The sequence below is a fragment of the Blennius ocellaris genome (genome assembly GCF_963422515.1).
Source record: "Blennius ocellaris genome assembly, chromosome: 7".
Classification (NCBI taxonomy): Eukaryota; Metazoa; Chordata; class Actinopteri; order Blenniiformes; family Blenniidae; genus Blennius; species Blennius ocellaris.
In genome coordinates, this window is record NC_137656.1 from 3606063 (window position 1) to 3668937 (window position 62875).

At 42.8% G+C, this 62875-nt stretch overlaps 7 protein-coding genes across 8 annotated transcripts in view; 2 read left to right on the forward strand and 5 right to left on the reverse strand.

The window, feature by feature from the left end:
* Nucleotides 1–219: 219 nt before the first annotated feature.
* LOC308132748 (uncharacterized protein) lies at nt 220–15761 on the reverse strand (the record flags this gene model as incomplete). The annotated part of the gene is made up of 9 exons (XM_080499930.1): nt 220–342; nt 2063–2154; nt 4914–6833; nt 6933–7346; nt 7445–7555; nt 7833–7961; nt 10020–10349; nt 13134–13182; nt 15720–15761. The coding sequence occupies 9 exons, from the start codon at nt 15759–15761 to the stop codon at nt 220–222; spliced, it is 3210 nt and encodes a 1069-aa protein (XP_080356056.1).
* A 2175-nt stretch (nt 15762–17936) lies between these two features.
* On the reverse strand, nt 17937–21465 carry LOC308132123 (uncharacterized protein). Its single transcript, XM_080499094.1, has 2 exons — nt 20793–21465; nt 17937–20693 (listed from the first exon to the last, which is right to left on the reverse strand). The coding sequence occupies exons 1-2, from the start codon at nt 21247–21249 to the stop codon at nt 18613–18615; spliced, it is 2538 nt and encodes an 845-aa protein (XP_080355220.1). The 5' UTR covers nt 21250–21465; the 3' UTR covers nt 17937–18612.
* Nucleotides 21466–21539: 74 nt separating this feature from the next.
* On the reverse strand, nt 21540–28830 carry LOC308132749 (GTPase IMAP family member 8-like; the record flags this gene model as incomplete). The annotated part of the gene is made up of 6 exons (XM_080499931.1): nt 21540–21574; nt 21690–22022; nt 23085–23720; nt 25054–25101; nt 26347–26395; nt 28726–28830. 6 exons carry the CDS (start codon nt 28828–28830, stop codon nt 21540–21542), a joined length of 1206 nt encoding a protein of 401 aa, XP_080356057.1.
* A 1046-nt stretch (nt 28831–29876) lies between these two features.
* On the reverse strand, nt 29877–36921 carry LOC308132750 (uncharacterized protein; the record flags this gene model as incomplete). The annotated part of the gene is made up of 4 exons (XM_080499932.1): nt 29877–33682; nt 33782–35014; nt 36366–36695; nt 36870–36921. The coding sequence occupies 4 exons, from the start codon at nt 36919–36921 to the stop codon at nt 31746–31748; spliced, it is 3552 nt and encodes a 1183-aa protein (XP_080356058.1). The 3' UTR covers nt 29877–31745.
* Nucleotides 36922–41185: 4264 nt separating this feature from the next.
* zfr (zinc finger RNA binding protein) lies at nt 41186–56132 on the reverse strand. Of its 2 annotated transcripts, XM_080499092.1 has the most exons (20): nt 56036–56132; nt 55765–55846; nt 53324–53603; nt 52693–52834; nt 51786–52004; nt 51332–51567; nt 50954–51154; nt 50504–50825; nt 50225–50412; nt 50023–50142; nt 49347–49492; nt 49088–49253; nt 48682–48884; nt 47581–47731; nt 46857–46998; nt 44023–44120; nt 43077–43172; nt 42610–42721; nt 42432–42529; nt 41186–42027 (listed from the first exon to the last, which is right to left on the reverse strand). In XM_080499092.1, the coding sequence occupies exons 1-20, from the start codon at nt 56070–56072 to the stop codon at nt 41845–41847; spliced, it is 3222 nt and encodes a 1073-aa protein (XP_080355218.1). In that variant the 5' UTR covers nt 56073–56132; the 3' UTR covers nt 41186–41844. The 2 variants fall into 2 exon arrangements, 1 of the variants encoding a protein (XP_080355218.1); XR_013936679.1 differs by lacking the exons at nt 41186–42027; nt 42432–42529; nt 44023–44120 and having other exon boundaries at nt 42681–42721.
* Nucleotides 56133–56802: 670 nt separating this feature from the next.
* Nucleotides 56803–58690, forward strand: uqcc3 (ubiquinol-cytochrome c reductase complex assembly factor 3). The gene is made up of 2 exons (XM_080499106.1): nt 56803–57118; nt 58336–58690. The coding sequence occupies exons 1-2, from the start codon at nt 57005–57007 to the stop codon at nt 58450–58452; spliced, it is 231 nt and encodes a 76-aa protein (XP_080355232.1). The 5' UTR covers nt 56803–57004; the 3' UTR covers nt 58453–58690.
* Nucleotides 58691–59465: 775 nt separating this feature from the next.
* Nucleotides 59466–62875, forward strand: part of LOC308132130 (activated RNA polymerase II transcriptional coactivator p15-like) — a 3959-nt gene continuing 549 nt past the window's right edge. The window contains exons 1-4 of the mRNA XM_080499102.1: nt 59466–59526; nt 61006–61075; nt 61536–61655; nt 62174–62282. Coding sequence (XP_080355228.1) covers nt 61007–61075; nt 61536–61655; nt 62174–62282 — 298 coding nt within the window. The 5' untranslated portion in view covers nt 59466–59526; nt 61006. The remainder of the gene's footprint in view (nt 59527–61005; nt 61076–61535; nt 61656–62173; nt 62283–62875) is intronic.

Genomic DNA, 62875 nt, shown 5'->3' on the forward strand with positions numbered 1-62875 from the left:
ATAATCTAGAATAAGGAGACCAGGACCACTAAAAACTAATGTGTACTTATTGGATATTTTCCTCAAAAGTGTTTCAGCATTTTACGATGAATACATGATTCTCCCCCGTGGTTCATGTCGCAGTTCAGCTGAGCCTCCAGGTCCAGGAGTGGGTGGAAGTAGTGCGCATGCGCAACTGAATCAAATGACTCAGACAACCGGTTCACTTGGATGAACCACTCAAAAATCCGTGCGTCCCTTCAAGGAGTCGGGTTTCTCATCGCTACTGTCTACGTCACCGAGGGGGCGGGAGGAGGCGGCTGTGGGCTGGGCCGCAGTCTCCGTGCGGGGGAGGCAGAGGAACTGACAACCACCAGTTTCATGGGAGGTGACTTCAGCTCAATCCAAGAAATAACTATAATTTCACAAGTTTTGAGTGTTGTGTACTGAATCACCCACATTATTATCCCACATGAGCATAAAATGCACTGTGAAACATGAAATATAGTCAAATATGGGTCCTTTAAAAGCATATACAAATGTGATACTACCTATTTGTATTTATCTATATAAATATACACCCACATATCCATATATATACATTTTTACATATACACCTACATATACACCCATTTTGGACCACTTTTTCAGTGGGAAAGCGTTATATGTGCTGCCATTAGAAGCCTTGTAATAATGTGGTTTTGAGTACCTGCAAGTACCTGTACGCGCCATCTTGAAGGGTGGGAACTTTATAAACTTCCACAAGTCTCCCGTTTAATGTCTGAACTCAAAACCTTTAAAGTTTCATTGTAGCTCACCTGTGAAATCTGATGTTCTTCGTCCACAAACTGCCTCTTCTTGGATCAAAACTCCATGTTAAAGAACAAATCTCAGAGTCTGATCATTGTCAAGCTGCCACACCTGGACTGGTTCTTCCACCTATGTTTCTACTTTCACTTTATTGTGGTTAACAGCAGGGTTACCAGGTCTGGTGAGGGAGTCCCTCGAAAGTATTTATTTTTTAATGATAAATGTAGAAAGTACAATTAGTCTGAGGATGTTCAACCATTAAAACTTTCAATATTTACTGACACTATAAAAAATGTGCAATGTGGACATTTGCAGACTCCTCCAGTTTCTGTTTCGGCTTGTTTTGAGAAACAAATGAAATCATGAGACGTTTAATAGCTTGTCTTTAAAGGTTGTTGTGTCGTGGTTACTGACGGGACCGCTCCAGTATTTAATGTGAACTGAACTTTCTTCATTAGAATATTTAATATCAATAATGTCTGAATAGCAACATGACAAAAGGACTAAGCACATTTGATTTAATAATCAGGAGTCCAGGTCCCCTTGGAAGTTAAAAAAAATTAATCAACGTTGTAAAATTAAAACTTGCACATTGAAGAGAAACAGAATAAGACATTTTCTATAATGGTTATATTTTGTAGGCTAATGTGTGGAGGTGAAAGTGGGCGTGTCCAGTGTAGATTGTACTGTTTTGGCCAATCAGAAGGTCCATCGTCATACTGGAAAATGTGTTCTTAGCAACACAAACGAGACAAATACTGTCTTGTTGCCATTTGATGTTGTGTAAACAATGTACTTGATGAGGTTGGGAAGACGTGTTCAGAAGAAAGAATCTGTCGATCGGAGTTTGAAAGAAAACGAGACGCCGGCGCTTCAATCTGGAAATGTTTATTCTGCTACTGGAATGAAGCAGAGCACAGCAAGCATTCACGACAGGAGCTCACACCCTCCTGAAATCAGCACCGAGACGTCAAGTACCAAGTGATGTCTGAGTTTCACTGATTGACACACTCTGCAGACAATACCACTTTGTACCAGCAGGTGGTGTCATGGGTAGCATCACATCTTTATATACATTTATGGTTTGTTTTGGTAATTTTGTTTTTTTCCCCCTGACTTTCTAGGATAAGAATTATTTTTTGTCCCGGTGTCACTGTCGAACTGAGAACGTGGGAACTGATGATGGCAATTCTCCCAGAAGCAGCTCCGATCTCTACATTTCATCTTGAGCCTAACTTCTCCCCAACGCCTGCTGAGATTTGAGAGAACGTACTTGGGCACTTGAGGTGATGTCCTCCCTCTGCTGCTCTCCCATCGGAACGAGTGTGTCCACCGGCTTCTTCTCGCAGGGGTCGACACCTGCACCTGAATAAAACATTTCCAGTCGAATTGTTGTGGATTTTATGAACTGTCGGTCCCCGAAAAAAAGAGGCAGTGACCACTGCAATGTTATAACAGAGAGAAGAAACATTTGTGTCAGTCAAACTAGTTCATAATAACATTTTAATATTTCTATTGAAGGAATAAGCTTCAACTCCGAGTTTCAGTTGTACTCACCCTGTGTGAGCAGACACATTTAAATAAAGAAATTAGAAATCCCCTTGATTTTATTAACTAATTCCTCCAAAATGCATCCTTGCTCTGACTCACATGGGGTCAAACTTCATTTCAAACTTTATTCTAGGGCCACATGCAGAACAATTTATTTTTATTTCATCGTTCATTGAGAAGAGGAGGAGCAGGAGGGGGGATGATAAGTAAGGAGGAGAAAGAAGAAAGGGAGGAGGACTGTGGGTGTAAGAGGAGTTCTCTGCCGTTCTGATGGAACTATGATGTTCTGCTGGCGCCCCCTGGTGGCCACAGGCTGCTCCACACGAGTTGATCTTATGAATGACTCGATGTGTTTTAAATACACCTCTTATAGTTTTGGATCTGCTTCCTGTCAGAAAACTACTATAACTTAAATACTTTGGAGTGCTCAGAACATAACCTGTAGATCTAGATTTCTTCATGTCAGTTAGTTTGGACATTTAGGTCCCTCCTCATGTCTGATTGCAGATCACTGCCCTGATGTGTTTCACCTGAGTGCGATTCTCTTCACCTGGTCTCTGCTGTGTGTGTCGTCTTCTGGTTAATCTGTGTTTTCTGTGTTACTACAATCCCTGGGTTCTCTGAGATCCTCCACGTTCTTGGATTCCTGTGTTCCCTGTTCTCTAATAAAACGAGCCTCAGCACCTGCTCTGTCCAGATATTCAGTCTTCCTTCCACTCGTCACCATCCTCCTCTGTATTTCTGCTCTTTGAACTGATGACCTTTCACCTCACTCTTTACACATCATTGTGGGATCCACTGAGCTCTGCTGCTTTTCACTTCACCTGAACTCTGAAAAAAAAACACTTCATCAGTCCAGTGTCACTTGTTAAAGTCCCAGTTTATTAAAGTCCCACTTGTCCCATCAAATCTTCTTCTTTTTTTTATTAAAAAAAGACATTTTTGAATACATTACAGTCATTCCAATTTGCTTTTATAGAGAAAATAGAAAAGCCCAACATATCCACATGAGCAAGCAGATGTGTTTGCGACTGTGGAAAGAAAAACTCCTCCAACAGGGAGAAACTTTTGTAGAAACCAGACTCAGAGGTGGCGACATTCTGCAGACCGGTTGGGGTGAAAGGATAGAGGAGAGGAGAGGAAAGACAGAGAGAGACTTGGTACAGTTACATACAATACCCTTGTTAGTGCTACATATATTTTTTTTCTTTTTTTTATAATACAGTAATCACAGTGATCCAAATATTTTCCAACTGCCATGAGATTAAACCAGCATGAGCAACAACAGAGCAAAAACCAAAATAATCACAACAATGATAACAAAAGCAAAAACAAAAGAACATAAAACAAAGAACAAAAAAAGAAAAGAAGAAAAAATAAACAAAAAAATCAAAAAACAACATGATTTTGATCATTGGCAGAACAAATAGCAGAAAATAAGAAAAAATCAGCAGCAAATCTCATCAATGAGGAGTGGAAATGTGTGTGTGTGTGTGTGTGTGTGTGTGTGTGTGTGTGTGTGTGTGTGTGTGTGTGTGTGTGTGTGTGTGTGTGTGTGTGTGTGTGTGTGTGTGTGTGTGCGCGCGCGCGGTATGTCCTCTGGAAAATCTTCAGGAAAATTTATATTCATCATAATAAAAAAAAATTATTATTGAATCAATGTAATTTAATCATATCAGTCCCTTTTGATTATGTTTTCTGAAAAACATGTATTAGAATGACCTATTTAACAAAGAAAAACTCAATATGCACATATTAATCAAACATATTTCTGATATGCAAGTTAAACAACAGCCTCAGTTGATGTTTTTGAATGAATTCTGTAAAGCATTCACACAATCTGCAGCAGGTTATACAGCTTCAGCAAAACAAATAGAACTTCTACTCATGGATGGATGTTTCCTCTTATTTACATTAGCAACATTTAATCAGAGTGAAACCATCACTCTCTTGTGTCAACGTCAGATATGAATGTTTCAGACACATAGAAGCAAAAAAAAAAATCACAGGTAGTTCAGGTAGACGATACGTTCATTGCATTTCGGGTGTTTTTCCACAACAACTTAATGTTTCTGAGACACACAAAAGCACTACAGTAGTCGTTAATATTTCTGTCCATGTTCCGAGTAGATCAATGGTAACGATGCAGGTCCAACAAGTTTTGCTGCTTCATCTTGAATTTAACAGCTTTTCTTCTATAAAGTGCTTATTTACATCATTTACACACATTATTTATTTAATGATTGATTTACTTACTAGACCATTGCTGCGTTTACGACTACTATCCATTGATGGATGGATGGATGGGTGGATGGATGGATGGAAACATCTTCCCATTAGAAGTTCCACACATTTTCTTTGAGGAGAAACAAGAGAAGAAGTTTCCAGCAGTGACTTTCTAGATTGTAGAGTTCAGTACCTGGTCGGTGTTTTTCATCTCTTGGTTCACAGTTCAAATAGAAAAGTAGAACATGAAGGGTCACGTTGAGCAGGAAGGTAGAAGAAATACAGAGTCGGCACTTTGTACTTTGGTGAATCCACACTGATGTCTGATCAAATTCATGAAATCGTACAGCCCCATCTCTCAAACTCTTCCACTTTCTCTCCATCTCTGATTTTCTGGTACAGTGTGTTCATGTCTTCACTGTGTGTTTTTGACACAGCATCTGTTTTCATCTCATTTAAAATTTTCTTTTTGAATTCATTCATCTCTTCATCATATTGTTTCTGTAGTTCATCCATTTCTTTCTTCCTGGTTTGTTTGTGTTTATCTTCCACTTCTGTTCTCAGAGTTTTACTTTCTTCTTCATGCCTTTTTTTCATTTGAGCCTTTCTCTGTTCTTTGTTTTCTGATTGAGGTTCCTTCTTTAAAGCTTCATTTTCAGCTTGATGTACTTTCTTCACATGATCGATTTCCTCTGAGATCTTTTTATCTAAACTTGAATTTAGATCACGATAGACCTTTTTCAGGTCATCTTTGTGTTTTGTTTGAAGCTTTTGCAGTTTTTCATGATTTGCTTGTTGTTGGTTCATGATGACAAGAGCCATGTCAGTCAGCTCTTCTTTATGTTTGTCCTTCAGTTCATTCATTTGGCTTTTCAAGCCTGTTTCTGTCTCTTCATTTTTCTTGTTTTGCTCCTGCTGATTTTTCAGTAAAGCTGTGAATTCATTTTCTTTGTTGGTCTTGAATTCATTGAACTTCTCAGCTTGTTCTCTGGCCTCGTCTTCATGTTTCTTTTTCATGTTCTCTAATTCTTTCTTGTGGTTTTCTTGTAATTCTTGTCTCTTCCTCTCCTCTTCTTTCCTTTTCTTTTCATCATCTTCTCTTCTTTTGTTTTCATATTTTTCTTTATCCTGCTCAAATTCTTCCCGAAGCTTTAACAGTTTATCTTTCTCCTTCTGTTGTATTTCTTCAGTTTCTTTGTTTCTTTCCTCCCACCATGCTTTTCTTCTCTTTTCCCAGATCTCTTGCTCCTTCCTCATCTCCTCTCGAGACTCCACCAGTTTTTTGTCAATGGACTCTTTTTGTTCAGACTCATTTTTTATCTTCTTCTCTAAAGCTTCAAGCTTCTGTTCCAACTCTCGTCTTTGAGCTTCTTCCTGATGTTTCGCTTTCTTGTCTTCTTTTTCTCTCTCCTCCTGTTCTTTCTTTCTCAGCTCGCGCTCTTTTCTGATGTTTCCCTCCTTTTCATTCAGTTGTACTTTCATCAGTTTTCTCTCTTCTTCCAGCTCAGCTCTTTGTTCCTCCATTCTCATCGTCATCTTCTGCATTTCATCCTGATGCTTTTTTTCCACCTCCTCCCTCTCTCGCTTCATCTCTTCTTTCTCCTTCAAGATCCTTTCCATTTCTTTCTTTATAGCTGCCTCAGCTTCTTGCAGCATCTCATTGCTGAAGCAGTCGCCTCCGCTTGTCTTCACCATGGTGTCGATCTTCGCTATCAGCTGTTTGACTTGATTTGGGTTTTGGTCACGATTGTTGAACACATGGTATCTTCCTCCACAGTCGGCAATCAGACTCTTAAATGAATCGTCACATTGATCTCTAATGTATTCTTCGGCTGACATCCCAGGTTTTTCCAGTTCATCTCCTCCCGTTAACAGAATGAAGGCATAGTGCAGAGATTTCTTTCCAAATCCTTCCCTGATGAGTTTCAGTGTTTTTTTCTCTTCTGGTGTGAATCTGCCGATTCTTACCACCAACAAGAAGACGTGTGGTCCTGGAGCCAGAAGACTCACACATTTCAACATCTCATCATTTATCTCTTCATTGGACAAACTGTTGTCAAACAGTCCAGGAGTATCAACCACAGCGATCGTACGATTGTCTACTTCACCCACAGCTTTCTGACAACGTTTAGTGACTGATTTTCCTCCAGGTAGAGCTTTAAACTCATTTCTTCCCAAGATGGTGTTTCCTGACGAGCTCTTTCCACTGCCAGTCTTCCCGACAAGAACAATCCGGAGACACTCTGTGTTTTGTTTCTCCTCATCACCTGTGAAAGATGATCACACGTTACCATAAAACAACAGAACAATGTTGTGCTGAGAGGTGATGTCCTGTTAAAGACAGAAATAATAGGTAATGTACTTACAGCTGCCTGTGTTCTTTGCTTTCAGGTCCTCGAGTTCAGACTGAAGCAGGTTGATGTTCTTCTCTTGTTGGATGATCTTTCTCATTTGGACATGATCGAACATTGTCCTTGTGTAGGAGTCTGGTCCATTACGGTCTCGTTTCATTGTATCTACATTATAAAATAACCTTGAAAGCTCTTGTCTTCCATTAATGTTGAGACCAAAAGGTTTCCCACTACAGCCCTCACACAACTTTTGTAGCTCCTTGTTTTCCTCTCGAAAGTCAATAGCTGAAGGATCTGAGTCCACAGTGAACAGAATCATGGTGAAGCCATTGACTTGAGAGCTGAAGGTCTTCTGGATGGTCTGTAACTCTCCCTTGTCCTCATCAGTGAGTGGACCCACAGGTAGGACCAGGATGAAGGCGTGGACACCTTCAGGACCACAGAGGGAGACACACCTGAGACACTCCTCCATCACCTCCTCCTGAGGTCTTCCACACAAAGCAGGCAGCTCCACCACAGAGACCCACTGCCCACACACCCCTCCCTGGGTTCTGACACACTCTGAGGACTTGGCAGCTGGTCCAAACCTTCCTTGTCCCAGTATAGCTTTGGCTGCTGATGTCTTTCCTGCTCCTCTTCTGCCAAACAACACCAGGTTCACACAAGGTTGCTGTTTTCTTTTCCCTGCTGGAACATCTGTTTCTTTATCTACTATCAGATACTCTCCTCTCTGGGTGCTCACTATATCTTCCATTTTCTGCATCAACTGTTGGACCTCGGTTTTGGGAGGATCCTTCCTGTTCGTGATGCTGTGAACGTTTTGCCGGCAGTCCTGGATAAGCTGGTCTACTGTGTCATGACGCTCTTCTTCTTCATGGGTCAGGACAACCATGGAGTGTTTGAAGACATCCTGACCAAACAGACTCAGGATGAACATCAGAGTTTTTCTGTCGTCTTCAGTGAAATCAGAGGGCTTCACCAGCAGCAGCAGGACATTTGGTCCTGGAGAGCAGGGCTCCACACATTTCTTCATCTCCTTTCTCACTGCTTCCACAGGCATTTTAAAGACGTCTGGAGTTTTCACCACTGCTAAAGGTTTTCTGTTCCATTCTCCAGAACAATGTATACTGTTTTTCTTAGATGATGCTTTAAACTCTTGTTTTCCAGTGAGGATGTTTCCCAGTGATGTTTTCTTATCATCACTTTTCCCAAACAAGACGATCCTGAGACCATGTGCTGGAATGAAAACATGAATAAGAGTACGTAAGAATAAGAATAAGAGAACATTTAAGCATTTAAAATGAAGAATATTCACACAGCTGACGTGAGGTCAGGTTTTATTGGAAGTGACTCATTACAGCCCTCATTAAGATCTGCTTAACACCCGGGGTTTAAATAAGTTTAAAAATATAAACTGACTTGAAAAATCAGTGTGTCAAATGTGGAAACTAATTAAATGTGTTCTGTTGATTTCCAAGGTAACAGTATTGTGTAATGTAGGTGCTGGAAATATATTTCAAATGTTGCCCTTTAACATTGTGACAAAAATACATCTTTTAAACACATTAAATTAATAAAACATTTTTAAAATAACGTTTCTGTTTCGAGTCCTGAATTGATCAAACATGTACAGAGATCCAAACACAGGTGGACATGCCCACTTTAAGGAAACAGCAGGCGCCTTAATCATGATCAACATCCCAGGTCAGCTCGACATTATATAAAGTCTCTTATTCTGGTTTTCATTAGCCTAATTTGCCAGAATAGTTTACCTGGTTTCAAATATTGGAGTTGGAGAATTAGAGAAAATGCTCATGAGATCCACCAGCACCCTACCTGGCACAGATCAACGTGTCATGATTAATTTCATGACACGCACCATATAAAGAAAATTGGGTGCATGCATTGACAATGGAATGCGGTAAATTTGTCGACTCTAGTTTTGCTTCATTTTATTAATTTGATCATATTTAATTAATTGTTTACGTTTGTCATCTTACAGGTAACCATTTGTGTTTTGTGTGTTCAAAATGAAGCCAAATGAAATAGCAACTACTTCTTTGATTTTAATGTGTCGTTTAGATTGGTCAATTAATCAAACAATCATTAGAAAACTTATGGTTAGTGGCAGCACTACATCAGTTCTTATCATTGTTAAAAGTCACCGGAGCCAGCCTGGGCTGGCTTGTCATGAATAGCTTAGATAAGCCTCGGGGGTGAAAGGCCGGTGACATGAAATGGGGGTTGAGTACAGCTCTTTGTTTGTGTGGGGCTCACTGGTGGGACAGAAGCCCCTCCTCACACAGGCCTCAAGCAGCCCCCCTCAAACAGCCACAGGAAGGCGGAGACTGACCGCAAGACTATGAAAGATGCAGCATTTCCGGCTCGAGCTCAGAGTCTCTCTCTGATTCTCACGCTTTCTCTCTCTGTCTCTCTCTCTGTCGCTCTCTGCTGAAGCGGTTCTGGAGCAAAATCCTTTCATGGTGCTATGCTTCAGAGCCCAGGAATATTCTTGTAAAGGCCGGTACTTTTTCTGTCTTATGTAATAAACTCCTGTGTTAATCCATTCTCAAGGTTTGTAGATTTATAACTCACTGTGTATCTATTATCTCTTCTCGGGGAGAAAGATACTCACTCCCTGTCTGTGCGGATTCGAAGGAAACAGACTTAGACATCATCATAAATATGACCGTGTTAACTCTCAACCTTTAAAAATTATTATGATGATGATAACAACACATAAACTCAAAGGTTGTGTGTTCCTCTGACAGTATAAAAAGTTTTTTTCCCACTTACTGTTTCCTGCCACTGGATCCTGGTTGAAGCTCGTCGAAGGTTCTTGTTTCAAACTTTTGGGACGAGAAAGGAAATCTGAATGTGCATCTCTGAAAACATCTCTTGTCACATGCTCTCCGTTGTTCTCCTTCATCGTGTCCCAAATGCCGGTCAACAGGTCCTGTTGGAGGTTTTTGTTCCACGACAGTGTGACTCTACATTTCTTTATCAAGTCTCTCAATGGGGGGAAAGTTTCCTCAAGAGGCGACGACGTTTCCTCTTCAGGTGTTGATATCAGTAAGACTGAATGATTCCATGACTGCTCACTGAAGTTCTCCATGATGGACTGAAGCCTCTGACTGTTCTCCTCGCTGAAGTCTTGAGGCTGAATGACCAGCAGGAACAGATGAGGTCCAGGATCAGAGAACCTCGCACAAAAGTCTACATGTTGTGTCAGTTCTGTCAGAGAGATGTTGGGGTGCAGGAGGTTTGGGGTGTTGATAAGAATGACTGTTTTCTCCTTCGACTGTCTGGCGACACAGACACATTGACTCAGTTCTTCCTTCATGTTGAATTTAGTGTCTCCCAGTAGGAAGTTTCCCACTGAGCTTCTCTCAGACCAGCTGTTCCCCAACAGAACCGCCCTCAGCTCCGACACTGGAAAGAAAGTTATTTCATCAGGAGTTCAATGAAGTTCTTTAATTACTTTTACAGGAGCTTTAAGGCCCCTGCATACTCCCTTTTTGAAGCCAAAAGAACAAGACGAAAGTTCGGCAGTGACGTCAACAAGCTGCCGAAGAAAAGGTTTGTTCGGCAGGACTGTTCAGACTCCACAACACGGTACCAAACTCGCAGGTCACGCCCCTCGTGGCATGTACTCATCTTGACGAGTCAAACATTTGCATGAGACAGTGATAGGGTGCCACAGTGGCGGAGAGAGTAGTTTTTCGGTTGATAAGAGAGGAAGAGGATGAAGAAAGACAAGATGTTCGAAGCTGAGCAAGAAGAAGAATTGTTATTAAGATACGGTCTCGTGGAGGAAATGAAGAAAAGGCCCCCTCACAGCAGCCACATGTCTGTGAAGCGGCCTTTTCACTTTTCAGCTGCACAGTTTATTTCTCGCCTTCTGTGCTGTCAGAAATGCATTTCTCTGAACTGTTTCAGTAATAAAAGAGAGTTTTTATACGAGCGCGATGTTTGTCTGGTTTTAACTGCAGGAGCTGACCGCTTTGAGTGCGGCGCTCAGACAGTACCAATGTTAGAAGCTAAATATGATTAAAATATGAACGATAGTGATTAGCGAGCTTGAACACGCATGCACAGCACACGTCAGTGTTGAAGTTTCGGCAGTGCCGTTCCTACAGGGTTTGGTCAGGACGGCCGGCACGGCAGACACAAATTTGTTCGGTCATTTTTGAGATATTTACAGTATCTCCATGTGTATTTCGCTATTTCAGCTGTATACTTTGTGTTGTGTGTTGTAGATCAACATCAGAGTGAGTGCTCTTGTTTCTGTGACTGTAAAATATTCCTATCAGCTCTTACAGTCTCAGATATGGGATAAATCTTGTCACAGTACAAAGTGAATTTGAACTCTTTAAATCCAAATCTGGATGGGCTCATTTCAAATTTAATCTATTGGTGTATCGGGATAAAATCTATACTATTTCATTCAATAAAAGTCAGCTCAATAATTCATCCTCTCCATTCAGATTCAGTTTTTGTGCCCAAGAGACTTCCAGCCAAAGTTAACAAATTTAAGTAACTTTTTAGTTTTCAAGCATTTTACTGTGTTTTACAAAAGGAGGACTTTGCTGATTTTAATGTTTTGGCAACAAAGACCGGTGTAATGCATCAAATGGTTTCCCTGTTAACTGGATACTAAGTTCCTTCAGCGTCAGTTGTTGCAGGCAGTAGGAGCAGATATTATAAATCTGTAGATGTCCTGGTGAACACGGGTAACAACTAAACCGACTTCCTTTAGCTGAAGGAAGGCCAGCTCACGTTAAGATTCAGATTAAGATTTAAGGAATTCAGATTTACTTTCTATTGGCACAGGATTCATCTCATAGTCAGACTTTCAATAACTGAGCACTGCAGTAGCGCCTCCTGCTGGTTTGAAAGTTGTACTCACTGTTAGGTGGAAGAAATGGAAAGCTCCTTCTGCGCTTCAGCGGAAGATCTGAAACTGGAAAAAGACAGGAATCAAATATTCAGAAATCTTTCACTTAAGACTAATTTATGGCTCCTCTGAGTATTTCAAGCTCAATGTCAAAGCAACACAGAACACAAGGCTGTGATTGGGCCGCTCTACTACGTAACTTCTGGTGTTCCAGGTTTCCAGTGACTGCAAACTGTGGAATGGACTTCCTGACTCATTACTCCGCGTTTCATTGAGACCCGCCTCCATTTAGAAAGTCTATTCCATATTTTGCAGCGAGCAGAGCAGAGCAGCCAGAACAAAAACACATGTAGACTCATTTCAGCAGAAACACAGATGCGGCTTCATGGATCGGAAACCTCCGCAGGTTGGATCGGAAATTTCCGATCCGTGAATTACATTCATATCGGAACCCGATACTGGATTGGATCGGCCCCATCCCTCGTTTGTTTTTTTTAATTTCCAACAAAAATTTAAATCATTCAGTAACTGACATCAAAAGATGGATTGAGACACTAATTAATTAGACATACTTTATTAACCCCTTCAGATATTGACCAATTGTATGTCTAGGATGCTGCGGTGCAGCCACATTACAGCACTCCAGGGAGTTGGTGGGGTTCAAAGGTCATGCTCAGGGACCCACACTGGTGAGACATCAGTTTTGGGATTCAAACCTGTAACCTCTTGACCCCAGTCTGCTTCTCTAACCTGGCGGCCACTACTGCCACATACCTGAGTGACCTCAGACTGATCAGATCTAGATTCAAATAAAAAAGGCCTTTAAGAGAGATGCTGTATCAGCTATGTCACTGTCACTGACGCTCAACCAGCTGAAGGTGGATTGCCTGTCCTCGGGTGGTCCACCAGGTTTTGTCTCGTGGGGTCTTTTCATATCGTCTTCTTCCAACAGGAAAACACTGTAATGGTCCATGAGGCACACAGAGTCGTGTCCTCCTGGGAGGAGACCCTCAGGTGGGTCCAGAACCTCCTGTAAATGTTCTAGGTTTGTTCTAGAAGGACTTAAGGAATGATGGTTTGACATGAACACATTAATAAACATTCATCATGTGCTGATCAGAGATTTTTTATTTTTTTTTTATGAGATTTTTTTATAACTGATAAGCTGTTGTCTTATCCTGACATTTTAACCTGATCCTGACATTTTCTCTGTTTATTTCTGGATATCTTCTTTCTCAACTCTGGTGTATATGAGGCCTGTGAAGCTTTATGAAACTATGTGGGAATGAAGTTATCAAAGTAATCGAAGTTTAACTCACCAGACGTTCCAGTCGCCATAATGTCAGAAAGCCTCTGAGGCTGACGGAGCTGCAGAGAAGAAGAAGAGACAAGTCAGAACCCCTGAATTATATATTAATTATATTAAATATATATATATATATATATACATATATACACACACACATACATACATACATACATACATACATTCGCATATATATACATACATATCCATACGCATACATAGAAAAAAACTTCATAAAGCAGAATTATTCCACACTTCTCAACTAGATCTACATATTTGAAAAGGAGTGAGAAGAAGTTAACAAACACTTATTTAATCCCACCCCTTTTCCATCAATTATTGTTTCATAATTTGATCACTTCCAGCTTCCTAAATATTTACATAATATTCAATTTGTGTTTATACATGTAAGATATATTAAAGGTTATTATCCCATATGCGCTATCTCAGCCTATGCTCGCTTCACAAGAGGAGCTGAGAACCACCAGTTTCATGAGCGGTGACTTCAGCTCAATCCAAGAAATAAATATAATGTCACAAGTTTTGAGTGTTGCATACTGTATCACCCACATTATTATCCCACATGAGCATAAGATGCACTGTGAAACATGAAATATGGGTCCTTTAAAAGCATATACAAATGTGATACTACCCATTTATACTTATCTCTATAAATATACACCCACATATCCATATATATACACATTTTTACACATACCCCTACATATACATGCATTTTGGACCACTTTTTCAGTGGGAAAGCGTTATATGTGCTGACATTAGAAGCCTTGCAACAATGTGGTTTTGAGTAAGCTCCTGCAAGCGCCACCTTGAAGGGTGGGAACTTTATAAACTTCCTCAAGTCTCCCGTTTAATGTCTGAAGTCAAAACCTTTAACGTTTCATTGTAGCTCACCTGTGAAATCTGATGTTCTTCTTCCACAAACTGCCTCTTCTTGGATCAAAACTCCATGTTAAAGAACAACTCTCAGAGTCTGACCATCGTCAAGCTGCCACACTTGCACTGGCTCTTCCACGGAGTTTTTTACTTTCACTTTTTATTGTGGCTAACAGCAGGGTTGCCAGGTCTGGTGAGGGAGTCCCTCGAAAGTATTTTTTAATGATAAATGTAGAAAGCACAATTAGTCTGAGGATGTTCAACCATTAAAACTTTCAACATTTACTGAACACCATAAAAAAAAGTGCAATGTGGACATTTGCAGACTCCTCCAATTTATGTTTAGGGTTGTTTTGAGACATCCTGGGATTATTGAGGGCTTCAGTTCTTTAGACGTTCTATGTTCTTTTGGGAGTCTGACCTGACCTGGATAAATCCTCTGTCTCTCTTGGGAGTAATATTCGTAGGTCAGCCTCTCATGAAGAATGTCCACTGTTCCAAGTTTTCTCTATGTGGATAATAACACATCATGATTCACTGCAGTCCCAAAGCCATTGAAATGGCTTCCAAATCCTTTCTTATTGAGAGAAGTCAGTGATTTTGTTCCTCATAAAATAAATGTAGTGGTCACACTGGAGGAAGAGTAACCGTCTCATGTACAAATTACATATTTGCAGAACTCTTTAGGAAAGGTTGATAGAGATAAATGATCCAAGTCGTTCAGGTTTATTAAAAGATATTAAATAGAAATTGTACCATAAAGGGCCTCTTTGCACTGAAACAAATGAAACCATGAGACGTTTAATAGGTTGTATTTAAAGGTTGTTGTGTCGTGGTTACTGACGGGACCGCTCCAGTATTTTATGTGAAATGAACTCTTGTAATGTCTCATTTGAAGATTTAATTACAATGTCTGACTAGCAACATGACAAAAGGACTAAGCACATTTTATTTAATAATCAGGAGCCCAGGTCCCCTTGGAAGTTAAAAAATTAATCAATGTTGTAAAATTAAAACGTGCACATAGAAGAGAAACAGAAGTAAATTTCCATAATGCCTATATTTTGAAGGCTAATGTATGGAGGTGAAAGTGGGTGTGTCCAGTGCAGATTATAAGGTTTTGGCCAATCAGAAGGTCCATCGTCATACTGGAAATTGTGTTTTTACCAACAGAACCAAGACAAATACTGTCTTGTTGCCATTTTGACATTGTGTAAACAATGTCCTTGATGAGGTTGGGAAGACGTGTTCCCAGAAGAATCTGTCGATCGGAGTTTGAAAGAAAACGAGACGCCGGCGCTTCAATCTGGAAATGTTTATTCTGCTACTGGAATGAAGCAGAGCACAGCAAGCATTCACGACAGGAGCTCACACCCTCCTGAAATCAGCACCGAGACGTCAAGTACCAAGTCATGTCTGAGTTTCACTGATTGACACACTCTGCAGACAATACCACTTTGTACCAGCAGGTGGTGTCATGGGTAGCATCACATCTTTATATACATTTATGGTTTGTTTTGGTAATTTTGTTTTTTTCCCCTGACTTTCTAGGATAAGAATTATTTTTTGTCCCAGTGTCACTGTCGAACTGAGAACGTGGGAACTGATGATGGCAATTCTCCCAGAAGCAGCTCCGATCTCTACATCTTTCATCTTGAGCCTAACTTCTCCCCAACGCCTGCTGAGATTTGAGAGAACGTACTTGGGCACTTGAGGTGATGTCCTCCCTCTGCTGCTCTCCCATCGGAACGAGTGTGTCCACCGGCTTCTTCTCGCAGGGGTCAACACCTGCACCTGAATAAAACATTTCCAGTCGAATTGTTGTGGATTTTATGAACTGTTGGTCCCCGAAAAAAAGAGGCAGTGACCACTGCAATGTTATAACAGAGAGAAGAAACATTTGTGTCAGTCAAACTAGTTCATAATAACATTTTAATATTTCTATTGAAGGAATAAGCTTCAACTCCAAGTTTCAGTTGTACTCACCCTGTGTGACACATTTAAATAAAGAAATTAGAAATCCCCTTGATTTTATTAACTAATTCCTCCAAAATGTATCCTTGCTCTGACTCACATGGGGTCAAACTTCATTTCAAAATTTTATTCTAGGGCCACATGCAGAACAATTTATTTTCATTTCATCGTTCATGAGAAGAGGAGGAGCAGGAGGGGGGATGATAAGTAAGGAGGAGAAAGAAGAAAGGGAGGAGGGGGTGAGGAGGACGACTGTGGGTGTAAGAGGAGTTCTCTGACGTTCTGTTGGAACTATGATGTTCTGCTGGCGCCCCCTGGTGGCCACATGCTGCTCCACACGAGTTGGTCTTATAAATGTTTCGATATGTGTTTCAAATACACCTCTGATAGTTTTGGATCTGCTTCCTGTCAGAAAACTACTATAACTTAAATACTTTGGAGTGCTCAGAATATAACCTGTAGATCTAGATTTCTTCATGTCAGTTAGTTTGGACATCTAGGTCCCCCCTCATGTCTGATTGCAGATCACTGCCCTGATGTGTTTCACCTGAGTGTGATTCTCTTCACCTGGTCTCTGCTGTGTGTGTCGTCTTCTGGTTAATCTGTGTTTTCTGTGTTACTACGATCCCTGGGTTCTCTGAGATCCTCCACGTTCTTGGATTCCTGTGTTCCCTGTTCTCTAATAAAACGAGCCTCAGCACCTGCTCTGTCCAGATATTGAGTCTTCCTTCCACTCGTCACCATCCTCCTCTGTATTTCTGCTCTTTGAACTGATGCCCTTTCACCTCACTCTTTAGCACGTCATTGTGGGATCCACTGAGCTCTGCTGCTTTTCACTTCACCTGAACTCTGAAAAAAAAAACACTTCATCAGTCCAGTGTTACTTGTTAAAGTCCCAGTTTATTAAAGTCCCACTTGTCCCATCAAATCTTCTTCTTTTTTTATTAAAAAAAGACATTTTTAAATACATTACAGTCATTCCAATTTGCTTTTATAGAGAAAATAGAAAAGCCCAACATATCCACATGAGCAAGCAGGTTTGTTTGCGACTGTGGAAAGGAAAACTCCTCCAACAGGGAGAAACTTTTGTAGAAACCAGACTCAGAGGTGGCGACATTCTGCAGACCGGTTGGGGTGAAAGGATAGAGGAGAGGAGAGGAAAGACAGAGAGAGACTTGGTACAGTTACATACAATACCCTTGTTAGTGCTACATATATTTTTTTTCTTTTTTTTATAATACAGTAATCACAGTGATCCAAATATTTTCCAACTGCCATGAGATTAAACCAGCATGAGCAACAACAGAGCAAAAACCAAAATAATCACAACAATGATAACAAAAGCAAAAACAAAAGAACATAAAACAAAGAACAAAAAAAGAAAAGAAGAAAAAATAAACAAAAAAATCAAAAAACAACATGATTTTGATCATTGGCAGAACAAATAGCAGAAAATAAGAAAAAATCAGCAGCAAATCTCATCAATGAGGAGTGGAAGTGTGTGTGTGTGTGTGTGTGTGTGTGTGTGTGTGTGTGTGTGTGTGTGTGTGTGTGTGTGTGTGTGTGTGTGTGTGTGTGCGCGCACGCGGTATGTCCTCTGGAAAATCTTCAGGAAAATTTATATTCATCATAATAAAAAAAAATTATTATTGAATCAATGTAATTTAATCATATCAGTCCCTTTTGATTATGTTTTCTGAAAAACATGTATTAGAATGACCTATTTAACAAAGAAAAACTCAATATGCACATATTAATCAAACATATTTCTGATATGCAAGTTAAACAACAGCCTCAGTTGATGTTTTTGAATGAATTCTGTAAAGCATTCACACAATCTGCAGCAGGTTATACAGCTTCAGCAAAACAAATAGAACTTCTACTCATGGATGGATGTTTCCTCTTATTTACATTAGCAACATTTAATCAGAGTGAAACCATCACTCTCTTGTGTCAACGTCAGATATGAATGTTTCAGATACATAGAAGCAAAAAAAAAAATCACAGGTAATTCAGGTAGACGACACTTTCATTGCATTTCGGGTGTTTTTCCACAACAACTTAATGTTTCAGAGACACACATAAGCACTACAGTAGTAGTTAATATTTCTGTCCATGTTCCGAGTAGATCGATGGTAACGATGCAGGTCCAACAAGTTTTGCTGCTTCATCTTGTATTTAACAGCTTTTCTTCTGTAAATGTTTATTTACATAATTTACACACACATCATTTATTTAATAAATGATTTACTTACTGGACCACTGCTGTATTTTCTACTACAACCCATTGATGGATGGATGGATGGATGGATGGATGGATGGATGGATGATGGATAGATGGATCGATAGATGGATGGATGGATGGGTGGATGGATGGATGGATGGAAACATCTTCCCATTAGAAGTTCCACACATTTTCTTTGAGGAGAAACAAGAGAAGAAGTTTCCAGCAGTGACTTTCTAGATTGTAGAGTTCAGTACCTGGTCGGTGTTTTTCATCTCTTGGTTCACAGTTCAAATAGAAAAGTAAAACATGAAGGGTCACGTTGAGCAGGAAGGTAGAAGAAATACAGAGGCAGCACTTTGTACTTTGGTGAATCCACACTGACGTCTGATCAAATTCATGAAATCGTACACTTCTCTGGAAGACACCTCTTTGGATTATACCACGGTGGAAGAAGTTTCTCATTTAGTTTCTTCATTTCTTCTTCTTGTTTTTTCCTCAGTTTCTCAAACTCTTCCACTTCCTTTCCATCTTTGATTTTCTGGTACAGTGTGTTCATCTCATCATCTTGTTGTTTTTGTAACTTAGTTTCTGTTTCCCGTTTCTTTTTCACCTCACTTAAAATGTTCTTTTTGAATTCATTCATCTCTTCATCATGTTGTTTCTGTAGGTCATCCATTTCTTTCTTCCTGGTTTGTTTGTGTTTGTCCTCCACTTCTGTTCTCAGAGTTTTAATTTCTTCTTCATGCCTGTTTTTCATTTCAGCCGTTCTCTGTTCTTTGTTTTCTGTTTCAGGTTCCTTCTCTAATGCTTCTATTTCATCTCGATGTACTTTCTTCACACGATCGATTTCCTCTGTGATCTTTTTATCTAGACTTGTCTTTAGATCAAAATAGAGCTTATTCAGGTCATCTTTGTGTTTTGTTTGAAGCTTTTGCACTTTTTCATGATTTGTTTGTTGTTGTTTCATGAAGACAAGAGTCATGTCAGTCAGCTCTTCTTTATGTTTGACCTGCAGTTTATTCATTTTGCGTTTCAGGTTTGTTTCTGTCTCTTCACTTTTCTTGTTTTGCTCCTGCTGTTCATCCAAGTGCATTCTCTTCAGTTCGATCACATAGTTCAAATGTTCCTCTATTAAAGCTGTGAATTCCTTTTCTTTGTTGATCTTGAATTCATTGAACTTCTCAGCTTGTTCTCTGGCCTTGTCTTCATGTTTCTTTTTCATATTCTCTAATTCTTTCTTGTAGTTTTCTTGTAATTCTTGTCTCTTCCTCTCCTCTTCCTTCCTTTTCTTTTCATCATCTTCTCTTCTTTTGTTTTCATATTTTTCTTTATCCTGCTCAAATTCTTCCTGAAGCTTTAACAGTTTATCTTTCTCCTTTTGTCGCATTTCTTCATGTTCTTTGTTTCTTTCCTCCCACCACTCTTTTCTTTTCTCTTCCCAGACCTCTCGCTCCTTCCTCGTCTCCTCTCGAGACTCCACCAGTTTTTTGTCAATGGACTCTTTTTGTTCAGATTCATTTTTTATCTTCTTCTCTAAAACTTCAAGCTTCTGTTCCCACTCCTGTCTTTGAACTTCTTCCTGATGTTTCGCTTTCTTGTCTTCTTTTTCTCTCTCCTCCTGTTCTTTCTTTCTCAGCTCGTGCTCTTTTCTGATGTTTTCCTCCTTTTCATTCAGTTCTGCTTTCATCCATTTTCTCTCTTCTTCCAGCTCAGCTCTTTGTTCCTCCATTCTCATCATCATCTTCTGCATTTCATCCTGATGCTTTTTTTCCACCTCCTCCCTCTCTCGCTTCATCTCTTCTTCTTTCTCCTTCAAGATCTTTTCCATTTCTTTCTTTATAGCTGCCTCAGCTTCTTGCAGCATCTCATTGGTGAAGCAGTCGCCTCCGCTTGTCTTCACCATGGTGTCGATCTTTGCTATCAGCTGCTTGACTTGATTTGGGTTTGGGTCACGATTGTTGAACACATGGTATCTTCCTCCACAGTCGGCAATCAGACTCTTAAATGAATCGTCACATTGATCTCTAATGTATTCTTCTGCTGACACCTCATCTGCTTCCAGATCATCTCCTCCCGTTAACAGAATGAAGGCATAGTGCAGAGATTTCTTTCCAAATCCTTCCCTGATGAGTTTCAGTGTTTCTTTCTCTTCTGGTGTGAATCTGCTGATTTTTACCACCAACAAGAAGACGTGTGGTCCTGGAGCCAGAAGACTCACACATTTCACCATCTCATCATTTATCTCTTCATTGGACAAACTGTTGTCAAACAGTCCAGGAGTATCAACCACAGCGATCGTACGATTGTCTACTTCACCCACAGCTTTCTGACAACGTTTAGTGACTGATTTTCCTCCAGCTCGAGCTTTAAACTCCTTCCTTCCCAGGATGGTGTTTCCTGACGAGCTCTTTCCACTGCCAGTCTTCCCGACAAGAACAATCCGGAGACACTCTGTGTTCTGTTTCTCCTCATCACCTGTGAAAGATGATCACACGTTACCATAAAACAACAGAACAATGTTGTGCTGAGAGGTGATGTCCTGTTAAAGACAGAAATAATAGGTAATGTACTTACAGCTGCCTGTGTTCTTTGCTTTCAGGTCCTCGAGTTCAGACTGAAGCAGGTTGATGTTCTTCTCTTGTTGGTTGATTTTTCTCATTTGGGCATGATCAAACATTGTCCTTGTGTAGGAGTCTGGTCCATTACTGTCTCGTCTCATTGTATCTACATTATAAAATAACCTTGAAAGCTTTTGTCTTCCATTAATGTTGAGACCAAAGGGTTTCCCACTACGACCCTCACACAACTTTTGTAGCTCCTTGTTTTCCTCTCCAAAGTCAATAGTTGAAGGATCTGAGTCCAGAGTGAACAGAATCATGGTGAAGTCATTGACTTGAGAGCTGAAGGTCTTCTGGATGGTCTGTAACTCTCCCTTGTCCTCATCAGTGAGTGGACCCACAGGTAGGACGAGGACGAAGGCGTGGACACCTTCAGGATCACAGAGGGAGACACACCTGAGACACTCCTCCATCACCTCCTCCTGAGGTCTTCCATACAAAGCAGGCAGCTCCACCACAGAGACCCACCACCCACACACCTCTCCCTGGGTTCTGACACACTCTGAGGAGTTGGCAGCTGGTCCAAACCTTCCTTGTCCCAGTATAGCATTGACTGCTGACGTCTTTCCTGCTCCTCTTCTGCCAAACAACACCAGGTTCACACAAGGTTGCTGTTTTCTTTTCCCTGCTGGAACATCTGTTTCTTTATCTATGATCAGAAACTCTGCTCTCTGGGTGCTCACTATATCTTCCATTTTCTGCATCAACTGTTGGACCTCATTTTTGGGAGGATCCTTCCTGTCAGAGATTTTGTGAACGTTTTGCCGGCAGTCCTGGATAAGTTGGTCTACTGTGTCATGACGCTCTTCTTCATGGGTCAGGACAACCATGGAGTGTTTGAAGACATCCTGACCAAACAGACTCAGGATGAACATCAGAGTTTTTCTGTCGTCTTCGGTGAATTCAGAGGGCTTCACCAGCAGCAGCAGGACATTTGGTCCTGGAGAGCAGGGCTCCACACATTTCTTCATCTCCTTTCTCACTGCTTCCACAGGCATTTTATAGAAGTCTGGAGTTTTCACCACTGTGAAAGGTTTTCTGTTCCATTCTCCACTGACAGACACACACTGTTTTCCTCCATAATATTTAGATGGCACTTTAAACTCTTGTTTTCCAGTGAGGCTGTTTCCCAGTGATGTCTTCTTATCATCACTTTTCCCAAACAAGACGATCCTGAGTCCATGTGCTGGAATGAAAAGATGAATAAGAGTGAGGATAAGAACCAAACACCTTCAAACATTTAAAATGAAGAATATTTACACAGCTGACGTGAGGTCAGGTTTTATTGGAAGTGACTGTTTTCCCTCATGAAGATCTGTTTAACACCAGGAGTTTAAATAAATTCAAAAATATAAACTGACTTGAAAAATCAGTGTGTCAAATGTGGAAACTAATTAAATGTGTTCTGTTGATTTCCAAGGTAACAGTATTGTGTAATGTAGGTGCTGGAAATATATTTCATATGTTGCCCTTTAACATTGCGACAAAAATACATCTTATAAACACATTAAATTAATAAAACATTTTTAAAATAACCAGGCTGAATGTTTCTGTTTCTAGTCCTGAATTGATCAAACATGTACAAAGATCCAAACACAGGTGGACATGCCCACTTTAAGGAAACAGCAGGAGCCTTAAACATGATCAACATCCCAGGTCAGCTCGACATTATATAAAGTCTCTTATTCTGTTTTCATTAACCTGATTTACCAGAATAGTTTACCTGGTTTCAAATATTGGAGTTGGCGAATTAGAGAAAATGCTCATGAGATCAACCAGCACCCTTCCTGGCCAGATCAACGTGTCATGATTAATTTCATGACACGCGCCATATAAAGAAAATTGAGTGCATGCACCAACAATGGAATATGGTAAATTTGTCGACTCTAGTTTTGCTTCATTTTATTAATTTGATAATATTTAATTTATTGTTTACGTTTGTTATCTTACAGGTGACCATTTGTGTTTTGTGTGTTCAAAATGAACCCAAATGAAATAGTAAATACTTCTTTGATTTTAATGTGTTGTTTAGATTGGTCAATTAATCAAACAATCATTAGAAAAATTATGGTTAGTGGCAGCACTACATCAGTTCTTCTTATCAATAAGTCTGACCGTGTTAACTCTCAACCTTTAAAAATGATGATGATGATTATGATGATGATGATGATGATGATGATGATAACAACACATAAACTCAAAGGTTGTGTGTTCCTCTGACAGTATAAAAAGTTTTTTTTCCACTTACTGTTTCCTGCCACTGGATCCTGGTTGAAGCTCGTCGAAGGTTCTTGTTTCAAACTTTGGGAACCAGAAGATGAATCTGAATTTGCATCTCTGAAAACATCTGTTGTCACATGCTCTCCGTTGTTCTCCTTCATCGTGTCCCAAATGCAGGTCAACAGGTCCTGTTGGAGGTTTTTGTTCCACGACAGTGTGACTCTACATTTCTTTATCAAGTCTCTCAATGGGGGGAAAGTTTCCTCAAGAGGCGACGACGTTTCCTCTTCAGGTGTTGATATCAGTAAGACTGAATGATTCCATGACTGCTCACTGAAGTTCTCCATGATGGACTGAAGCCTCTGACTGTTCTCCTCGCTGAAGTCTTGAGGCTGAATGACCAGGAGGAACAGATGAGGTCCAGGATCAGAGAACCTCACACAAAGGTCTACATGTCCTGTCAGTTCTGTCAGAGAGATGTTGGGGTGCAGGAGGTTTGGGGTGTTGATAAGAATGACTGTTTTGTCCTTCGACTCTCTGCTGATACGGACACATTGACTCAGTTCTTCCTCCGTGTTGAATCTGGTTTTTCCCAGTAGGAAGTTTCCCACTGAGTTTCTCTCAGACCAGCTGTTCCCCAACAGAACCGCCCTCAGCGCCGACACTGGAAAGAAAGTTATTTCATCAGGAGTTCAACATGAAGTTGTTTAATTACTTTTACAGGAGCTTTAAGGCCCCTACATACTCCCTTTTTGAAGCCAAAAGAACAAGACGAAAGTTCGGCAATGACGTCAACAAGCTGCCGAAAAAAACGTTTGTTCAGCAGGACTGTTCAGACTCCACAACACGGGCCGAACTCGCAGGCCACGCCCCTTACGGCATGTACCATCTTGACGAGTCAAACATTTGCATGAGACAGCGATAGGGTGCCACAGTGGCGGAGAGAGTAGTTTTCGGGTTGATGAGAGAGGAAGAGGATGAAGAAAGACAAGAAGTTCGAAGCTGAGCAAGAAGAAGAATTGTTGTTAAGATACGGTCTCGTGGAGGAAATGAAGAAAAGGCGACCGCAAGACGCTGCCAAACTCGCAGGCCACGCCCCCTCACAGCAGCCATACGTCTGTGTAGCGGCCTTTTCACTTTTCAGCTGCACAGTTTATTCCTCGCCTTCTGTGCTTTCAGAAATACATTTCTCTGAACTGTTTCAGTAATAAAAGAGAGAGTTTTTATACGAGCGCGACGTTTGTCCGGTTTTAACTGCAGGAGCTGACCGCTTTGAGTGATGCGTTCAGGGGCATCACGGCATTTTAAAGACCTGTGGCGCTCAGACAGTAGCAATGTTAGAAGCTAAATATGATTAAAATATGAATGATAGTGAGTAGCGAGCTTGAACACGCATGCACAGCACACGTCCACGTTGAAGTTTCGGCAGTGCGGTTCCTACAGAGTTCGGTCAGGACGGCCGGCACTGCAGACATAAATTTGTTCGACCAAAAGGAGCCCACCGGCGGAAGTGACGTCATTTTGTTGGGCATCATTTTTCTGCCCAAGAGACCTCCAGCCAAAGTTAACAAAGTTAAGTAACTTTTTAGTTTTCAAGCATTTTACTGTGTTTTACAAAAGGAGGACTTTGCTGATTTTAATGTTTTGGCAAACAAAGACCGGTGTAATGCATCAAATGGTTTCCCTGTTAACTGGATACTAAGTTCCTTCAGCGTCAGTTGTTGCAGCCAGTAGGAGCAGATATTATAAATTTGTAGATGTTCTGGTGAACACGGGTTACAATCAAGTTTCTTAGTGCTTTACCTTTTGTGAGGCAGAATTTAACAACTAAACCGACTTCCTTCAGCTGAAGGAAGGCCAGTTCACATTACGATTCGGATTAAGATTTAAGGAAATTCAGATTTACTTTCTATTGGCACAGGATTCATCTCATAGTCAGACTTTCAATAACTGAGCACTGCTGCAGCGCCTCCTGCTGGTTTGAAAGTTGTACTCACTGTTAGGTGGAAGAAATGGAAAGCTGCTTCTGCGCTTCAGCGGACGATCTGAAACTGGAAAAAGATACAGGAATCAAATATTCATAAATCTTTCACTTAAGACTAATTTATGGCTCCTCCGAGTATTTCAAACTCAATGTCAAAGCAACACAGAACACAAGGCTGTGATCGGGCCGTTCTACTACGTAACTTCTGGTGTTCCAGGTTTCCAGTGACTGCAAACTGTGGAATGGACTTCCTGACTCATTACTCCGCGTTTCATTGAGACCCGCCTCCGTTTAGAAAGTTTTGCAGCGAGCAGAGCAGAGCAGCCGGAACAAAAACACATGTAGACTCATTTCAGCAGAAACACAGATGCGGCTTCATGGATCGGAAACCTCCGCAGGTTGGATCAGAAATTTCGGATCCGTGAATTAATGTACATCCATATTGGAACCCGATACTGGATCGGATCGGCCCCATCCCTCGTTTTATTTTTTTAATTTCCAGCAAAAATGTAAATCATTCAGAAACTGACATCAAAAGATGGATTGAGACACTAATTAATTAGACATATATTATTGACCAATTGTATGTCTAGGACGCTGCGGTGCAGCCACATTACAGCACTCCAGGGAGTTGGTGGGGTTCAAAGGTCACGCTCAGGGACCCACACTGGTGAGACATCAGTTTTGGGATTCAAACCTGTAACCTCTTGACCCCAGTCTGCTTCTCTAACCTGGCGGCCACTACTGCCACATACCTGAGTGACCTCAGACTGATCAGATGTAGATTCAAATAAAAAAGGCCTTTAAGAGAGATGCTGTATCAGCTATGTCACTGTCACTGACGCTCAACCAGCTGAAGGTGGATTGCCTGTCCTCGGGTGGTCCACCAGGTTTTGTCTCGTGGGGTCTTTTCATATCGTCTTCTTCCAACAGGAAAACACTGTAATGGTCCATGAGGCACACAGAGTCGTGTCCTCCTGGGAGGAGACCCTCAGGTGGGTCCAGAACCTCCTGTAAATGTTCTAGTTTTGTTCTAGAAGCGTTCTGGTGGACTTAAGGAACGATGGTTTGACATGAACACATTAATAAACATTCATCATGTGCTGATCAGAGATTTTTTTTTTTTTATGAGATTTTTTTAGAACTGATAAGCTGTTGCCTTATCCTGACACTTTAACCTGATCCTGACATTTTCTCTGTTTATTTCTGGATATCTTCTTTCTCAACTCTGTTGTATATGAGGCCTGTGAAGCTTTATGAAACTATGTGGGAGTTAAGTTATCAAAGTAATTGAAGTTTAACTCACCAGACGTTCCAGTCGCCATAATGTCAGAAAGCCTCTGAGGCTGACGGAGCTGCAGAGAAGAAGAAGAGACAAGTCAGAACCCCTGAATTATATATTAATTATATTAAATAAATATATATATATATATATATATATATATATACACACATATATACACACACACACACACACACACATACATACATACATACATTCACATACATAGACGCGCATATATATACATACATATCCATACGCATACATATAAAACAATTTCATAAAGCAGAATTATTCCATACTTCTGAACTAGAGCTACATATTTGAAAAGGAGTGAGAAGAAGTGAACAAACACTTATTTAATCCCACCCCTTTTCTATCAATTATTGTTTCATAATTTGATCATTTCCAGCGTCCTAAATAGGGGGAGGTGGCGGAAGAGGAGCTGACAACCACCAGTTTCATGAGCGGTGACTTCAGCTCAATCCAAGAAATAACTATAATGTCACAAGTTTTGAGTGTTGCATACTGTATCACCCACATTATTATCCCACATGAGCATAAGATGCACTGTGAAACATGAAATATGGGTCAAGCATATACAAATGTGATACTACCCATTTATACTTATCTCTATAAATATACACCCACATATCCATATATATACACATTTTTACACATACCCCTACATATACATGCATTTTGGACCACTTTTTCAGTGGGAAAGCGTTATACGTGCTGACATTAGAAGCCTTGTAACAATGTGGTTTTGAGTAAGCTCCTGCAAGCGCCATCTTGGAGGGTGGGAACTTTATAAACTTCCACAAGTCTCCCGTTTAATGTCTGAAGTCAAAACCTTTAAAGTTTCATTGTAGCTCACCTGTGAAATCTGATGTTCTTCTTCCACAAACTGCCTCTTCTTGGATCAAAACTCCATATGAAAGAACAAATCTCAGAGTCTGATCATCGTCAAGCTGCCACACCTGCACTGGTTCTTCCACAGAAGACTGTTTTTACTTTCACTTTTAATTGTGGTTAACAGCAGGGTTGCCAGGTCTGGTGAGGGAGTCCCTCGAAAGTATTCATTTTTTTTATGATAAATGTAGAAACTACAATTAGTCTGAGGATGTTCAACCATTAAAACTTTCAATATTTACTGAACACTATAAAAAATGCACAATGTGGACATTTGCAGACTCCTCCAGTTTCTGTTTAGGCTTGTTTTGAGACATCCTGGGATTACTGAGGGCTTCAGTTTTTTAGATGTTCTATGTTCTTTTGGGAGTCTGACCTGACCTGATTTTGTTCCTCATAAAATAAATGTAGTGGTCACACTGGAGGAAGATTAACCGTCTCATGTACAAATTACATATTTCCAGAACTCTTTAGGAAAGTTTGATAAAGATAAACGATCCAAGTCGTTCAGGTTTATTAAAAGATATTAAATAGAAATTGTACCATAAAGGGCCTCTTTGCACTGAAACAAATGAAACCATGAGACGTTTAATAGGTTGTATTTAAAGGTTTTTGTGTCGTGGTTACTGACGGGACCGCTCCACTATTTAACGTGAACTGAACTCTTGTAATGTCTCATTTGAAGATTTAATATCAATAATGTCTGAATAACTACATCACAAAAGGACTAAGCACATTTTATTTAATAATCAGGAGTCCAGGTCCCCTTGGAAGTTAAAAAAATTAATCAACGTTGTAAAATTAAAACTTGCACATAGAAGAGAAACAGAATAAGACATTTTCTATAATGGTTATATTTTGTAGGCTAATGTATGGAGGTCAAAGTGGGCGTGTCCAGTGTAGATTGTACTGTTTTGGCCAATCAGAAGGTCCATCGTCATACTGGAAAATGTGTTCTTAGCAACAGAACCGAGACAAATACTGTCTTGTTGCCATTTTGACGTTGTGTAAACAATGTACCGGTACTTGATGACGTTGGGAAGACGTGTTCAGAAGAAAGAATCTGTCGATCGGAGTTTGAAAGAAAACGAGACGCCGGCGCTTCAATCTGGAAATGTTTATTCTGCTACTGGAATGAAGCAGAGCACAGCAAGCATTCACGACAGGAGCTCACAACCTCCTGAAATCAGCACCGAGACGTCAAGTACCAAGTGATGTCTGAGTTTCACTGATTGACACACTCTGCAGACAATACCACTTTGTACCAGCAGGTGGTGTCATGGGTAGCATCACATCTTTATATGCATTTATGGTTTGTTTTGGTAGTTTTGTTTTTTTTCCCTGACTTTCCAGGATAAGAATTATTTTTTGTCAAACTGAGAACGTGGGAACTGATGATGGCAATTCTCCCAGAAGCAGCTCCGATCTCTACATTTCATCTTGAGCCTAACTTCTCCCCAACGCCTGCTGAGATTTGAGAGAACGTACTTGGGCACTTGAGGTGATGTCCTCCCTCTGCTGCTCTCCCATCGGAACGAGTGTGTCCACCGGCTTCTTCTCGCAGGGGTCGACACCTGCACCTGAATAAAACATTTCCAGTCGAATTGTTGTGGATTTTATGAACTGTCAGTACCCGAAAAAAAGAGGCCGTGACCACTGCAATGTTATAACAGAGAGAAGAAACATTTGTGTCACTCAGACTAGTTCATAATAACATTTTAATATTTCTATTGAAGGAATAAGCTTCAACTCCGAGTTTCAGTTGTACTCACCCTGTGTGAGCAGACACATTTCAATAAAGAAATTAGAAATCCCCTTGATTTTATTAACTAATTCCTCCAAAATGTATCCTTGCTCTGACTCACATGGGGTCAAACTTCATTTCAAACTTTATTCTAGGGCCACATGCAGAACAATTTATTTTTATTTCATCGTTCATTGAGAAGAGGAGGAGCAGGAGGGGGGATGATAAGTAAGGAGGAGAAAGAAGAAAGGGAGGAGGAGGACTGTGGGTGAAAGAGGAGTTCTCTGACGTTCTGATGGAACTATGATGTTCTGCTGGCGCCCCCTGGTGGCCACAGGCTGCTCCACACGAGTTGGTCTTATGAATGACTCGATATGTGTTTTAAATCCACCTCTGATAGTTTTGGATCTGCTTCGTCAGAAAACTACTATAACTTAAATACTTTGGAGTGCTCAGAATATAACCTGTAGATCTAGATTTCTTCATGTCAGTTAGTTTGGACATTTAGGTCCCTCCTCATGTCTGATTGCTGTCCCCTGCCCTGATGTGTGATTCTCTTCACCTGGTCTCTGCTGTGTGTGTCGTCTTCTGGTTAATCTGTGTTTTCTGTGTTACTACGATCCCGGAGTTCTCTGAGATCCTTCACGTTCTTGGATTCCTGTGTTCCCTGTTCTCTAATAAAACGAGCCTCAGCACCTGCTCTGTCCAGATATTCAGTCTTCCTTCCCCTCGTCACCATCCTCCTCTGTATTTCTGCTCTTTGAACTGATGACCTTTCACCTCACTCTTTAGCACGTCATTGTGGGATCCACTGAGCTCTGCTGCTTTTCACTTCACCTGAACTCTGAAAAAAAAACACTTCATCAGTCCAGTGTCACTTGTTAAAGTCCCAGTTTATTAAAGTCCCACTTGTCCCATCAAATCTTCTTCTTTTTTTCTAATTAAAAAAAGACATTTTTAAATGCATTACAGTCATTCCAATGTGCTTTTAAAGAGAAAATAGAAAAGCCCAACATATCCACATGAGCAGCAGGTTTGTTTGCAACTGTGGAAAGAAAAACTCCTCCAACAGGGAGAAACATTTGTAGAAACCAGAGTCAGAGGTGGAGGAATTCTGTGGACCGGTTGGGGTGAAAGGATAGAGGAGAGGAGAGGAAAGACAGAGATAGACTTGGTGGGGAGATACATACAATACCCTTGTCAGTGCAACATATATGTTTTTCTTTTTCTTTATAATACATTTTAATCACAGTGATCCAAATATTTTCCAACTGCCATGAGATTAAACCAGCCTGAGCAACAACAGAGCAAAAACCAAAATAATCGCAACAATGATAACAAAAGCAAAAACAAAAGGGAAGAAAAAATAAACAAAAAAAACGAAAAACAACATGATTTTGATCATTGACAGAACAAATAGCAGAAAATAAGAAAAATCAGCAGCAAATCTCATCAATGAGGAGTGGAAGTGTGTGTGTGTGTGTGTGTGTGTGCGCGCGCGCGTGCGGTTTGTCCTCTGGAAAATCTTCAGGAATGTTTACATTCATCGTAATAAAAAATAAATTGTTGAATTAATGTAATTTAATCATATCAGTCCCTTTTGATTATGTTATCTGAACAACATGTATTAGAATGAACCATTTAACAAAGAAAAACTCAATATGCACATATTAATCAAACATATTTCTGATATGCAAGTTAAACAACAGCCTCAGTTGATGTTTTTGAGTGAATTCAGAAAAGTCTGGATCAGAGGAGCTGCATTCAGAATCTGCTGTGTCTGTGAATTTTGTCAATATGACCCCTTTAAGCTCACATGACGTGAAGAGATGACACAGCTTTAATATTTACATGTGATCAGCGGTGAGTCACTGTGTTTCTGTAAAGCATTCACTCAAACTGCAGCAGGTTATACAGCTTCAGCAAAACAAATAGAACTTCTACTCATGGATGGATGTTTCCTCTTATTTACATTAGCAACATTTAATCAGAGTGAAACATCACTCTCTTGTGTCAACGTCAGATATGAATGTTTCAGAACAAATAGAAACAAATAGAAAATTAACAGAACAATCATGAGATGAAGTCGTAGCTGTGAGTTTGAGTCAGGCATTTGTTAGATTATCGGTTCTTTCATAACTTGAGATAAATGTGAACATCACAGGAAGAGAGAGGAAACTTTCCGCAGGTGGAGGAGTTCAGGTATCTTAGATGACACTTTCATTGCATTTCGGGTGTTTTTCCACAACTTAACTTTTCAGAGACACACATAAGTACTACGGTAGTAGTTAATATTTCTGTCCATGTTCCGAGTAGATCAATGGTAACGATGCAGGTCCAACAAGTTTTGCTGCTTCCTCTTGAATTTAACAGCTTTTCTTCTATAAATGTTTATTTACATAATTTACACACATCATTTATTTAATAATTGATTTACTTACTGGACCACTGCTGCATTTTCTACTACTACCCATTGATGGATGGATGGATGGGTGGATGGACGGATGGATGGATGGATGGATGGATGGAAACATCTTCCCATTAGAAGTTCCACACATTTTCTTTGAGGAGAAACAAGAGAAGAAGTTTCCAGCAGTGACTTTCTAGATTGTAGAGTTCAGTACCTGGTCGGTGTTTTTCATCTCTTGGTTCACAGTTCAAATAGAAAAGTAGAACATGAAGGGTCATGTTGAGCAGGAAGGTAGAAGAAATACAGAGGCGGCACTTTGTACTTTGGTGAATCTACACTGATGTCTGATCAAATTCATGAAATCGTACAGCCCCATCCCTCAAACTCTTTCACTTCCTCTCCATCTCTGATTTTCTGGTACAGTGTGTTCATGTCTTCACTGTGTGTTTTTGACACAGTATCTGTTTTCATCTCATTTAAAATTTTCTTTTTGAATTCATTCATCTCTTCATCATATTGTTTCTGTAGTTCATCCATTTCTTTCTTCCTGGTTTGTTTGTGTTTATCCTCCACTTTTGTTCTCAGAGTTTTAATTTCGTCTTCATGCCTTTTTTTCATTTCAGCCTTTCTCTGTTCTTTGTTCTCTGTTTGAGGTTCCTTCTCTAACGCTTCTATTTCATCTCGATGTACTTTCTTCACACGATCGATTTCCTCTGTGATCTTTTTATCTAAACTTGTCTTTAGATCAAAATAGACCTTATTCAGGTCATCTTTGTGTTTTGTTTGAAGCTTTTGCAGCTTTTCATGATTTGCTTGTTGTTGGTTCATGATGACAAGAGTCATGTCAGTCAGCTCTTCTTTATGTTTGACCTGCAGTTCATTCATTTTGCTTTTCAAGCCTGTTTCTGTCTCTTCATTTTTCTTGTTTTGCTCCTGCTGATTTTTCAGTAAAGCTTTGATTTCATTTTCTTTGTTGGTCTTGAATTCATTGAATTTCTCAGCTTGTTCTCTGGCCTCGTCTTCATGCTTCTTTTTCATATTCTCTAATTCTTTCTTGTGGTTTTCTTGTAATTCTTGTCTCTTCCTCTCCTCTTCTTTCCTTTTCTTTTCATCATCTTCTCTTCTTTTGTTTTCATATTTTTCTTTATCCTGCTCAAATTCTTCCTGAAGCTTTAACAGTTTATCTTTCTCCGTTTGTCGCATTTCTTCATGTTCTTTGTTTCTTTCCTCCCACCACTCTTTTCTTTTATTTTCCCAGATCTCTCGCTCCTTCCTCATCTCCTCTCGAGTCTCCACCAGTTTTTTATCAATGGACTCTTTTTGTTCAGATTCATTTTTTATCTTCTTCTCTAAAACTTCAAGCTTCTGTTCCCACTCTCGTCTTTGAACTTCTTCCTGATGTTTCGCTTTCTTGTCTTCTTTTTCTCTCTCCTCCTGTTCTTTCTTTCTCAGCTCGTGCTCTTCTCTTATGTTTTCCTCCTTTTCATTCAGTTGTGCTTTCATCAGTTTTCTCTCTTCTTCCAGCTCGGCTCTTTGTTCCTCCATTCTCATCGTCATCTTCTGCATTTCATCCTGATGCTTTTTTTCCATCTCCTCCCTCTCTCGCTTCATCTCTTCTTCTTTCTCCTTCAAGATCTTTTCCATTTCTTTCTTTATAGCCGCCTCAGCTTCTTGCAGCATCTCATTGGTGAAGCAGTCGCCTCCGCTTGTCTTCACCATGGTGTCGATCTTTGCTATCAGCTGCTTGACTTGATTTGGGTTTGGGTCACGATTGTTGAACACATGGTATCTTCCTCCACAGTCGTCAATCAGACGCTTCAATGAATCGTCACATTTATCTCTAATGTATTCTTCTGCTGACATCCCATCTGCTTCCAGATCATCTCCTCCCGTTAACAGAATGAAGGCATAGTGCAGAGATTTCTTTCCAAATCCTTCCTTGATGAGTTTCAGTGTTTCTTTCTCTTCTGGTGTAAATCTGCCGATTTTTACCACCAACAAGAAGACGTGTGGTCCTGGAGCCAGAAGACTCACACATTTCACCATCTCATCCTTTACCTCTTCATTGGACAAACTGTTGTCAAACAGTCCAGGAGTATCAACCACAGCGATCGTACGATTGTCTACTTCACCCACAGCTTTCTGACAACATTTAGTGACTGATTGTCCTCTAAGTTCAGCGCTAAACTCCTTTCTTCCCAGGATGGTGTTTCCTGATGAGCTCTTTCCACTGCCAGTCTTCCCGACAAGAACAATCCGGAGACACTCTGTGTTCTGTTGCTCCTCATCACCTGTGAAAGATGATCACACATTACCATAAAACAACAGAACAATGTTGTGCTGAGAGGTGATGTCCTGTTAAAGACAGAAATAATAGGTAATGTACTTACAGCTGCCTGTGTTCTTTGCTTTCAGGTCCTCGAGTTCAGACTGAAGCAGGTTGATGTTCTTCTCTTGTTGGATGATTTTTGTCATTTGGACATGATCAAACATTGTCCTTGTGTAGGAGTCTGGTCCATTACTGTCTCGTCTCATTGTATCTACATTATAGAATAACCTTGAAAGCTCTTGTCTTCCATTAATGTTGAGACCAAAAGGTTTCCCACTACAGCCCTCACACAACTTTTGTAGCTCCTTGTTTTCCTCTTGAAAGTCAATAGCTGAAGGATCTGAGTCCACAGTGAACAAAATCATGGTGAAGTCATTGACTTGAGAGCTGAAGGTCTTCTGGATGGTCTGTACCTCTACCTTGTCCTCATCAGTGAGTGGACCCACAGGTAGGACCAGGATGAAGGCGTGGACACCTTCAGGATCACAGAGGGAGACACACCTGAGACACTCCTCCATCACCTCCTCCTGAGGTCTTCCATACAAAGCAGGCAGCTCCACCACAGAGACCCACCGCCCACACACCTCTCCCTGGGTTCTGACACACTCTGAGGACTTGGTAGCTGGTCCAAACCTCCCTTGTCCCAGTATAGCTTTGACTGCTGATGTCTTTCCTGGTCCTCTTCTGCCAAACAACACCAGGTTCACACAAGGTTGCTGTTTTCTTTTCAGTGCGAGAACATCTGTTTGTTTATCTACTACCAGAAACTCTCCTCTCTGGGTGCTCACGATAGCTTCCATTTTCTTTATTAACTGTTGGACCTCATTTTTGTGAGAATCCATGCTGTGAACGTTTTGCCGGCAGTCCTGGATAAGTTGGTCTACTGTGTCATGACGCTCTTCTTCATGGGTCAGGACAACCATGGAGTGTTTGAAGACATCCTGACCAAACAGACTCAGGATGAACATCAGAGTTTTTCTGTCGTCTTCAGTGAATTCAGAGGGCTTCACCAGCAGCAGCAGGACATTTGGTCCTGGAGAGCAGAACTCCACACATTTCTTCATCTCCTTTCTCACTGCTTCCACAGGCATTTTAAAGATGTCTAGAGTTTTCACCACTGTGAAAGGTTTTCTGTTCCATTCTCCACTGACACACTGTTTTTCTTCAGAAGATATTAATGATCCCAGAATCTTCTTATATAACACTTTAAACTCTTGTTTTCCAGTGAGGATGTTTCCCAGTGATGTTTTATTATCATCACTTTTCCCAAACAAGACGATCCTGAGTCCATGTGCTGGAATGAAAACATGAATAAGAGTGAGGATAAGAACTAAACACCTTCAAACATTTAAAATGAAGAATATTTACACAGCTGACGTGAGATCAGGTTTTATTGGAAGTGACTGTTTTCCCTCATTAAGATCTGTTTAACACCAGGAGTTTAAACAAGTTTAAAAATATAAACTTACTTGAAAAATCATTGTGTCAAATGTGGAAACTAATTAAATGTGTTCTGTTGATTTCCAAGGTAACAGTATTGTGTAATGTAGGTGCTGGAAATATATTTCATATGTTGCCCTTTAACATTGCGACAAAAATACATCTTATAAACACATTAAATTAATAAAACATTTTTAAAATAACCAGGCTGAATGTTTCTGTTTCTAGTCCTGAATTCATCAAACATGTACAGAGATCCAAACACAGGTGGACATGCCCACTTTAAGAAAACAGCAGGAACCTTAAACATGATCAACATCCCAGGTCAGCTAGACATTATATAAAGTCTCTTATTCTGGTTTTCATTAACCTGATTTGCCAGAATAGTTTACCTGGTTTCAAATATTGGAGTTGGAGAATTAGAGAAAATGCTCATGAGATCAACCAGCACCCTTCCTGGCCAGATCAACGTGTCATGATTAATTTCATGACACGCGCCATATAAAGAAAATTGGGTGAATGCACCGACAATGGAATATGGTAAATTTGTCGACTCTAGTTTTGCTTCATTTTATTAATTTGATCATATTTAATTTATTGTTTACGTTTGTTATCTAACAGGTGACCATTTGTGTTTTGTGTGTTCAAAATGAACCCAAATGAAATAGCAAATACTTCTTTGATTTTAATGTGTCGTTTAGATTGTCAATTAATCAAACAATCATTAGAAAACTTATGGTTAGTGGCAGCACTACATCAGTTCTTCTCATCATAAATATGACCGTGTTAACTCTCAACCTTTAAAAATTATTATGATGATGATTATGATGATGACAACACATAAACTCAAAGGTTGTGTGTTCCTCTGACAGTATAAAAAGTTTTTTTTTTCCACTTACTGTTTCCTGCCACTGGATCCTGGTTGAAGCTCGTCGAAGGTTCTTGTTTCAAACTTTTGGAACGAGAAAGGAAATCTGAACGTACGTCTCTGAAAACATCTGTTGTCACATGCTCTCCGTTGTTCTTCTTCATCATGTCCCAAATGCCGGTCAACAGCTCCTGTTGGAGGTTTTTGTTCCACGACAGTGTGACTCTACATTTCTTTATCAAGTCTCTCAATGGGGGGAAAGTTTCCTCAAGAGGCGACGACGTTTCCTCTTCAGGTGTTGATATCAGTAAGACTGAATGATTCCATGACTGCCCACTGAAGTTCTCCATGATGGACTGAAGCCTCTGACTGTTCTGCTCACTGAAGTCTTGAGGCTGAATGACCAGCAGGAACAGATGAGGTCCAGGATCAGAGAACCTCACACAAAGGTCTACATGTCGTGTCAGTTCTTCCTGAGAGATTTTGGGGTGCAGGAGGTTTGGGGTGTTGATAAGAATGACTGTTTTTTCCTTCAACTGTCTGCCGATACAGACACATTGACTCAGTTCTTCCTCCGTGTTGAATTTAGTGTCTCCCAGTAGGAAGTTTCCCACTGAGGTTCTCTCAGACCAGCCGTTCCCCAACAGAACCGCCCTCAGCTCCGACACTGGAAAGAAAGTTATTTCATCAGGAGTTCAACATGAAGTTGTTTAATCGCTTTTACAGGAGCTTTAAGGCCCCTACATACTCCCTTTTTGAAGCCAAAAGAACAAGACGAAAGCTCGGCAATGACGTCAACAATCTGCCGAAAAAAACTTTTGTTTGGCAGGACTGTTCAGACTCCACAACACGGTGCCGAACTCGCAGGCCACGCCCCTTACGGCATGTACCATCTTGACGAGTCAAACATTTGCATGAGACAGTGATACGGTGCCACAGTGGCGGAGAGAGTAGTTTTCGGGTTGATGAGAGAGGAAGAGGATGAAGAAAGACAAGAAGTTCGAAGGTGAGGAAGACGAAGAATTGTTGTTCAGATACGGTCTCGTGGAGGAAATGAAGAAAAGGCGACCGCAAGACGCTGCCGAACTCCAGCCAAAGTTAACAAAGTTAAGTAACTTTTTAGTTTTCAAGCATTTTACTGTGTTTTACAAGAGGAGGACTTTGCTGATTTTAATGTTTTGGCAACAAAGACCGGTGTAATGCATCAAATGGTTTCCCTGTTAACTGGATACTAAGTTCCTTCAGCGTCAATTGTTGCAGCCATTAGGAGCAGATATTATAAATCTGTAGATGTCCTGGTGAACACGGGTTACAATCAAGTTTCTTAGTGCTTTACCTTTTGTGAGGCAGAATTTAACAACTAAACCAACTTCCTTTAGCTGAAGGAAGGCCAGTTCACGTTAAGATTCAGATCAAGATTTAAGGAATTCAGATTTACTTTCTATTGGCACAGGATTTATCTCATAGTCAGACTTTCAATAACTGAGCACTGCTGCAGCGCCTCCTGCTGGTTTGAAAGTTGTACTCACTGTCAGGTGGAAGCCATGGAAAGCTCCATCTGCGCTTCAGCGGAAGATCTGAAACTGGAAAAAGACAGGAATCAAATATTCAGAAATCTTTCAGTTAAGACTTATTTATGGCACCTCTGAGTATTTCAAACTCAATGTCAAAGCAACACAGAACACAAGGCTGTGATTGGGCCGCTCTACTATGTAACTTCTGGTGCTCCAAGTTTCCAGTGACTGCAAACTGTGGAATGGACTTCCTGACTCATTACTCCGCGTTTCATTGAGACCCGCCTCCGTTTAGAAAGTCTATTCTACATTTTGCAGCAAGCAGAGCAGAGCAGCCGGAACATTAACACATGTGGACTCATTTCAGCAGAAGCACAGATGCGGCTTCATGGATCGGAAACCTCCGCAGGTTGGATGGGAAATTTCCAATCCGTGAATTACATTCATATCAGAACCCGATACTGGATCGGATCGGCCCCATCCCTCGTTTGTTTTTTTTAATTTCCAACAAAAATTTAAATCATTCAGTAACTGACATCAAAAGATGGATTGAGACACTAATTAATTAGACATACTTTATTAACCCCTTCAGATATTGACAAATTGTATGTCTAGGACGCTGCGGTGCAGCCACATTACAGCACTCCAGGGAGTTGGTGGGGTTCAAAGGTCATGCTCAGGGACCCACAATGGTGAGACATCAGCTTTGGGATTCAAACCTGCAACCTCTTGACCCCAGTCTGCTTCTCTAACCTGGAGGCCACTACTGCCACATACCTGAGTGACCTCAGACTGATCAGATGTAGATTCAAATAAAAAAAGCCTTTAAGAGAGATGCTGTATCAGTTATGTCACTGTCACTGACGCTCAACCAGCTGAAGGTGGATTGCCTGTCCTCGGGCGGTCCACCAGGTTTTGTCTCGTGGGGTCTTTTCATATCGTCTTCTTCCAACAGGAAAACACTGTAATGGTCCATGAGGCACACAGAGTCGTGTCCTCCTGGGAGGAGACCCTCAGGTGGGTCCAGAACCTCCTGTAAATGTTCTAGGTTTGTTCGAGAAGCGTTCTGGTGGACTTAAGGAACGATGGTTTGACATGAACACATTAATTAACATTCATCATGTGCTGATCAGAGATTTTTTTTTTTTTTAATGAGATCTTTTAGAACTGATAAGCTGTTGTCTTATCCTGACATTTTAACCTGATCCTGACATTTTCTCTGTTTATTTCTGGATATCTTCTTTCTCAACTCTGTTGTATATGAGGCCTGTGAAGGTTTATGAAACTATGTGGGAGTTAAGTTATCAAAGTAATTGAAGTTTAACTCACCAGACGTTCCAGTCGCCATAATGTCAGAAAGCCTCTGAGGCTGACGGAGCTGCAGAGAAGAAGAAGAGACAAGTCAGAACCCCTGACTTATATATTAATTATATTAAATATATATATATATACACACACACACACACACATACATACATACATACATACATTCACATACATAGACGCGCATATATATACATACATATCCATACGCATACATATAAAACAATTTCATAATGCAGAATTATTCCACACTTCTCAACTAGATCTACATATTTGAAAAGGAGTGAGAAGAAGTTAACAAACACTTATTTAATCCCACCCCTTTTCCATAAATTATTCTTTTATAATTTGATCATTTCCAGCTTCCTAAATATTTACATAATATTCAATTTGTGTTTATACATGTAAGATATATTAAAGGTTATTATCCCATATGCGCTATCTCAGCCTATGCTCGCTTCACAAGAGGAGCTGACAACCACCAGTTTCATGAGCGGTGACTTCAGCTCAATCCAAGAAATAACTATAATGTCACAAGTTTTGAGTGTTGCATACTGTATCACCCACATTATTATCCCACATGAGCATAAGATGCACTGTGAAACATGAAATATGGGTCCTTTAAAAGCATATACAAATGTGATACTACCCATTTATACTTATCTCTATAAATATACACCCACATATCCATATATATACACATTTTTACACATACCCCTACATATACATGCATTTTGGACCACTTTTTCAGTGGGAAAGCGTTATATGTGCTGACATTATAAGCCTTGTAACAATGTGGTTTTGAGTAAGCTCCTGCAAGTGCCATCTTGAAGGGTGGGAACTTTATAAACTTCCACAAGTCTCCCGTTTAATGTCTGAAGTCAAAACCTTTAAAGTTTCATTGTAGCTCACCTGTGAAATCTGATGTTCTTCTTCCACAAACTGCCTCTTCTTGGATCAAAACTCCATGTTAAAGAACAAATCTCAGAGTCTGATCATCGTCAAGCTGCCACACTTGCACTGGCTCTTCCACGGAGTTTTTTACTTTCACTTTTTATTGTGGCTAACAGCAGGGTTGCCAGGTCTGGTGAGGGAGTCCCTCAAAAGTATTTTTTAATGATAAATGTAGAAAGCACAATTAGTCTGAGGATGTTCAACCATTAAAACTTTCAACATTTACTGAACACCATAAAAACAATGTGCAATGTGGACATTTGCAGACTCTTCCAGTTTCTGTTTAGGCTTGTTTTGAGACATCCTGGGATTAGAGGCCTTCAGTTCTTTAGACGTTCAATGTTCTTTTGGGAGTCTGACCTGACCTGGATTAGTCCTCTGTCTCTCTTGGGAGTAATATTCGTAGGTCAGCCTCTCATGAAGAATGTCCACTGTTCCAAGTTTTCTCTATGTGGATAATTACACATCATGATTCAGTGGAGTCCCAAAGCCGTTGAAATGGCTTCCAAATCCTTTCATATTGAGAGAAGTCAGTGATTTTGTTCCTCATAAAATAAATGTAGTGGTCACACTGGAGGAAGATTAACCGTCTCATGTACAAATTACATATTTCCAGAACTCTTTAGGAAAGTTTGATAAAGATAAACAATCCAAGTCGTTCAGGTTTATTAAAAGATATTAAATAGAAATTGTACCATAAAGGGCCTCTTTGCACTGAAACAATGAAACCATGAGACGTTTAATAGGTTGTATTTAAAGGTTGTTGTGTCGTGGTTACTGACGGGACCGCTCCACTATTTAACGTGAACTGAACTCTTGTAATGTCTCATTTGAAGATTTAATATCAATAATGTCTGAATAATTACATCACAAAAGGACTAAGCACATTTTATTTAATAATCAGGAGTCCAGGTCCCCTTGGAAGTTAAAAAAATTAATCAACGTTGTAAAATTAAAACTTGCACATAGAAGAGAAACAGAATAAGACATTTTCTATAATGGTTATATTTTGTAGGCTAATGTATGGAGGTCAAAGTGGGCGTGTCCAGTGTAGATTGTACTGTTTTGGCCAATCAGAAGGTCCATCGTCATACTGGAAAATGTGTTCTTAGCAACAGAAACGAGACAAATACTGTCTTGTTGCCATTTTGATGTTGTGTAAACAATGTTCTTGATGACGTTGGGAAGACGTGTTCAGAAGAAAGGATCTGTCGATCGGAGTTTGAAAGAAAACGAGACGCCGGCGCTTCAATCTGGAAATGTTTATTCTGCTACTGGAATGAAGCAGAGCACAGCAAGCATTCACGACAGGAGCTAACGCTGCAGGGCCTTCACACCCCCCCACCCCACCCCACCCCCCTACAGGCAGGGTTCCTACAAATACCCTAGGACTCAACTTCATTCAGCACCTAATGGAGTTAAAGCGAGCCAAAATCTATTTTTTTTTTTGTCAATATGCAGGAAAACAAAAGTTAAAAAACAAAACAAAGCGACGTGAACACTTTTTCCACAAACCGAAGCTTTAAAATCTATTTATAGATTATACAGATACTTCCATATATATGCAAATGAAATGACGAGAAAAAAAAAAACAAAAAAAAAACACCCCTACATTTTAGGGTCGACAACTTCACGACTAAGAAAGATCTATCAACGGTTCGAGTTCATCTGCATGAGTGAGTGCGGCGCCCCCCGCAGGTGGTGTGGTGTAGCTCAGCACTGAAACGTAACAAGACCACGGCATCAAACGTCACGAGCTTCAAGCGAAGGAATCCAGAACAAAAAGAAAAAAGAAAAAAAAAGGCTCCGCCTCTGGAACAACTGTACACAACAACTTCCTCTGCCTCTTGACTCACAAAGAAAAACACCAGCGACCCCCCCGCAGCTCCGAGCCCCGACTTCAGGAAATCTACAACTAAAACACCAGCTTGTCTTTTTCGGCTTAAGGAAACTAAAAACACAGGAGACGGGCAAACAAACGCTTCAGTACATCTCTGCACGCGCTGATGGCGGAGGGGGCGGGGCCTAGTGGCTGTCGTAGTCCTTCTTGTCTTTTTTGCCTTCGCCCTCGAAGCTGTCTGTCCCGTCGCTGTTGTCGCGGCGACGCTTGCGGCTGTTGCGGACGTTGAAGCGGGGGTTGATCAGCGGCAGGGGATCCATGCCCAAGACTTTGTGGATCTGCCGGAACGCCAGCAGCCTCAGAGCGAACTGTACGGAGACATGGGTGGGGGGGGGGGGGGGGCAAACAGCTAAGCTTTAGTTTTCCCACGGGGGACATCAGCTGCATGGAAACATGAACCCTCCTCAAATCAGCACAGAGACGTCAAGTACCAAGTCATGTCTGAGTTTCACCGATTGACACACTCTGCAGACAATACCACTTTGTACCAGCAGGTGGTGTCATGGGTAGCATCACATCTTTATATATATTTATGGTTTGTTTTGGTAATTTCGTTTTTTTCCCCCTGACTTCCCAGGATAAGAATTATTTTTTGTCGAACTGAGAACGTGGGAACTGATGATGGCAATTCTCCCACAAGCAGCTCCGATCTCTACATTTCATCTTGAGCCTAACTTCTCCCCAACGCCTGCTGAGATTTGAGAGAACGTACTTGGGCACTTGAGGTGATGTCCTCCCTCTGCTGCTCTCCCATCGGAACGAGTGTGTCCACCGGCTTCTTCTCGCAGGGGTCGACCAGTCCGGGTCCTCCTGCAGGAACACCAGAGCTTTCTGATTGGCGTCCCTCTGAATGAGCCGACCAATCCCGTTCTCAAAAGCTCGCAACTCACCAGGGAGTAAAATCCCGGAGGAAATACATTCAAAGATGCGCCTCAGAGCATCGCCGGGGCTGAGGGGGGCCGAGGCGCTGCTGATGGCCTTCTCCACCAGCAGCTCCATGGCCTGAAGAACAGAGAACACAGAGGAGGAGTAAAGAGTCTCGGATGGAACCTTCTTCGGTTTGACGAAGCACCAAAACACCAAATCTGAGGAACAATCCAAAAGACCTGCAAACAGGCCCGTCTCCCGGGGGCCCACACGCGTCAATGCTGGTGGCGTTCCGGAGGTCGCAGGTTGTAGCGTTCTGATCCATCAGAGCCACTTCACTCACCCAGAGAAACCCAACATCGTTCCATTTGATCCCTACTTCTCACCGGAGCCGGGCCACGTCAGCCCGACTTCGTACTTCAACCCTCTCGTCTTATTCTCGCCGCCGAAGCGTTTACCAGTTATGAGCGCGCCTGAAGACCAGACTCACCCATCCAGGGAACGGTGACCAGGTGGGCACTCGCTGGCACAGGTCTCGCAGGATCCGGATGATGATGACGCAGGACTGAAGACCATTGGCTCTAGCCTTTTGATGCAATAGAGTTAGGTTTATGGAGTGACCCGGGGGTGACAAGAGATGGACCAAACAAGTGAATCAGTGCCGTCATAGAGGTCCAAACACTACTGTGCATAATGGAAGCTTGAGTATGGTTTGACGTGTGTGTTGAAGCCATAACAGTTTGCAGTCAGCTGCCATTCCCAGTAGTCTTGTACCTCACAGTTAGTAAGGGAGCTCAAAGTTTGCAAGATGCGCAAGAAACGAGGAGCTTTCTTGCCATCTTCTAAACCCTGATCCCAGATTTCTCCAGGTATTCTCACAAACGGGGACTTGAAAGTACAAGAGTCCACCTGAGAGGAGAGCATAGGGACTGAAAGAGCCGAGGAAATCTGCGTTATTTTGCCTGTGTTTGTGCTCAGGGGGCAGAATCACAGGAAACTACTCAGATATTCCCCGTTTCCCTCAATCCCCATTCTACAAAGTAGAGTAAAAACAATACAGACATGGAAGCACTTCTGGATGGCACAACTCTGTGCTAGTTATTGTGCAGCCTTATGGAATCACGTGGAACTAGAATCGAAGACTTGGAAAATTTCATGGAGAATACAAGGATGCCAGTTCTTTCTAGCGTTTGCGTTTTCACGCGAGGGATTCAGATGAACTGAAGATTTAAGAATCAGTGCACACATTAACCAGATCCTTCTTGTGGCAGGCGGCATCCTTGAATATACGGTTTGTTTTCTTGCTTTCAATATCAATAGGTTTCCTCTCGATTATGAAATAAAAACCAAATGTGTAGGAACATAAATAGATGAATAGAAACATAAATAATGCATCTCATAAGGCTACAATAAGAAAGTAAAATGATGTTCCGAACCTGGAACCACTTAGCGTGGCGCAGAGCAGCCAGAGCGTCAAGGCATTTTTGCCTGTCCAAGACGTCCGCTGGGTCTTTCACCATACCCGAGGTTACATCTAAAAATGGATTTCAAGTGTCAACATGGTGATGAGGAACGGGTGTTTGACCAGGTCAGCGAGGCTGGCAGAGAACAAACACATTGCCACACATACCAACATTTCTGTCTGACACAACCTGCAATCGGTTGCTCATTTTACATTTTAGAGACATTGAAAGAAAAAAAGAAAAAACACAAAAAGAAAAAGAGGAAACAAACTAACACGGGGTCAAAGGAGACGGGCGGAGATTGTTTAGTCAATCTGGTACGTAAATTTAATTTTTTCGGTCAAACTGAATGCGGTGTTGGAGAGCTGTAGGGTCGGGCGATCGGCGCTTTTTAAGCCTCTGTCCTTCACTTTCATTATTTTTTTGCTAATATAATGTTTACTGCCACACACATCATTAAATCTTGACAGATTTGGTCTATAATTACAAGTTGTTGGTTTGTAACTGAGTAGTTTTATGAATTCAGTTCAGTTTCTGAATGTTTGATGAGCTGCACTGCTGCTGCCTCTGTACTGCTCCCTTAGCCTACTGTTTACATTAGCAATATTCGGATGAGTCGGGTAGCTCAGTCACCATTCAGCTGAACTCCTGTTTACTGCATGTGGAGCCTCACTAATCCTGACAGCAACAACAACTATGTCCCACCGTCGGGAGCATCGAGTGTCTTTAAGGAAAGCCAGCATCCAGATTTTAGAGCATCTTCCTCCTCTAACATCCACAATATAGAGCATCTTCCTCCTTTAATATCCAGATTATAGAGTATCTTCCTCCACTAACACCCAGATTATAGAGCATCTTCCTCCACTAACATCCAGATTATAGAGCATCTTCCTCCACTAACATCCAGATTATAGAGCATCTTCCTCCTCTAACATCCAGAATATAGAGCATCTTCCTCCACTAACATCCAGAATATAGAGCATCTTCCTCCTCTAACATCCGGATTATAGAGCATCTTCCTCCACTAATATCCAGATTATAGAGTATCTTCCTCCACTAATATCCAGATTATAGAGTATCTTCCTCCACTAACATCCAGATTATTGAACATCTTCCTCCACTAACATCCAGAATATAGAGCATCTTCCTCCACTAATATCCAGATTATAGAGCATCTTCCTCCACTAATATCCAGATTATAGAGCATCTTCCTCCATTAATATTGTACAACACGTCGCCTTTGCAGGAGCAGAATCGCTCGTTTTCACAAATCACCAGACCCCAGAGACTCCAAACCGAGTTGGTAGTGTTTGATCAGGAGACTGTGCTCGAGGTTACCTCAATGAAAACAACTGAAGACAGAGAGTGAAACAGAGAGAGAGAGACAGAGACAGAAAGAGAGAGACCCGATAAAAAAATAAAATAAAAGTAACATGGCAGTAGTAGGTGTGGCAAAGTTTTTGGGGTGTGAGGAAACCTTGGTCAAAAATCCTTCCGAAGCTGTTGGCTCCTACGTAAACCTCTGATGGGAGACAGAGTGCTTTGTGTGTGTCTGTGTGTGTGTGTGTGTGTGTGTGTGTGTGTGTGTGTGTGTGTGCGTGTGAGAGAGTGAGAGTGTGTGTGTGTGAGTGGCAGAGTGTGTGTTTTACAGACTGGGCTGGCGTGTGGTTTGGATACTCTGCAAATCAGAAAGTAGGAGGAAGCAATGGTTGCTGAAGAGGAGAAAACAAAACATGAGAACTACCAGAAAACCAAGGGGGAGGTTAGGAGATCACTGCATGCACAGCTAACATCAGGAGGCTGGAATCAGACCCCCACCCCACCCAAACCCCCCCTGGACTGAACTCGGGTGCAACCACAGATTCCTGAACGTGTAACCATACTTCCCCAAGACTCGTGTACTACATTATTTCTCGGAGGCGAATGAGTCCGATCGGAAGGATTTGTCCTCGTCTTTCAGGAAGTCTGGAGGACAAACACTTCAGAGGTTTCCAGCCCAATTTGGAATGGTGCGTGTGTGTGTGTGCGTGTGTGTGTGTGATGGTGTGTGCAGCTTGAGAAAAGGGACCTCAGCATGGTGAACCGCTCACCAGTACACAGAAAGGACGATTTGTTTCCTGTGGGACAGTTACATACATCAATCTGCTGTGACTTTTCTGATTCAGTTATCATCTCACGAGGGGTTCATTTTTTTGTTTTTTGTTGTTTTTTTTTTTGCAGAATCTGGTCCAAATTGAATCTTGGAGGAGTGGGCGCTGCCTCCTGCAAATGAGAGATTGTCACTCCTCGTCTGATGCACAGAATTTGGAGCGGAAAGATGGCTGGTGGTGCAAGTGTCTCCCAATGATTGCAGCTAACTGAGACATGGAGATTACGTTCTGGGAACACAGGAAACAAAATAGAATCTCACCTGGGAGGAACTAGACTTTAACACAATGCAAACACTGATCATGCTTTGTTTAAAGGGTAAAAGAGCATCTGAGAGTCAAGAGTCACGGAGCGAAAAAAGCCTCAGAGCGGCACTGCTGGCACACGCCTCGTCTCTTTTCACAATGATGGAAGCCCACACAGTCCGAAACGCACTGTGCACGCTTTGTCTGTCTCAATGACAGCCGGGCTCTGAATGAGCGCGACGACGAGTGAGGAGTGCCAGCAGGACGGAGCTCTGCAGAGGGTCAACCCACATACTGAGTCATTACAGATAGAGAGAGGTGGGGGAGAGAGAGGGGGAGGGGGTAGAGAGAGAGAGAGAGAGAGAGAGAGAGGGGAATAAAAAGAGAGAGAAAAGGCTGTGATGCGTTTCCAACCTCCGTCCCGGCCACTTTCCTCCCGGATGACAGGGGAAGTCAGCGTGATTGTCACTTGCATCTGTGGCTCGGCGCAGGACGTCAGGATGATGGCCGCCTCCTGTTCGGAACCCTTCACTTCGTATTTCTCTGGGGTCACCACCTGGAGAAAAGAAAATACAGCGGTAACGGAGGTTTTCCTGTGGTACTGTCATTCAGTGGTGACACATGGTATGTCCCGCTTTATTGTTATATACAGGGCGCCCAGAAAATATTCACAGCACAAATATTTTAGAATCTCTCAACGGATGTTGAACAGTTTCAAACATATTTCTGACCTCCAGGGGGCGCCGTGAATGTGAAACGTTCTGGAGAACAAGTTCTTGTTTGAAATTATTGAAATGTGAATTGATGAGTCCCATCAGTTCACATTTCCTGCTTCAGACTGCTTAAGGACAAATGGTAAAGACTCCACTAGCTTCAACGCTAAATGCTTTAGCATCGCGTTATGGCGCCTCCAGCAGGTCACATGGATTGAAACTTTATTCTAAATAATGATTTCACATGTTTCTTTCTGTAAACACAGGTTTTTACTGTACACGCCGTTATCTCAGCGAGCACGTGGTGCAGTTTTTGTTTCTGATCAAGAAAAACTTGGCCCTGGACTTTTTTTATGGTTCTCGTTGAGTGAACTTTGACCCTGTAGTGATGTGATGGTGGTAGTGTGTGGATGCAAGGACAGTACTGTGAGCTGCTTGGGGAGGTGCTCCACGATGCTGGCCAGGAGGCTCTTGGTGGGCTTCTCGGAGCAGAGCAGCACCAGGTTCACGTTTTTATCCCCGCGAAGAAGCAGACCTTTGGCCAGGACGCCGACCCGCATCACGCCCTTCAGGGCCCTGAGATGGAAGTGGAGGAATTATTTAAAAGTCATATTTGATTCCACTTTGTTTGTGTTAATGACGACAATCCAGCTGAAACTGAAGTTCCACGTGGAGTTCCACAGGGTTCTGTCTTAGGACCTTTACTCCTCATAATATATATGCTTCCTGTGGGGAATATTATCAGGAAACACCCCATTAACCTCCATTGTTATTCACATGATAAACAAATCTATTTAGTTATGAAACCAGATGCAATTGATCAGCTTGTTAAATCAAAAGTTTGTCTTGAAGACCTAAAAGCCTGGATGACCTTTCATTGTCAGCTTCTGAACTCAAAATAAATTATATTTGGCCCAAAACATCTGAGAGAGAAATGATCTAAAGATATAGGAACATTGAATAGCATTACTGTGATCTACAGTATCACTGTAAGGAACCTGGGAGTCAATTTTGACCAGCACTTATCATTCAGCCTCCACATTAGACAAATCTGCATTTTTTTTTTTTTATCTGGAATGTCTCAAAAATCAGGAACATGTTGACTCAGAGGGACACTGAACAACTGCTCCATGCATTTGTCACTTCCAGAGTAGATTATTTTAACTCTCTATTATCACGCTGAAGCTGCTTAAAAGTTCTTCTATTGATTCTATTCTATTTGCTGCAACGAGAGTCCTGACAGAGACTCTTAATGGGCCTCCTGTTAAATCTAGAATTGTGTTTAAAATCCTTCATTCAACCTACAAAAGCTTTTAACAACCAGGCCCCAGCACGTTTATTAGTCCCATTTGACCCAGCAGAACATTTGGTTTTCAAAGTGCTGCTTACAAGAGGTTCTGAGGTTTTCACAAGGAGGATGACAGTTTCTATTTTGAAGGTGAGACTCAAGACTTTTCTATTGAATAAACCTGAGTTGAATAAACAGTTGGGGCTGGTTCAGGCATATGTTCACAGTGCTGGGAGACCTGTCTTTCGCCGGCTCCTTCTTCTCCTTGTCCTCGTCCTTGGTCTTGTCCTGGTCCGTGATGATGTCGGAGACCAGCTTGAGGGCTCGCTCAGTGATGGACACGATCTTCTGGATGGACTGCAGCTCGTCCTCAGATGGGTAGATGGCGGCGTGCTTGGTCATGACGTAGCGGTCGTCTGAGGAGTCGGGCCGACGCGGATGCTGCGAGCACCAAGAAAACAGCTCTGACTGGTTCAAGGACACCGGTTCGATTCTCAACTCAACTCAGTGCGTTTAAGGTCATTAAAACACGTAAAGAGCCGTTTCAGTCTATCAAAGAACTTTGACGTACTAAAACAGGAACAAATCGAGCCGACACATCATATGAAATACGTCGAAGAAGCAGCACGCTGATAAAGTCGTACCATGGGGCCCTGAGGCTGCAGGCCGGGTATTCCAGGCCGGACCCCGAGTAGACCCGGGGGGCCCGGGGGCCCCGGTGGGTATCCTCCGTCCGGCATGCGGCGGCGGTCATCCCAGTGGTGCTGCTCGTCCTCCATGCGTCTCCAGTACATGTCTTCTTCATAACGCCTGGAGAAGAAAGCACAGCGTGTGGGCACTCGCACACTCTGAACGTAGCGTCCGGCCTATCCCCCCCCCCCCCCCCCCCCCCCCCAGACTCACCTCATCTCCATCCTCCAGCGCTCCTCCTCCTCCCTCCTCCTCCAGTACTCCTCCTTCTGCATCTGCTTCCTCATCTTCTCCTCCTGGATCTTCCGGGCCCGGATGCTGGGCTTCACCTCCACCTGCAGTTCTGGATTCACCTTTTTCTGTACAACACACACACATGGAGAAACACCCCAGCATGTTTGAATCCAAACGGAAGTAACTCCTTTCAAGATTACTTAGTGAGTTTTTCATCCTAATAAACGCAAAGAAACTAAGCATCACTGCGTGAAAAGATGAACATATTGGACACATCACAATATTGACTATAACCAATACATGTACAACCATGATATAAATACACAATAACATGTAAATCACACTCTTGATTCAAACAAACTGTTTCCTCTGACATTAAACTGGATCTGAACCAGTTTAAAACCGTATGAAAGAATATTAAGTTCATGTGATCTTGTTCAAAACTGTATCCTTGGATGTTAATGCCACCTCAAGTGGGACACATTTCATGTTGTGAATTAATGCTGAAAAGTGAATCTATCAAAAACAGCTCAACTCAAATACAGAAAAATGATTTTTAATCCTAAACTTAGAGGCTTTAATTCTACATGCAGGTAGTTGGAAGTTATCCTCAACGGTCTTAGTCCTTCAGGAGTTCATACTGTCGGTTACTCACCTTGTACTGCAGGCGATGCCTTCGACCTTTGAGGTGCATCTCCTTCGCGTTGGGGTCGTTGAAGCTACATTCGCACAGCTTGCAGTGGAAGCGGATGACTTTGCCTTCATCGTTCCGGACCTGGAGACGAGACAGCCACACGTTATGATCTGGCTTCAAGGGGGGCCCCCTCCCGGCCGCCCACCGTCTTGTCTCTACGTACTTCTTCGACGTAGTCGTGACCGACGGGCTGGACGTCGCTCTGCAGCGCCGCCAACGCTGACGTGGACAGAGAGTCGTCGCTTTTGGAGTCCTGAGAACCTGGCGAGAGGGTCGCAGGCTTGGAGGAATCCACTTTGACCTCTGCTCTGGTTTCATCGAGCTTAGCTGTGGTCTGGAGCTTATTTCCACCTGCAGGTGACAAAGGACACGCGTCAGAGTCCAAGGACACGTGGGAGGACAGACGGAGGACAGACGGAGGCGGGACCTCGAGCTCACTGACCAACGAAGTTGATCTTGGGGGGGTTGACCTTCTTCCCGGCGGCGGTGGAGCCGGCGGCAGCACCCAGGCTGCTGGTCAGCTGGTTCTTCGCGCCGGCCACCCCGCCGCTGACCATGGTGACGGGTTTCAAGTAGGGAGGGGCGGAGCTGGAGGAGGAGGAGGACGAGGAGGAGGCCACGCACAGCGAGCCGCTGCTGGAGCTGCTCAGGGACGCTGTAGTGGTCTTCGAGGGGGCGGACGTGCTTGAGGACGACGTCTGAGTCACCATGCTGGGCTCGGTGGAGGGAATGGGCTTACCCAGTTTGGTATGGAGCTTCACCACCTGCAGGGGGCAGCACACGAGTCCTCCATTACAGCTCTGGACTAAACTCCTCTCTCAAATTTTCCCCGTTTCTGCAGCTCACAAGGTCCCCCACCACTTTAAAAGAATAAATCGTCCCGTCGGCTCACCTTCTGGTGTTTCGCTCCGCGGATGTGAGCGGCGTACGCGTCGGCGCCGGTGCACGAGACGTCACAAAGCTCACAGCGCAGCTGGTTCTGAGCGCTGCGAGCCAACGAGCCTCCACCGGAACTGCTGCTGCTGCTCTGAGAAACCTTCAGGGCCGCCTCCTTCTTCTTATGCTTCTGACCCTCCAAGTGCTCCTTATAGGTCTAGAGAGAGAGAGAGAGAGACAGTATAACCTGTTAGATTCCCTGTCCCGTGGACTTGCTCCAATATTTAAAGTCACCTTGTACGCAGACTGTAGGAACAAAGTTAAAGATTTGATTGTGTTCCTACAGCGAAGCGTAGTGTTCAAAGTGTCACAGAGGAAAGAACCAGGAACGGACCTGCGGTCCCGCACAGCTGATCTTGCAGACGTCACAGTAGTGGATCTGGGGGGGTTTGGGGGGCTGTTTGGGCCGGAGCTGCTTGCTCTGGAAGGGGGGTTTCTTGGTGAAGGTGTTCCCGGTCCAGGCCGCCGTGGCCGCCACCGCCGCCACCGCCTGCTTCTGCTGCTGTTGCTGCTGGTAGTAATTGGAGGCGGCCGAGTACACGGCCGCCTCATAGCCCGAGTACGAGGTCCCTGGAGGGAGAAACACACCGGAGCATGTCACACTCTGAAGCTCTTCTGCATCTCGATAAACTCCAGTTGTTCCATCTCATTCAGGAGGTCCGGGCCCCGTTTACACAACAACGGTGCTCGGAGTTACTGAAAACACAACGCTTTAGAAAGCTTGAGAAAGCTCCGTCTCCGTGGAAACGGGAATATGCGACCTATTGTGTGGGTGAAACGAGTCGTACCGGAGTAGGTGACGGCGTTGGTGCTGTAGGTGGGGCTCTGGGAGTACGACGGCACCACGGAGGCGGCGGCGGCCACCGGCTGCACGCTGGAGGTCACTGGGTAGATGGAGAAGGTGGAGGAGGCTGGGCTGGGAGCCGCGGGCTTGATCACCGTCACCTGCCTGGTCTGCTGGCTCTGCGTGTACGACGTCACGCCCTGGGTGTACCCTGATTTGGGGGCTGGAGACCAAACGCAAAACTCCCGTGACGTATATATAGTACATTCGTAAATGCCTGTTCTCCTCCTTAACATCTATAGAACAACTGTGAACCGCTTCGTGGAACCTTGTAGGTTTCTTGATATGTTCTCTACTGTTAACCAGGAATTATTTAACTACTAATTACTCCTTCAAAAAGCACCGGTTACTTCATTGGTTACTACTGATAAAAAAAACTTTATTTAGTTCCTGTGTCTACAATGGTTATTTCTAGTGTTATCAAACTGTTAGCATTAGCTGAGCTGTCTGCACTGTGTGGGTCAGTTTAATGACTGATTTACTCATAAAGTTCACCTGACGTCATATCAGTTAGTAACAGGAAGATTTACTATAATCTAGATGAGATTCCTTTTCTAGTAAACAAAACCTTTGGATAATGCGAATGCTAACTCAGGCTCAGAATTGAGGCAGCAGCTCGACAACTGTTTTCAGCACCAAGCTCTCTCCTTACTGGGTAAGGTTGTTCGTGTGCAGTGTAAACACAATCAGACAATATTCAGGTTGAAATGTAATCAGATTACACTGGGAGGACAGGAAAAAGCCAATATTTAAATTTTAAATGAAAATCCGTTTTGTGTACGTGTCAGTATAAGTTGTACCTCTCCCTTCACGATGTGGCTTTGTCCTGCGCGTTCCGAGTATACACCTACCTGTCTGGTAGTAGGAGTCGGCCACGCTGGGCTGCGGCTGCGCAGCCGCCGCCACGGCCGCCGTCGCAGTGGGCTGCTGGTAGTACTGCTTGGTGTCATACCCTACGGCCGAGGCAGTGGACCGCACGTAGGAGTACGTATCCTGCAACGCAAGGAATCAAACATCAGGCACACGCCACAGGACTTCAGCTCCCTGAAGCCAGCAGAAGACATCACGCCTAAAGGAATATTTTTATTTCATTTGCACATTGTACTATTTTTTTTTTTTTTAAATGACTCCTCTTCTGGCTAAAACTGATTTAAAATTTACAAAATAGCAAAAGAAATGCCTCAAATTAGTCCAAAAAAGGACCTAAGGAACACGCTTCTCAAGAGTCCCAATTGCTAAAACAATTAAAAAGAAAAAAAAAGATGAAAATAACTCAAACAGCTGGAAAAAAAACTACAACTAGTCTGAAATTAAAAAAAAAAAAAAAAAAAAAAAAAAAACAGTAAAAACTTTTAAAATGGGCAAAATTCCTAAAAAAAGAAAAAAGCTAAGTAAGGACCTGTTTACACGACCTTTGAATGAGCACTTAAAGCAGCTTCAGCCCTTCCGACGTGGAGAGAAGAGTCGCGGCGTTTCTGTTACCTGGTAGTTCTGCGAGGTGACGGGTGGCGGAGGCGGAGGGACCTCGGGCTGGCGCTGGGGGTAGCCGTAGTCGGCGGCGGTGTGGGTCGGCTGGTACCCCCCGTAAGCCGCGGCGGTGGCGGCCGCCACGGCCACGGGCGCCGGCCTGGCCACGGCCACCGTGGCCGCGGTGGGGGCGTAGGCGGCCGCCACAGTGTGCGCCGCCACCGGCGCCTGGTGGACTGTGTAGCTGGCCACTGTGGTGGGATGTGTGTACGCTACCCCGGCAGCTGGCTGCTGGCTGGTGGTTCCAAAACAAAGCAGAGCGGCGTCAGAAGGATTTACAGCTTTCCTCTGCACATTTAGTCAAACCTGCTGTGAATCGTGTTCGCCGTCGTGGGCTGTGTACGGATCAATTTCGCCTTTTGATGGGCGTTTGGGTTTGTTTTTCCTTTCAAGTTAATCTCTCTTTGGTTAATTTGCGAGTCGTTTTCGGTCTTTTTTTCATTTCCATTAATGATGCGAAGTTTTGTTCTTGTTCTTTTTAAGGCTCCGGTTTGGTCTCGCTGACCATATATTGGCAAACTTCACTCATTGTGTGTCAGATTTTGTCATGTGTCTGTGTGTCATGTTTTATATATCATTTTGTCAAGTCAAGTCAGCTTTATTTATATATCACTTTACAAACGGCTATGGCTGATGCCAAAGTGCTTCACATAATAGACTAATGAAAATTGCAACAAAAGATTAGGTAATAAAGCAGTAAGATACAGTCAAACAATAAAACTGGCATTGGTGGGATTGTGTCTCACGTGTCCATTTTACATGTTGATAGCTGTTTAAAATTAATTGTGTGTTCACAGAGACATTTAGTCTCACTTTGGTAAGTTTCCCCCCTGATCCGTCTTGTTTCCGAGTCATTTCAGTCACAGCATTGATGGTTTTTACATTCTTTTCCTGTTCTGTACAATGATTTGGGTTAAATTCATTCACACCTTGAGAATTTTTACATCTCGCAGTAGATTCTAATGTTTATTGTTATTTTTCACATCTTTTTTTCTATTCATGATATGAATTCATTTAAACAAGGGGATTAGAAAAAAAAGAAATAGATTAAAGGTACAAGAGTGCCAAACACTGTGACCACGATGTTATAATCAAGATGCACATCAGTATATGACGCTGATGTTGTTTGTCGTTTCTCTTCTTGGACGGGGTTTAGTGTATTTGTGCAGTTATTGCAGTGGAGCAGGTTTGATGTAAAGTTAAAATATCTGGTGCAGTAATAATCTGATTAAATAAATTGATGTGTAAAGGAATAATAAATAGTTCATTGCTGCAGCTGTGGTTAAAACGGGAGTTACATTTTAGAAGTAACAGATCAGACTTTGCAGCTGAACAGAAGTCATTTAAAAAGAAAAAATACATTAATTTCTCTGGTGAAAACCAAATAAAACAGAGAAATCTCAAAGATTAGCTCACAGTGGACTGACACTGCAGAAACATGTAGATACAATAAGAAAGCACAAGGTGCGGCTGCATGGTCTGTCAAAGATCACGATACAGATGTTCAATATTCAGATGGAATAATGAACTGAAGTAAATTCTCCAACATCCAACCACAACAGCAGAAAGTCTGTATCTCTGAGGGCCCATTTACATGTTGCAAAAACTGATAATTCAATGCGTTTGGCCTTTTTGTTTACACGTATGCAAGGCTACAATTCAGTGAAAACGATTCTTCTTCAAAACAGAGTTTGACACCACAATATGAATCTTAGGTGTGCAACACGTGTTTAAAGTCTGCAGAGTGTGATGACAATGGATGCGGTTGAAGCAGTGCGCCTTTATAAGTTTGTACAAATGTTTTTAGTTTCTTTGTGTTACAATCACAAATGTGCTATTATGTCGGGACACTACCGCCAATAGTAGCTCTTAAAGTCTTTTTTTAGTGAGGTGTAAATTAAAATTTTATTGAAAATGATCTGCCGTGAACAATGGTGTTAATACCCGGCTACGTGTAAACAAGGCCTGGGTCTCCACCTCTGAGTCTGGTTCTGAAGGTTTTCCTTTCCACCCTCTCCTCTGCTTGCTCATTGAATTGACGTTTTGTTTTTCTCTCTCTACAGAAGTGTCTTCAAATGACTGTGTTGTTACTGGTGCGATGTAAATAAAAGTGACGTGCCAATAGAGATGCACTATTCCTGCCTAGCGGTGCTCTCTGGATGCATGTGTATACTGGGAAGGAGGTTTGCGTTCCAGGATCAGCTGGATCAGCCATGGATGCAGCTCTGCAGCGCTCCAGCGGCCGCTGACGTTAATTCACGTAGAGCTCCGCAGCCTGGACTCCGGCTGACGTCCAACTGCAGCAGCAGCAGCAGCAGCAGAGGGATCAGCGCCGCCACCCCCTCCCCCTCCCTCGACAATGGCACCACAGAGCCCCGCAGCCCCGAGTCCCTCACCTGTATTGGGCGGCAGCGCCGTGGGTGAATCCAAAGTAATTGCCGGTAGCCATTTTGGCATCTTCACCGAGCCGGCTGGGCACTGCGGAGGACACACGCGCACACGCACGCACGCACACACACACACACAAACACACACGGGGGGAAGCTAACGTTAGCATCGAGCTCCAAGGACTCGCTCCAGCCGCACATCGCGGTCCTGCCTCCGCATAAAGCGGCTCCCCGTCAGGCAGGAGGCCTCAGCACCTCCCCCAGCGCCCCGCACACTCACCATAGGTGAAGGAGACCACAGGACAGATAGGAATCATTGGTTTCTTCAGTTTTAGCGACCCCGAGCTCGACAGTCGCCTATTTATATTACATGTCGTACCCGGAAATGCCGTCCGTACGTGCGCATGCGTAGAAAAAGCAGCATGAGCGCAGGGCGCGGTCACGCGCTTTGGAATAAATCCATTATTATTATTATTATTATTATTCATTATGATTGAAATACATAACAAGGCTATTATAACGCCTAACAATACTATTATAATACCTAACAAGATTATTTTAATACTTCAAGATTATTACTGAGGTGGCTCGGGCATCTATTTCGGATGCCCCCTGGACGCCTCCCCAGGGAGGTGTTCCGGGCATGTCCCTCCGGTAGGAGGCCTCGGGGCAGACCCAGGACACGCTGGAGGGACTATGTCTCTCGGCTGGCCTGGAAACGCCTTGGGGTGCCACCGGAGGAGCTGGAGGAAGTGTCTGGGGCGAGGGAAGTCTGGGCAACTCTGCTCAGACTGCTGCCTCCGCGACCCGGCCCCGGATAAAGCGGTAGCCAATGGATGGATGGATGGAAGATTATTATAATACCTAGCAAGGCTATTATAATAACCAACAAGACCAGTACCCAACCAGGATAGATGGGTGAATGGGTGCGTGAATGGATGGATGGATGGATTAGTGTAGTACCAATAGAAAGCTTCAGGGAGCAGCAGAGAGCCGCAGCACCGTCCAGTGTCCCTGACAGGAAGAAGAAGAAGAGTTTCTCCCAGGCAGGCACTGCGCCGTGTCCGACATTACCAAACAAACCAGAGGTGGACGGAACTCTGGAGACAACCGCGACCAGCCGCAGCAGGGACTCTCTCACTCAAAGCGGGACAGGTGCGGAAGGCTTGTCCGGGACAGCCACAGCGGGGACTCTCATTCACGCTGCCGACCGACTCTGACTGAGCGGCACCCAGCGTCTGCAGCGAGGATGAGCCTGAGGACAATGCTCTCATCCACTGCCATGGTGGCCATGATTGGGTTCGGCTACGGCATGTGGACCATCATCTCCCCGGGAGAGGAGCGGCGCAAAGAGATGCTCAAGGTGACCGACACCGGGTGGTGGTCCGGCGGCTGTTACCTCTGTTGTTCCCACCACTGTTACCAGTACTGAAGTTACCCCGTCTGTCACCACTGTTGTTACCCCCGCTGTTACTCCCTCTAATACCACTGAAGTTACCCCTTCTGTTACCCCCTGTAATACAACCGCTGTTACCCCCTCTATTACCACTGCAGTTACCCTTACCCCAGTCTGTTACCACGGCTGTTACCCCCTCTAATACCACTGTTGTTACCACTGCTGTTACCCCCCACTAATACCACTTTAGTTACTCTTACCCCAGTCTGTCACCACTGCTGTTAGTTACCCTCTCTAATACCACCGCAGTTACCCCCGCTGTTACTCCCTCTAATACCACTGCAGTTACCCTTACCCCAGTCTGTTACCACGGCTGTTACCCCCTCTAATACCACTGAAGTTACCCCTTCTGCTACCACTGTTGTTACCCCTGCTGTTACCCCCCACTAATACCACTTTAGTTACCCTTACCCCAGTCTGTTACAACTGCTGTTAGTTACCTTCTCTGATACCACTGCAGTTACCCCTTCTGTTACCACTGCAGTTCCCCCTTCTGTTACCCCCTCTGCTACTACTGCTGTTACCCCCGCTGTTACCCCCTCTAATACCACTGCAGTTACGCCTTCTGTTACCACTGTTGTTACCCCTGCTGTTACCCCCCACCAGTACCACTTTAGTTACCCTTACCCCAGTCTGTCACCAGTGCTGTTAGTTACCCTCTCTAATACCACCGCAGTTACCCCCACTGTTACCCCCCTCCAATACCACTGTAGTTGCCCCTTAGCCCAGTCTGTTATCACTGCTGTTACCCCCCTCTAATGCCACTACCACCTCTAATACCACTTTTCAGGTCAGGCTAAATATCAAACTGAAATGCCATAACACATTTTTTCCCCCCAAAAAAACAGTCTGTGTTGTTTTTGATAAAATGATGTCATTCCCGTCATGAAGATAATGGGAATATGTTAAGTTTTAAACTTGAATGTTACAACTCAGTTCCCCCCCTAAACTGACATAATTACAATTGAGCACGCCAAGTGGTAAAACATCTCTTCGGGGCTGGGATTTGATTGTGAGGAAGTGATGTCATTCCAACTCCTGGTTCCAGGTGTGATGTCACACTATACAGGTTAATGTTCCTAACGTGTGCGTGTGTTGCCACCCCTCCTCTGCTGTCCCGTCAGGACCTTCCGGAAGCGAACCCGGTCAGGATGGAGGAGACCAGGAAGCGCAACGCCATGTTGATGCAGGTCTTGAAGGAGGCGGCCGAGACCAAGGAGAACATCGCCCGGTCCAAGTAGCCGGACCCTGTGTGTGTGTGTGTGTGTGTGCGCGTGTGTGTGTGTGTGTGTGTGTGTGTGTGTGTGTGTGTGTGTGTGTGTGTGTGTGTGTGTGTGTGTGTGTGTGTGTGTGTGTGTGTGTGTGTGTTCAGGCCCACGCAGTCATTTTGGTTGAATGTTGGACTTCCTGACGTTTTTCACAGCGAAAGCTGTTATTGTTAATTTCTGTGGGGATCCTTGGAAAATAAAACGCGTAACTCTTCTGGTTATTAAAACTGCCATGTTTTGTCATTGCTCACACACCGGAGCTCATTTCATTGCTCTTCAAGCCTTCTTGTTCCTCTGAGGCTCACGTCTCCACGCAAACGCTCACTTCCTGCCGCAAGCACGGAGGAAGAATCCCGACACCGGCTTATGGAGACGTTTTCACGCTGAACTAACAGGTGGGTGAAATGTGGATAAGAGACTGCGAACATTTCAACGATCATCTGCACATTTTATGATGAAAAATTTGTCTGAAAGCTCAGTGTATGAGTCAAAAACTATTTTTAAATTAAAATGTAAATGTCACTGAAGTAAGCCGTGTTTAAATTTCCACCTCTGACTGAGGACTCTTTCAGCTAGACTGGTTGTATTGCAAATTTGATTAGATATATAATCTTTGCTATATGGAATGATGTTCGAATATAATTCCTCCCATGTGCAATAATTGGTGTTGTGTTGTTATTGATCTGATTTGATTTATTTGTAATTTTTCTTCTGCTGTCCTGCATGCTGCTGCAACACTACATTTCTCCATTTGGGAGATGAATAAACGCTTATCTTATCTTATCTTATCTTATATTATCTATTGAATCCCGTTATACCCAAAAGAAGAACAACACGTTGAATGAAACATTAAATATATTGCCTACAAAATATTTTGCCGAAGAGAAAATGCAAAATGACACACCAATGTTTTTCAATATAAAAAGAAAAAAAAAAGTCCCGGCCGTGTTTATTTGAAGTCTCGCTCCGCGCTCTCGCGCGATAACCGGAAGGTGATTCAGCTTTCCGTTTCCTGTGAAGACAGAAGCCCTGCATCCCCTGCATCATGTAAGGAACTCCGCTTTACCCGCACTTTGTTCATTAATTGTTCAGAAAATGCGCGTTTACCGCACTGCGGCGGCCAGTGCGGGGCCGCTCTGCGGGTTTCAGTCCGCGGCTTTCGGCGCAGATCGGCGGCGTCACGGAGCTAACGTCTTGTAGCCGCGCGGCGGACATGTGCTAACGGTGCTAACGCCGCTAGCTCCGTCGCTAACCTCCGTCCTCTCTCTCTCATTGTGGCCCCGGGAAGAGAGCGCGCTGTCCGGCGGAACCTTGGCTCACCTGCCCGCCTCCCGGGACCTAAGCGAAGCGGCCGCGAGTCGTGTGTGTGTTCCGTGCTGAAAATGTCCGAATGAGACGGCCTCTGAACGCCTCAATCTTAGTCTTTGTTTCATTCACCCTGGCTCTCCGTGTTTTCAATGTTCTACCGGATTTAATGTTACTAATGTCATAATTTATGCAGTGAGTCGACATTAATCCAACCTCTGCCGCACCTGACTGCAGCTCCCATTCAGTTATCCTCTATTCATTCAATGTGCTTAACATGTCGGAGCAATGCCAACCAAAATTTATCAGATACTGAGATTGTCCGGAAATTATTCTCGAGTCATGCTGAGATTAACCTCAAGTAATCCTGACATCGTGAAATTATCCTGGAGTCGTCCTGAAATTATCCTGGAGTCGTCCTGAAATTATCCTGGAGTCGTCCTGAGATTATCCTGGAGTCGTCCTGAGATTATCCTGGCGTCGTCCTGAGATTATCCTGGAGTCGGGTCGTCCTGAGATAATCTTCGAGTAGTTCTGAGATTATCCTCTAGTCCTGATATTATCCTCAAATAGTCCTGAGATTGTCCTTGAGTCATCTTGAGTTTGTCCTTGAGTCATCTTGAGTTTATCCTTGAGTCATCTTGAGTTTATCCTTATGTAATCCTGACAATATCCTCAAGTAATCCTCTGAATATCCTTGCGTTATCCCCAAGCAATTCTTAGGTTATCCTTGAATAATCCTCAAATTATGCTCTACTTATCTTGAGAATATCCTCAATTAATCCTGGGAATATCCTGGATTTATCCTGAGATAATCCTTGAGTTAACCTGACATGCTCGAGTTATCCTGAAATTCTCCCGAGATTATCTTGGCGTTTTCTCAAAGTTTTCCAGAAATTATCCAGACATGATATTATCCTGATGTCACTCAACAGTCCTCAACTTTATGACACCTTCCAAGTCACATTAGCATTAGCATTAACCATCTAAAGTCGCGTAAGTTTTACACTCGTTTATTTATGTATTCATATTTTGCAAAAAAGATGGAATTTAATACAATAAATCAATATACTTTTTTATTAAATCTTAAAAAAAAAAAAAGTGATTACCCAGAATTCCCAGCGTTGTCCCGAGAGCTCACGGCAGCAGGTGTCATCTGAAACAGTTGGTGGTGGTGGTGCTGCTGGACTCACAGTGACCTTTGACCTCTGTTCCCCGCAGAATGCCCAAATCAAAGGAAGTGCTGTCCTCCACGTCCGGGAGCGACTCTGACAGTGAAGTGGAGACAAAGGTTAGTGCCCTCGTCCACATCCTGATGTCATCTTCAGTTGAAAAGTAACTAATTACTTGAAGTGTAGTGTTTGCATGAGCTGAGCTGTCGTTACGAATCCACTCATTAAGTTCACCTGATGAGTCGGTGGGAGAAAGATGCTCTACAATCTGGATGTTAATCTGCCAACATGCAGGCGGCTCTTAGAAAAGGAAGCTAACTGCTAATGCTAATGCTAATCACGGCTCCTGTGGATACAGGCTAATGCTAATGCTAATCCCAAAGGACCACGTTTCTGTCATGAGATGGGTCTGGATTGGTGAGGCTGAACAAGGCGGATTAATGGTAGAATAATCAAATGCGACAGCTCTTCCAACAGACGACGAGTCCACCGAGATGACGTCAGAGTAATCAATTACTTGTCCAGGTCACGAGGTTGTTACGGTGAGGATGTGTGATGTGTGACGTTTGTGTGCCGCAGGCGAAGAAAAAGAAGCCGAGCGCGCCGGAGAAACCCGCCAAGAAAGCAAAGCCCGGGGAGAGCTCCAAGCCGGGGGGGTCGTCCAAGAGCAGCGGCAACGGAGACGACAACATGTTCCAGGTGGGAGGCGCCGCGGCGTTAACCCCCGGAGCGCTGGATCAGAGGGGGGGGAGGGTGGGGGAGAGGAGACGGTGCACCGGAAACGGGTTATATTGACGGTTCTACCTGATTCTGAGTCGTGAAGCAGCTCGTCTTGGAAGCCTCCAGGTTTCGTCTCGCTGAAAGGCAGAAAAGATGTTTTCGTTTTGGGCGGCAGCAGCTCAAAACGAGCTAAATAACACCTGCAGGCAGGGCAGACACAGATTAACACCCTGACCAGGATTTCTGGGACATTCTAGCAAAACCCAATGTCTACGCTCACCAGTTCCAACACGTTCTTACTCTTTTACGAATTCGTTCCACACATGTAAAAACACAGTTGCATGAAATTAAAAGAAAGAAATGCGGCTTTGAGCCGAGGGTTTGTTAAAAGAGAGTGGTGATGGCTGTAATGAGTTAAACAGTAACGGGTGTTTCTCGAGACTGATTGCGACCCGTCGTGAAGAGCAGCAGCTCACCGCCGCCTTTGCTCCTCGCAGATCGGGAAGATGCGGTACGTCAGCGTCCGAGACTTCAAGGGTAAAGTCCTGATCGACATCAGAGAGTACTGGATGAACCAGGACGGGGAGATGAAGCCGGGGAAGAAAGGTAAACGACCGCCGTGCTGCCGGTACACCGAGAAACTCTCCAGAAGGATTATAAGGCTTGTCCTTCAGTGCTGGAGGATTCATGTTCTGTCACTACTGATATTAATAAGCTCAATGCGACTCAGTCTGAAAAAGTAGAATTTGGAAAATAAAAAATTTGAGCTACAAATTCAATAAATTTGACGACAAAAGCTTTTTTTTTTTTTTTTTTGCCCTAGTTGAACCTTCAAATTAAAATGTCAGAATGCAGAGGAAAAACTCCAGAACCACAAACCACATTGAAGAAGTGACATGTTTCTAGTTCTGCCAGTAAAAAGAAGCAGAAGTGTGAATTTCTTATGCCCTGTTTTTAATGTTTTCGTTTCGGGAAAAGTTTCATCTTTGCACGGCAACTTTTGAAAATGACATCCGTTTCTGCTGGAAACGGTACAGTTGGCCTGCACACACACGTACGCCACCGAGAAAAAAAAATAGCGACGGGAGTGCACGGACGACAAACTTGGTTTGTTATCACAGTGACTGTCGACTATAAAACTACCAAGACCCAGGAGAATCAGGACTGGGAGTCGTGAATCTGAAGGAAAATAGACTGAG

What these genes read in the sequence shown, in the direction of transcription:
- LOC308132123 (XM_080499094.1), bottom strand. Translation starts at nt 21,249, where the DNA reads ATGGAGGAGTGTCTCAGGTGTGTCTCCCTCTGTGATCCTGAAGGTGTC. An exon ending in AGCAAAGAACACAGGCAGCT is followed by an intron (nt 20,694 to 20,792) that starts GTAAGTACATTA and finishes CATCTTTCACAG; the next exon opens with GTGATGAGGAGAAACAGAAC.
- zfr (XM_080499092.1), bottom strand. Translation starts at nt 56,072, where the DNA reads ATGATTCCTATCTGTCCTGTGGTCTCCTTCACCTATG. An exon ending in AAGGAGCCGGCGAAAGACAG is followed by an intron (nt 47,732 to 48,681) that starts GTCTCCCAGCAC and finishes CTTCCATCTCAG; the next exon opens with GGCCCTGAAGGGCGTGATGC. An exon ending in CTCCGGGATTTTACTCCCTG is followed by an intron (nt 42,530 to 42,609) that starts GTGAGTTGCGAG and finishes GTGTTCCTGCAG; the next exon opens with GAGGACCCGGACTGGTCGAC.
- uqcc3 (XM_080499106.1), top strand. Translation starts at nt 57,005, where the DNA reads ATGAGCCTGAGGACAATGCTCTCATCCACTGCCATGGTGGCCATGATT. An exon ending in GGCGCAAAGAGATGCTCAAG is followed by an intron (nt 57,119 to 58,335) that starts GTGACCGACACC and finishes CTGTCCCGTCAG; the next exon opens with GACCTTCCGGAAGCGAACCC.